General features: G+C 36.6%; 4 protein-coding genes across 9 annotated transcripts; 3 read left to right on the top strand and 1 right to left on the bottom strand.

The window, feature by feature from the left end:
- Window positions 1–4,819: 4,819 nt before the first annotated feature.
- Window positions 4,820–20,786, bottom strand: LOC139779484 (alpha-glucosidase-like). Of its 6 annotated transcripts, XM_071717855.1 has the most exons (22): window positions 20,655–20,786; window positions 19,317–19,487; window positions 17,380–17,717; window positions 16,893–17,018; window positions 14,781–15,188; window positions 13,753–14,008; window positions 12,475–12,670; window positions 11,992–12,132; window positions 9,936–11,097; window positions 9,750–9,868; window positions 9,497–9,676; window positions 9,271–9,428; window positions 8,721–9,175; window positions 8,546–8,655; window positions 8,359–8,480; window positions 7,902–8,272; window positions 7,464–7,827; window positions 7,194–7,385; window positions 6,894–7,099; window positions 5,442–5,602; window positions 5,259–5,338; window positions 4,820–5,108 (listed from the first exon to the last, which is right to left on the bottom strand). In XM_071717855.1, exons 2-9 carry the CDS (start codon window positions 19,474–19,476, stop codon window positions 11,025–11,027), a joined length of 1,698 nt encoding a protein of 565 aa, XP_071573956.1. In that variant the 5' UTR covers window positions 19,477–19,487; window positions 20,655–20,786; the 3' UTR covers window positions 4,820–5,108; window positions 5,259–5,338; window positions 5,442–5,602; window positions 6,894–7,099; window positions 7,194–7,385; window positions 7,464–7,827; window positions 7,902–8,272; window positions 8,359–8,480; window positions 8,546–8,655; window positions 8,721–9,175; window positions 9,271–9,428; window positions 9,497–9,676; window positions 9,750–9,868; window positions 9,936–11,024. The 6 variants fall into 6 exon arrangements, with proteins under 6 accessions (XP_071573956.1, XP_071573957.1, XP_071573955.1 ...); XM_071717856.1 differs by lacking the exon at window positions 6,894–7,099 and having other exon boundaries at window positions 7,881–8,272; XM_071717854.1 differs by lacking the exon at window positions 6,894–7,099.
- Window positions 20,787–29,127: 8,341 nt separating this feature from the next.
- Window positions 29,128–29,970, top strand: LOC139779468 (uncharacterized). Its single transcript, XM_071717838.1, has one exon. It carries the CDS (start codon window positions 29,128–29,130, stop codon window positions 29,968–29,970), a length of 843 nt encoding a protein of 280 aa, XP_071573939.1.
- A 323-nt stretch (window positions 29,971–30,293) lies between these two features.
- On the top strand, window positions 30,294–30,800 carry LOC139779467 (ATP-dependent DNA helicase PIF6-like). Its single transcript, XM_071717837.1, has one exon. It carries the CDS (start codon window positions 30,294–30,296, stop codon window positions 30,798–30,800), a length of 507 nt encoding a protein of 168 aa, XP_071573938.1.
- Window positions 30,801–41,342: 10,542 nt separating this feature from the next.
- LOC139779482 (uncharacterized) lies at window positions 41,343–48,332 on the top strand. Its single transcript, XM_071717852.1, has 5 exons — window positions 41,343–42,044; window positions 42,923–43,040; window positions 43,168–46,218; window positions 46,516–46,868; window positions 47,004–48,332. The coding sequence occupies exons 2-5, from the start codon at window positions 42,923–42,925 to the stop codon at window positions 48,330–48,332; spliced, it is 4,851 nt and encodes a 1,616-aa protein (XP_071573953.1). The 5' UTR covers window positions 41,343–42,044.
- The last annotated feature ends 16,209 nt before the right edge of the window (window positions 48,333–64,541 follow it).

Here is a 64,541-nt window from a genome sequence, read left to right as displayed (position 1 = left end):
TGACGAACTACTATACAATATTTGAATGTGTTTTTTATCTTGTGATACAGATTGAATCGTATCAGGCAATTGCCTTGTTTCTACCGGTCTATAATCGGAACAATTTTGTAAAAGTCGATGGAAATGATCCACATGTATGTCCATCAGCCATTGGCCCTGGACAATTATATTTCTGTCTGTAGGCATTAAAGTAATGTATTTTTTTGTGTGTACAGACATGTTAGTTGTTAAAAATAAGATGTTTTTCTATGACTGCTAATGCAGCTTTTTTAAAACTATAGCCGTAAACAGCCAAAATTTAGCGCTAATAGCAGCCAATGTTTGCCAGCGATTGTGGCAGCCGTTATATAGCGCCAAAGAGCAGCCGGATTATATATATATATATATATATTTTTTTTTTCCCAGAAGACCTGTAAAAGAAAATATATATTTACATAATACAATTTAATTTAATAGCCCGTTATTTATAGTCAAATCTTATTTCAAGACCATCTTAAGTAATGTCTTAAAATGCTTTGTGATTGACTTATCTTAAGATTGTACTTAAGACGATCATAAAAATGAGATCCGACTACGAATATCAACCAAATGAATAAAGAATGGGGGTATTAGCATCATGACAGAAGTAAAATATATTAAAGGAATTAGTTGCTGGGTCGGTTAAAATAACTCTAAAATTATGTAGGGAAGACCGGGGCTAAGTCGACATTGAGGCAAACTTGACACTAGACTTTTTGCTAATTTAAATCTATCGTAAAAACTTGCCTTTCCTACTGTAAATGCGTCTTTATGTGCTAGTATTATCAACAGGATTTGATGACATTCTGAGTTATGGTGTAATTTTTAGCGCGACATAAGCATTTTTGATGGTGAAAAGTAATTTTTCTGATCTCTCGAAAATTTCTACTCTTTCATCAAGCTTTAATCTTGCAAACCTATATGTAAGTGATTTTCATGGAAAATTTGATGCTCTATATGAATCCGATAATCGTTTTTAGATATTTTCAAAATTTTCATATTTTTGAAGTGACAAAAGTAAAAAACGACGTCCGAGGCAAAGTCAATACCACGCCGTTTCATCGGCTCCCAGTAACAAACGATGCTTGTCATGCAGCCGTATGGCTCATCATGACAAATGTATGCGTACGTCCGATCGTGAGTTTACCTGCATTAATTGTTTTTCAGACATGAGTTTAGATGAAGATAATTGAAAGTTCAACAATTTTTGTTCTCATGATTTCAAATGATTGTTCTAGCTACTTTATTCCGAATTTTTGTACTTTTTAAATACACAATAAACAATGTATTTTTATTTTTAGACAGTAAAAAATAAGTTTCAAATCAAATTGTGTCGATCAGACAAAGTGTTGAGTTTGCCCCGGCGGGGTGTCGAGTTTGCCCCGGCATTTATCAATTCGAAAATTTGTCTTTGCGTCATTTTTCCTTTCCTGGCGGCAAAACAGAGCGACGTACAGCAAAACTTTCTGAATCAATTTTGTACCTGAAGGAACACTCTTTAAATATATACCATTAAATTTGCCTAAAAATTTTAATCAAATATTAAAAATTACCTTTGAAAAAATAGTGTCGAGTTAACCCCGGTCTCCCCTACTTTTAAAATCTTCAAATTTTTTTAAATACTTTAAAGTAGAGAAAATCGAGGGTAGTTTCCGAACGAACGGTAAGGATACAAAATCTAAAACTTTATATTTTCACAAATTATCCCGAGTGTACAAGTAGTGATTGATTCTACTAATAAAACTTTATATTTTTACAGTACAAATTATTCCCAAACGCAAGTACAAATAGTGATTGATTCTGCTCGTAAAAAACCCAGGTAGCACATAATATTAGTTATACGTTTTTTGAACGTATATATAGTTAGTTTCATAACCGTAAAGAACCATTAAGAAACGTTTGAACAAAAATGTGTTTAAAATATGATTTAAATCATGATTTAAGAAACGTATTTTTTACGTTTCTACAGTTAAAATATTTATTAAATTTTTTCTTTCAAAATTATAATTTGCTTTATTTATATATAATAGGGTAAATATGCATTTTTAAAAAAGGTAATTTTGTATAGATATCACGCCTTTTTGTAGTATTACGCATTTTATAAACAGTATGTACAGGATGTTATTTCGAGGTATAATACTACCACTTTGTTTTTTTCGAGGTAACAACATAATACATATATACTACTATGCGTGTACTTGGCGCATTTTTTTGAAAAAGGTAATTTTGTACGAATATCACGCTTTTTTGTAGTGTTTTTAAAAACACATAAATTATGGAACATTATAAGACAAAAACCAATTCGCTGTCTGTATTTGAACTGGTACTTTACTCTTGTACGTATGGAGTACTCACGTTCAGCTCGGCGAAAGAGAATAAGCATGGAAATCTCATTGTGCATATTTTAAAAGCATATAAATTGTGGAACATTTTAAGACTAAAACCAATTTGCTATCTGTATTTGAATTGGTACTTTACTCTTGTATGTATAGGGTGCTTACGTTTGGGTCGGCTGAAGGGGATGAGCACAGAAATCTCATTGTGCATATTTTAAAAGCATATAAATTGTGGAACATTTTAAGACTAAAATCAATTAGCTATCTATATTTGAACTGGTACTTTACTCTTGTACGTATAGGGTATTCACGTTCAGGTCGACAAAAGGGAATAAGCACGGAAATCTCATTGTGCATATTTTAAAAGCATATAAATTGTGAAACATTTTAAAACTAAAACCAATTTGCTATTTGTATTTGAATTGATACTTTACTCTTGTATGTATAGGGTGCTTACGTTTGAGTCGGCTGAAGGGGATGAGCACAGAAATCTCATTGTACATATTTTAAAAGCATATAAATTGTGGAACATTTTAAGACTAAAATCAATTCGCTATCTATATTTGAACTGGTACTTTACTCTTGTACGTATGGGGTATTCACGTTCAGGTCGACAAAAGGGAATAAGCACGGAAATCTCATTGTGCATATTTTAAAAGCATATAAATTGTGAAACATTTTAAAACTAAAACCAATTTGCTATTTGTATTTGAATTGATACTTTACTCTTGTATGTATAGGGTGCTTACGTTTGAGTCGGCTGAAGGGGATGAGCACAGAAATCTCATTGTGCATATTTTAAAAGCATATAAATTGTGGAACATTTTAAGACTAAAACCAATTTGCTATTTGTATTTGAATTGATACTTTACTCTTGTATGTATAGGGTGCTTACGTTTGAGTTGGCTGAAGGGGATGAGCACAGAAATCTCATTGTGCATATTTTAAAAGCATATAAATTATGGAACATTTTAAGACTAAAACCAATTCGCTATCTGTATTTGAACTGGTACTTTACTCTTATATGTATAGGGTGCTTACGTTTAGGTCGGCTGAAGGGGATGAGCACAGAAATTTCATTGTGCATATTTTAAAAGCATATAAATTGTGGAACATTTTAAGACTAAAACCAATTTGCTATCTATATTTGAATTAGTACTTTACTCTTGTATGTATAGGGTGCCTACATTTGGATCGGCTGAAAGGGATGAGCACAGAAATCTCATTATGCATAATTTAAAAGCATATAATATGTGAAACATTTTAAAACTAAAATCAATTCGCTATCTGTATTTAAACTGGTTCTTTACTCTTGTACGTATGGGGTATTCACGTTCAGGTCGGCGAAAGGGAATAAGCACGGAAATCTCATTGTGCATATTTTAAAAGCACATAAATTATGGAACATTTTATGACTGAAACCAATTCGCTATCTGTATTTGAACTGGTACTTTACTTTTATACGTATGGGATACGCACGTTCGAGTTGGCCAAAGGCCAACGTGTTTTTATTTTTCCGCTACGTGTCCTACGAGCGGAGATATTGCGACGCAAAGTCGAAATGCGAAAATTTTATATTAAGATATTTCTACTAACGTCGACGTCTCTCAATATATCTCAATATATATATATATATCAGAGAAATGTAACTTTCACTTTTTCGACATTGGCGATACTATAGTATCGCCAGTTTCGATATCGCGCTCGCATTGTTATCGATCGATCTAGTAGGTAAATTAATAAGCGAAGATATTACGACGTAAAGTCCAAACAAATGTAAAAATTTTATTTATTAAGATACTTCTTCGTAAGATACGTCGGTCTCTCAATATATGACACTAGACATCACAGACGCGCGCGCTTCGCGCGCGCCATTTAGCTTTAACATTATGCTATTACTATTACACTATTCCCTAATAGCCAAATGCTAGCAGAATGCCGACAGTATGCCAGCAGATCCGAGCATGACCATCGAGCAGATTCCTGTCCCCTGCGTCCTCATTAAGCTTATTTTCTAGCAGCACGATCTGCTGCCCACAATGTAATCGCAGAAACGCGGCAGAAATCGTGCACAACATGCAGTCACAATGTGATAGTAAAAATGTAGCAAGAATTGGACATGAGCCATATGAGCTAATAACAGCAGAAACACAGCAGAAATGGTGCATGGCCTGCTGTCACAATATGATGGCAAAAATTAATATAGCTAGAAGAGAACATAGCTCACTATAACGTACTGGTTATTTATATATAATTTATTCTCTCCTATTACCATAAATAATATTTCAGTGGAAAGAATTGTTATTAATGACAGTAATTATACTATCAATTCAAAAGTATGCCACATTATAAGAGTGGACTCCACAATACAACTGATACAAGTTGTGCAGTACCGTAATTTATACCGAAGATAATAGACAAGGTAATATGTTTATCGAAATTAATAAATATCTTCTCGTTATATATAAATTTAATTCATATTATATGTATTTAATTCATAAAATTTCTTATACAATATACATATTATTTTACAGTTCAAAGACCAAGAGGCAGAGCCACGGGGATACGGCGGCAAGAAGAAAGATTTATGGCCTTTCTGTACAGACTTTCATCACCATACTATCATTGGGGCATTAGACGAGGCAGAGGCAGAGGCAGACAGTATAGATAGATAAGATTCCATATACCCATTATATTATATACTTCCATTATATTATATATATACTTCCATTATATTATGTACTCTTATATACCCTGAAATAATCATTTCTTTTTGTAAAATAAAAAAACAATAAAAACATGTAATATTGATCAGATTATTGTCCACTCCATCTTTCATGCATGCATGCGTACAACGTCTGCATGTGCAATGTACGCATAAATGAGAAATAATATATTACTAGCCAGATATATCTTGCTGCGGGACGGTCTTTTCTTTCCCTCGACGTATTAGTATGTCGGTGTAAAACATGTTGAAGTCAAGTCTAATTCAAACATAAATAATTTAGAAATTAATTAGTATCTAATTTTATATCAATTGTGTGAGAAAAAAAGGATGCATAAAAATTATATAAATAAAATTCTTACCGACATAACACATTAAGTAATTTCTTATTGTTATTATCACAACCCAAATCACAAATTCGATCTAGAAGTCGTGTCAATACTTTAGTAAATCTTTCGTCTAATGATACGATTGTTTCTTCGAAACTTCCTGTTCCATCTTTCGCCGTAGAACTGTTCTCAATCTATGAAAAAATACAGTCAATTAATATATTATAAGCGTGTACATGTATGTTACATAAATTAAAATTAAAAAGCATTTTTTTCAAGTAACAGAAATGTGATACATAATGAAGTCTTATTTAAATTATGATATATAATAATGCAGCGATAAACTATTATCACCATGCCTTTTATGATTAACTATACAAGTATAATGATTTTCTTCTTTTAAAACTAAATATAAATAATGATATGTAATATTATAATTCTAGAGGATAATTTATACTTTTATAATAACACTTAAATATATTTTTTAGATATGTAAATTTTTAACTTATGATTAGGTATTTGTTATTATTTGACCAAGTAATAAAATAGCAAATGTTTAATGTTGCATTGTACAAAACGCATGTTGTAAAAATACATAAAAAATAGCTTGCTAATAATACGTATTTTCAAAATCATATTTAAAAATATATATAAATAAAAATTGCAATTTTTACAATACATATGGATATCTTCTATGAATACACCGTAAATACATATTACAAGAAAAATTTATTTATTTTATTTTAATTAAATATTTTTATTTTATAATGTTACCTCTTTAATTCTTTGTGATTAAAATGATTAAATAATTCTTTGTAATATTATAATTTTATCAAGGAGAATTAAAACTACTACCACTTGGGTTGATAGAAAGATCCTCAGGAATACAAAGATACATACCACTTGGGTTGAGTTAGGTAACACAATTTTGTTTTATTTTTTAAGAGTAGTTGCACTACAATTATTTTTCAAAGCAATATATATATTCTCTTTGTAGTTGGCGTAATTTAAAGAACATGGGTACAATGTATAATCAACGGACATCATGTATGTCATCAGGTGCGTTCAGCAGAAAACAATGTCAAGTTAATATTTATCTCCTCTCTTTCAAAAGACTAACCACGAACTACAAACTTCATATTATAACATTATTACAATTTATTTGTATTTTTAATTCGAGTCAAATGTGCGCCTGCATCTATCGCACGTCATTTTACTGCTTACCACAGACAATTGGTATTATAAACGTGCCATAAAAAAATGACTACTGGTCAATATATTTCGACACATAAAATATTATGATATTGTAAGATTATAATTTATAATATAATACATAGACGCTAGTCATATAAACATCAAACCATTTCATTACTTGATACGAAAAAAATGCCACTTTGATCTGCCAATTCAATCAGCCCAATTAATTGCTACGTTTTCTTCTTGGCACTAATCAACATATTTCTCTTTTGACTATTTCTCATTTACCTCACAGATTTACATTTCGCTCACTTCATAATTATCAATATCCTAAAATTTAGAAGCAAAGTCCTTTTAACTGTATCTTAACATCACGGATTGATATTCTCAAGTTTTGAATATCTCGTTTACAACATGTGTCAAATGTATCAACGCTGTAACATAATTCTAAAGATTCCAATTTGCCGGTGTACTGTAACGATTTCATATACTTTCTGAAATATTGAAGTGAGATCAACGTTTTAATATGCAAGAAAAATTTATATTCTGCCGATAAAATAAACAATAATTTATTATAATTATTTATACCTAAAGGTACATATATCTTGCTTGGTCAATTCCTCTAACGTTGTAGTATCAACGACAGTCTGCAATATTCGAAATACTCGATATCGTACGTTACAACTATATTCAGTCTCGCCATGACGATTGCCGAAACCTATGTTTATAAGAAATTGTGCAAACAAATCCATATCTCCATATTCCAGCATATAACATATCCTACAATTAAGTATATTTCACAATCAATTGTTGATTTAGAAATTGAATATAAAAAAAATGGTGTACCAACAATATTACCTAAGTAAATTATCTTCATAGTTGGTATTCTGATCAGACTCTTTCGTCGCTAGAAACGTCTCTGTAAAGCTTTGAGACAATTCGGTATACCTGGCATTAGATTGTAGCCATTCTTCCAATAAATCCATACGCAATTTTATCGTATTCAACGAGAACAGTTTACCCAGCTCGTTAACAGCAGCGTTAATATCGGGTCTGTAGTTGGTTGCAGTTCGATATCGTAATGGTATGCTTTCTTCGTTATACAATTCATACACCAGCTTGCACGGATTTTCAATTAGAGCAAGATACTCATCTTTCTCCAATCCGTACGTACGTAGAATATGCTCGGACGTAAATCTCAAAAATATTTGGATTTAATTTTCTGAAAGTAAAAGCCATAGAAGTCAATATATTTTTTACAACATAGACACGTACTTTACACAGAGATTACCGTACTTCTAACATTCCTTCTTCGAATTTAGTGGAATTCTGTGCCGCCAGCTGAGCATACTCGTAACATTCTTTCGCGGCAGCAACGCGATCAGCACCCGGAGGTGTATGATTTACGACATAGTACAATGCTGCAGTACCATAATAGAATCCATCTGAATCTGTCATCCGTTGTAAACATTTCTTGATATCTTTCAGCAACGTGGTATTTTTCGGATAAAGCGACCATGCAGTATTTTTCGATGCAGTAGAATTATTTCCCCATACTTGTGTCACTTCACCTTTAATAGCTAATGTGCATATGAGATGTGCCTCCAAATTAAGTACGGGTGCGATGTCAAGCCACTTGCCGTATGTTCTTAAATTCAACTCAGGTGCTAGTAACGAGAATTAATAAAATGTGAAATTAAGTTAAGTAATCATCCAAGTGCTGGCCATAAATTTATTTCTGAAATATATTTACTAATGATTTTCCAAATATCGACTTTAAGCAAGAACGGAAGTCTCCATTGGGCTATCGGCGGCAACGTACTATGTCCAGGATTAAGCTGTATCCACTCATCGTGTTCCATTGGTGTAGGAAGCCTGTCATGATTGATAGTATGATTATTAAATTCAAAATTAATATATGCGAAATTATTATAATTTACCCGCTCCGAGTGTAATTTTGCAAGAAGCAAAGATAATTTCTCTTTTCCATATTTTTGTCTCCTATGAGATCCATTAGTATAATAAACACTTCATAGTGGTAAAATGTAATCTGGAAATTTAAATGTAAAATTCACATTATAAGAAACTATACTATCCAACATTTTTATAGCTTACGTGTTCCCATAACGTAGAGATACATCGCTTCAACATGGATTTATCTTCCATTTGCGCAACAACTCCATTACATTTCTTTCTTAATTCATCGATTTCATCTTTACAGATAAGTAACTCTATAATATATTACTCGATTATTAAATTGGTGTTCAATATCATACGAAAATGATCTACGTATAAAAATATGTAAATATCCAAATATTAAATTAATTGTCACAAATACATATTATTTTCTTATATCATTTGCCTTTATTCACGCTTGTATTCGAAACGGTTATCGTTGGATTCCACGTTTTTAGTAATATTTGTAAATAATTCAAAAGGCAATCATTGAAATTAAATCCGAAGCTACAACAATAATCTTTTAATAAAGGAATCACGTTCTCTTTATTAGGTACTGTTTATGATCTGCTGTAAAATTTTTCTTTTGCTCGAAGCACTATTTGTTAAAACTTCTGTAAATGTATTAAAAATATATACATTGACACATATGTATAACAAGATTTGCGTTTAATATAAAAATAGACTCAATGATAATGCATGAGCGTACCTTTAGAAGTTATTGAATAACGTGACAGTCGTTGTGCCCAAATATGCAATAGCTTGTAACTCTCAAACGTTTGTGTCAATGATCGATTTTGCCCCAAGCGCGAATATTCATATCCCAAAGTTGAGATTGTACAATGCTGAATATGATCGGTCTGAAATCTACAAATATAAATCTTTACACATTATTATCGAAAATTAATTATCGAAAAATAGATTTATTTTCTTACGATGTAGAAACGGTGGAAAGCCAACTGCACGCCTCTTGTTCTGATAACATAAAGAGAACCGATAGCCCTAATTGCAAATCGAATGATCGTCCGGTGCATAACTTTCTCAATAAATTCATCAAAAGCTGTGATAATATAAATTTCATTTCCGTTAATATCTCTTCGTTTCTTTCAGACGTGCTAAGATACATGAAATAAAACGTTTTGAAAATTTGCAGTAAAGTATAATAATTAAAATCTAAGATAAACTCACCCAAGATATAATTATATTCCTCAATGATGAAGAAAAAACAGTCTCTGATTAGCGACGATCGTTTCCTCCATGCGAGTAAATAAGAAAGATCCATGTTATGCACAACAATCTAGGTTAACCTGTGTAAACACTCGCGTAAACGTAGTTATATATAGGATAGGATAATTATATTATTAAAACAATTACCTTGAATTAATCCGCGTAAACGAGTAAATTATCGTAAGTTACTATCACATCACGGTCGGTCTCGCTCCGACGACACTACCGTTCTCTCAACGATATAGGTTAAGTGAACTGACTGTGACGTGACAGCGCACTGAACGCACTATCTGCACTGCGCGCAGTACAGCACACACGTATGAACGCACTATATCTGCACTGCGCGAAAGCGCCGCCAGTGTCGAAAAAGTGAAAGGGACATTTTCTCTGATCACGTGATATATATGAACTGACTGACAGCGCGCTAAACGCACTATCTACACTCGCGCAGTACACACACGTATACATATGTGCTGGCGATACTAGCACCGCCCTGGTGTCGAAAAAGTGAAAAGGACGCGACTCCAGCCAATGAAATGATGGCATGGCATGAGAGACGGTCGACGTAGAAGTAGAAGAAGTAGTATCTTAAAAATAAATTTTCACATTTGGACTTTGCGTCGCAATATTTCCGCTCGTAGGGCACGTAGCGGAATATTATAAGAGAAACCCCCCCCAAATCGACCCAAGCTATCGATCAAGCCTACTTAAAACTTGATCCGTTCACTCGTTATATGAGATCTCAACATCTCGAGTACTCGCAACTCGTCGCGTCGCGTAAAAGAGTCACGGTCGGTCTCGCTCCGCGTGTACTTGGCGCGAGACACTACCGTGTCTCTTGATTATATGTATACATAGAAGTTATAGTATTATACATGTGCATAGAAATATGATAATCGCAATTTATATTTGAAACATTTAACGTTAGCATGTCTTGTTTTTCTAACGTAATCATTCCTCCTTTAATAATATAATTTATTGTTATTTGAGGCATTATCTATGCTGTTATACCTATAAGCGTAACATTATTTTTCTCGCAGATGAATCCAATTAATAAGATAAATATAGAGCATCTTAATAAGAACTTAATAAGATAAATAAAACAGCAGCGTTACACGGATGTAAGAAATGACCATAAAGGGTAATTCCGTCTTTTTATCTGAAGTACTATAGAAATTACATTGAGAAAAATAACGCCTCGTTCGAATATTCATTTCTATGATTTTTTACATAGTTTTACGTAGTACTAGTATATATCACAGCTCCTGATGCAGGAATTTTTAAGGCACGAACATCTTTGATAATATTTCTATAAAGAAAAAATTGAAACATGAGCACACACACATTTGAGATAAGGAGATAATGACATATAATACGCCTCTTGCGCTTCAATACCATAACATGTATTTTATTTTATAACGCGCGTAATTAGCGTGGGTACAACTCCACAATTAGGACCTATACGAGAAATCAATTGGGAGGAGGTAAATTTTTATTATGTATTCTTGCCCCCTGAATCCACAACTGTTGATTAAAGTTGTGGGTCATTGCATATTACAAAGTTTTATTAACAAAAAAAATATAATGAATAATAGTATGTAATTCTATGATACCGTATACACGACCGGGGTTCCGCCCCCCCTGCGGGCGGCTCCACCTCCAAAAAAACTAACCTCACCCAACCCAATTGTTGTGTGGGTGGATCACACGGTAAATATTTAGTATTAGGAGCTACTTTCAATTCCCATAATTATGATTATTTTGAAATATGTTACCAAAGATATGACTCTAACTTTTCCTTATAACTTAATCGACGGTTATTGCTTATTTAAAAGTTATAAACAAAAAAAGTTTAAAAAATACGAATTTGTGTCAATACTAAGGGAAATAATTTGCTAATATATATATGAGTGTTTAGACAGTACACATATAAGCGGGAAAGGGGCTATCGCCCCTTGATGACATATTTCACAATTATGAAAATTGAGGGTGGCTTTCTAATACTAAATATTTACCGCATTTTTTCTCATTTCCATGACGTTATCTTAGAAAATATAAGCAACCTTCAAATTTTATCAACAGTTTTGGATTCAGGGGGCAGGAATACATAAAATTTACCTCTTCCCAATTGATTTCTCGTATAGACCCTAATTGTGAAGTTTTACCTTAGCGTGCAATATGCGAAGAAAAAAAAAATGCTTACCCAATAAGATGATGAGCATTCGTAGTGGCATAATAAACGTTTAATTGATTTGATGCGTGAACAAGCGTTGATAAATCAACAGTTTTCTCTTTATCTGCAAAGTTTACCACTACGTAAACCGATTGTTGCCCATTAGCTTTCCTGTAATAACAAGCACATTATGATTTTATTATTGACGTTGATCACTTTCAAGCGCTACGTTATCTCGTCAGGAAAATTAAATATTAAGAATATATAGATACTAGCAATAATAAAAAGATCAAATACCTATATTTTTAAATATACATATGATAAAACGCGCTTCAATAATATTACTAAAGAATAACTGCATGCATTTTTGTTATATTCTATATACAATATATAGGGTGTCTAAAAACTACCGCACTTTCTCTTAATGGCAGATTTCTTGGAACATTTCAAGACAAAAATTTTAATACAAAAATGTCGAGGCTATAATAATATATATGTAGGTATATATCCTACCTGGTAAAAGCGAGAACATCATCGTTCAATAATTTCGTGGTTAAGGTTCCACGTTTAACCGCAGGCCATTTTCGCAGAGCAGAAACCGCTTTATATAGAGCGTAGTAGGAGTTGTTCTGTTTCTTTTGCGCGGCTAAATTAAGTGTCACGTAGTTTTTGTTAACTGGTAGCCACGTTTTTGGATTTGTAGAAAATCCTAAAATTATAATTAAAATAAATTTAAGATTTCTTATCAAACAAGTCTTATAATTATATAATATCGCTTTCACATAATTATACTTCCAATATTACGGTATATGATGGTCCGATATTATAGTTTCAATAAAACATAATGCCTTTTCAATACTACAAATGACAAATCTAAACTGACAACGACAGGATATTGTAATACGATCGATGAGCAACTTGTTGTATCTACGTAGTTTTTCACCCACTTTTTTTCGTAATCTCAAAATGTGACGCCTGACCTGATAAGCACGTCGTGTTGATTCTTAATATGTGGGCCATGACACGAGACTGACATTGAAACGGCGTACTATGTTCGATGTGAATCAGTTTTTATAGTGTTACTAGTTATACACTGAGAAAAAAAATTTGTTAATCCAAAAAATATTTAGTCCGATACGAGCAACTAAACATGTTAGTTAACTAAACATTAGTTGTTTCAACAATTATTAAGTCGCACTAAAAAAGGTATAGTGCATTCATGTCGACCTTTAAAATGTTTTAAACAAAAATTAATTAATTCAAATAATATTTAGTTAAATTTACTAAAATGTTTAGTTGCACGTATCGGACTAAATATTTTTTGGGATTAACAAATTTTTTTTCAGTGTACTAAAAAGACTTGCTATTTATTAAAAAGTCAAATCAGTCAGATAGTTTGATCGATTTTTTTGAGAAGAAATATATTTGTTTTGCAAATAACGTTATAGTGAAGTAATACTTAACTTGGTCGATGTTTAAAAAAGTCGATAATATTCCTCTGCTTTAAAATTATTAATAAACTTGTTTATTATATTAATAAACAAAATAACAAGCTACATATTGTTTTATCAATAATTCAAATATTCTATTAATTGGACCAACAAAAGATAGCTTAAAATTTTGCAATCGGCTTAGTTTCAACTTCTGAACTTCTGTGAATTTTTGTGATTAGTTTTGACAGATAATAATCAGCTTAAATTGTGTTTCAGTGGACCTAACTGATAGATTAACATAGCGATTTTAGAAGGTGCTGGACGGGAGTGTGAGGGTGGGGGAAAAATAAACTCGTACCAGCCGAAGTGGTGTCGTCCCATTGGAACGGTGTTCTTGCGGGATCTCGAGATGCTTTCTCGAAACCATCTCTGCCGGCATTGCAACCCCACGGATCTTTGGTGTCTTCCCATGAGATCCACGTGTCCTCCATGCCGATTTCTTCACCATTATAAGTTACACCCACTCCCGGAAGCAATAGAGTTATCATAGTTAAAGCTTCCGCTCGTTGCCGTCCATAACGCGTGACCAATCGCGATTTGTCATGATTTCCAACCTGTGGAAAGAATATAATTTTGTGAAACTACATTATCGACTTTATTATTAATCTTAAAAGTAGAGGTCACAAGATGCGTATATGTATATACAGAGTAATTCAAAAGGTTACTGCCAAACTTAAGGAGCGTATAGAGGGGTCAAAATAGAACAACTTTCGATTAGGAACCTATGTTCTTCGAAGTAATCCTGAGTCAGTACCACAGGCCTTCGAATGTATATGGAACTCGGATAATATATACCAATAAAATAATCATAATTTGCTACTCTTCCACTAGCTTTATTTTGTTTTTATTAAGGTTTTGTTAAGGATTACGTAAAATACCTGGGATATTTGAGAGAGTGCGTCAGAGTTTGTTCGACGATGGAATGCTTGTATTGAATGTGGAGGTCGCCAATTTGAACACCTTTTGTAAATTTAGTTTGTTCTAGTGTAATCCTTAACAAAACCTTAATGAAAACAAGCTAATGCAAGAGTAGCAAATTACAATTATTTCATTGGTATATTATCCGAGTTCCATACATTCAAAGGTCTGTACTGACTCAGGAGAACATAAGTTTCTAATCAAAAGTTGTTCTATTGACTCTTCTATACGCTTCTTAAATATATTTATGTATAATAGATATGCGCATCTCTCTCTCGAATGGTAATGTACTTCCAAAAGAAAGCATATTGCATAATATGCTAAAAAAAAATGTCCAGCCTTTAATCACAAGCGATATTTGGGAATTGATTCTTTCTAGATTCGAAATACACGTTTCTCTCGACTTACCACCCAGTTAGCAGTTCCTCTCAAAACAGGCATGTTTACCATCCATCCATCGATCAATCTCTTGAAATCAGTTGCTTTGGAATCTTTATTCGTATCGGTAATAAAACCAAAATTAAAGGGAAAATGTGCGCCGTACACATAATACTTCATCGTCATCGTCATGTTTGCATAAGCCTCCATCATCATAACTCTTTCCGAATATTCATCCATCACTTCTCGCCATCCTCTGACTATTTCGTAGGTGCGCGGCTGATGCTGGGTGTATGTTTTATACGTGTAGCCGGGGTCTTTAGGATTTGGATTACCCGTAAGTGGTTCGTCCAATAATCTGACGTCCTCGCACAAAAATGGTATCGCGTCCACCCGAAAGCCGTCCACCCCCTTATCGAGCCAAAATCTCATGATATCCTGAGGGCAGAAGTAGAGAGCACGATATATGCTTGAGTGAAACATCTATATACCTTTCCGATCTATATGTATCTTCAAGTGGATTAAGCCACTAAGCTACATACAGTATTCTCCATTAAAAGCACATTCGATGGTTTGCATATAAAAATTATAAAATAATTTGATTAATTATTTTGTTATGTTTTACAAAATCAAATCGTTTGCAAAATTAATTCATGCATATTAGGAAATGGAAAAATTTACAATTAATATACTGTAATATAGTTACAGTAATGCATTAATCATGTATATATATTGTATGATTAATTACTTAGCTCAAGTGATTATTTTGTATCAAATGTAATTTTCTATTAGATTTATTTAATAAAAAACATGAAAAAAGAAAGATAAGTGTTGCTATAATGTTGTTAATTAAATTGAACAAAAGTCATTCCCGATTAGCTAATATCAAAGATAATACGTTTAAAAAAAAGAATAAATGAGTTACTGTAGTTGCTTCTCAGTTCCATTTGGCTTTATATTATGAATGGCATGTTCCGAGAAAATTTTGTGACATAAGGGATTTGAAGGGTATTTGAGGCTGCGATAAGAGGAAGCATCTTGCCGTTAGTGAACAATTTTGCAAAAGAAAGAAATTGAATAAAACCTCGACATCTGTCATGCACGAGCAAATATACGGAATAGGATACTGACAAAAAATTTTTGTTACGTACATAACAAAACAAATGAAAGACACATTTTACACGACTTGGAATTTCATCAAATTTTTAAGGCCATTTAAAAATGATTGCAGATTGCGTCACGCGAGCTTACCGCGCTATTCACTGCACGATAATTTCCACAGCCTTTAATTAAGTACGATGTGCAAATAATTTGTTTAAAAGTTGTTATTTCAGCCCGGCAAACTTTTGTTTGTTAAATTGATTGTAATTGTATCGCTTTATGCCCGCTGGATATTTGTCACCGTACAGTCGGACGATCATTATCGATCATCATCTTCCTCATAAAATCGCATTAATGTGCATTGGACGCGCGATATTTTAAGTGTCCACACTTTTGAAAAATTGGCAAATTGTACGTCCGCTTCCTGATTTATTCCGCGATTATAAGTTTAAGCTCATTGCGTTCGAGCATCAGCTAATTACTTTACACTCTCTCTCTCTTGTCCGTCCATTTTACATATATTTCAACAGGCCTTGATATGTCATCCGCGAGTTAATTACCCTTGGTGTAAAAAAAACAAATGCGACGTTGCACGCTGCTTTGCTGTTGTGCTGTTAGCAATCACTGATTACCCAAGACAACAAGAGATAACAAGATAATCCGATATCAGTTTTGATTCAAGTTCTGATTCTAATCGAGAGAATTAGATATTTTATTACTAATACTTTCTTTTCATATTGAGGTGCACGTGGGCCACTTATCGGGGGAATTTTGCCTCAAAATTATTAAATATGAAAATTGTTCGGTTGACAAGCCATGTTTTAACAATAAGTATAAATAATTGGAAATTTACCGCGATCTCTAGCGTTTATGTGATTCGTACTATGAGACCCATGAGAATACAATTGTAATTTTGCAACATATATTATATTAATATAAAATTATAACTTTATATAAAAACTAATTTGTTTATCAAAATAAGGAATAGGATGAAAAACATTGAGCCAAACTTAATTACGATAGTTATTTCGTGCTATATACCTTCATTTCGTTCACTATGTTTTCGTTTTCATAGTTGAGATCGGGCTGCTCCGGTGTAAATTGATGGAGATAATATGCTTGTCGTTCGTCACGCCAGGTCCATGCTAATCCACCGAACACGCTCACCTATACGTGCAGATAATCGTTCAATCATTCCGTTTTATATCCGATTATGCATTTAAAACTACATTTATAAAACGTCAAGTATACCAAGGATATTCGAAAGAACGTTGCGTTTATACTAGCCGGGGTATTAGTAGCATTGCTCAGTTTGGATGAGTTATTTCACATTGCAAGTAAATGTGCTTACGTGTGCATGTGTATTATACATAATACTGTATAATAAACTCGCGTATTCGGACTTGGATTAATTTATCGACTTTAACAACGTCGTCCATTCACAAAGCACAACTCTCGCGTCGTCAGTCTCCGTTGTCCTTATAGTCATGTTACGGAACGTAAGCTTCGGGTTACCTTAATTACTTACCCAATTATTCGGCACCGTAACTGTTCCATTAGGCAGCACCTTGCCTTTATGCCATATGTAATAATCGGTGTAAGGTTCTATGCTTTGCAAACTTTTTTGGAACCATTCGTGTTTGTCCGACGAGTGATTGGGAACAAGATCCATGATAATTTTCATCGACGCGTCATGCGCGGCCTTTGAGAGAGTCTCGAAATCCTTCATAGTACCAAACCTCTTGTCGATGTTGCGAAAATCGGAAATATCATAGCCAAAATCGACCATCGGGCTCGGATAAATCGGAGATAACCAGAAAGCATCGACATTTGACTCGGCGAGATGTTCCAATTTGCTTATAATACCTGTGTACAAAAATTTTTGAATCTTATTATATTCACGAAATATTTCTCTGTTAATCTTTTAATGTGCGATTAAATAAATAGATTGATGATTAAATAAATAAATAAACGTTTAATTTCTTTTTCAAACGTACTTAACATTTTCTTACATGTGTTTTGTAATCGATTTAAATTGTCAAGGTATAAATTAATATAAAATATAAAAAATTTACAACATATATTTAATATGTTTCGAAATATCAGAAGGGGAGGGGGAAACTTTATTCATTGAGTCAAAAATTTTATCGATTCCATATTTGATAAAAAATTTGTTGTTGGGTAAGACTTCCGTATGCGACTCCCCTCCAATTTTTATCTACTTTGGCAGGCACGTAGTACGTACTAAAAGAAGTCAAAAGCCCCAGTACCAACTTGCGGAAATGACTATTTTCTTAAACATTCAAATTATTTTTAATATTTTGCTAATTTTTGGATTTTTTGACTGCTTATGCACAATATCTTCTCTTCGCGTGGAAAGTTGAAAACCCACGTAAAATTACAATAATAGACCTCATTTCGCTCTGTAAGCAAAGGAAGCGAGGTCCACCCCCCATTGCAATTGTGTGGATGGAAAAGTGTATGCGTGAATGCAGTGTAGGTTCCGTCCATTGTAAGCGTCGCCCCTCTCTCACATAAAAAAACTAATCCAACTCTAAATCTATATTTCTAAAAACTTGAAATTAAAATTTGGTTGATCAAAAGCTGAAAATAAACACAAGTTAGCATTCAAACTCACTTGATAATTACGCAAAATCTTCTCATAGTGATACAGTTATAAAACCAACACTAAAAAGAAAATTGTTGAGTCTTATTATTCGGAAGCGTTCAGATATATAACACCAATTAATTCTTATTTATACGAAAGTTTACCATCGTACGGCCCTCTAGCGAAAATTATTTGCACTTTGTAACAGGTTCATGCACACACTTCAAAAGCACGTGATATAGGTTGCTCTCTATTTACTGAAACAAGTCGACACAAGTGTTCTTCTGTCTTCGTTACTCATTGAATGCAAAGAAAGATAGAACGATATTTGTGCCGACTTGTGTTAATAAATGGAAAGCACCCGTAGTAGATAGCTAATCCAGCTATTACAGCGCTCCAATGACGCACGATGTGATAGATAACTAATCCAGCTGCCACAAAAATATAACTTACATTTCAAATTCTACTTTTATAAAGCTAAACTACGTTCTAACGTACGCACTGACCTACTTAGTTATCCAAAAAACCGATCTTTCGCATTCGCAGTCCAAAAATCCAAAATCTAGCTAAATAATAAAAATTTGAATATTAAACAAATAGTCATTTCTGCAAGTTAGCACTGGGGCTTTCGACTTCTTTCAGTATGTACTACGTGCCATGCCTACAAAAGTAGAACAAAATTGGAGGGGGGGGGGGGTCGCATACGGAAGTCTAGTCTTTTTTAAATGCTACATTATCTTACTATTTAGAATGATATATTTTTATTTGACATATAATTGTATTGCTCCATATTATCTCTATATTATGGAAATTACAATACATTTTTCTAGGATTTTATTGCAAATGAAAAAACATACCCTTAAGATCCCCGACACCATCACCATCACTATCCTTGAAGCTTCTGGGATAAACTTGATAAAGAGACATTGACTGCCACCATTTTGGACTAGATTCACTATATGCGAGATTGGACGATAGTAGTATCGTACAAAGCGTTATTACACCGTTCTTGTTCATCCTTGTTAGATCTTAAAAATGAATTATAAATAATTACACAGGCACACAAAAATACTGATAAATCAAGCTATTTTCCGTCGGAAAAAAATTGTGACGTGGTGGAACAATTTGGACATCAAATTCGGTTTCAGAGTGTCAAAATACATAAGAATATTATGGTCTAATCTCCGGATCAAACATAACAATTTTTTTGTGTGCCTGTGTTATTTATGCGCGGTAACGTCAATAAATATGTATCTAATAGTATTTAGTTAATCGTAGTTTATTTTAAAAACCGTAAGAGACAAAAGATGGAAGTTTAACATTAGACTTATCGGAAATAAAACAAATTTAAGATAATTGTTAATTTTAAAAGTAACCAATGGCTTGATTAATGACTGAAACTTTATTTGTTGGACATATTGATTTAAATTGTTCTTTTAGTGCTACAAAAAATATAATATCTTTAATAACGAATCACATGTCTTTAAATATTAATAGCTCTTGAGCTTTGTTGTCGATTATAATGTCTGATAAAACTCTTTAAACTTGTATTGCAATATTACAAAACAAAATATAATCTGCAGATTTATTTTAGAAACATTTTATCAAAAAACGTAAATAAAACCTGAAACCTTTTTGATTCAGATATACTTTTTCTAATCTATTTACAAGCATTATCTATTAACTCAAGTTGGACTGAAATTGCAAAGAACCTTGCGATGTATTATGTAAGCTGCGAGACATCTGTATAAACAGTTGTTCGTTATATCTTAACATCACAGTCAATAACAATCTCAAAATTATAAATTGTGATAATTTATTTATCAAAATCAAATTAAATTACACAAAATTATTACGATACGTAACAATGTTTTAAATATATTTTTTCTAATTTTCTAAAAGTAAAATAAATTATATAATTTATCGCTCTAATATTAGAGTACATCACGTGTCTTTTATTATCGTTTTAACATCGATTCGTATTGTATATAGAGTATTGTACAATATATAAAAAGGTATCTTGAAACATCTCGATGTAACAGCAACTTAATTTTTGTTACTGTATTATTATAAAGTTTGTAAAATGGTAAGTAGCAATAAAATTATTTCTACAAATTTGCGTACTTACTACTTACTAGTAATTCATCGGCACAAATGCTTACGTTTAGACTAATAGAGATTTCTCAAACACTTACTGTAAGATCTACTGTTGTAAAGTAAACGAATCTTTCCTCTTTTAGAGCTGCATTATGTAATTACGGTCGAGTAGAGTTTCATGCACACAACGCGATGAATTCTGCGCGGAGCACATTAATATATATCTAATCGCAAGATATATACCTCTCTCTCTCTCTTTAGTGAAATTTTTTATGTAACTCCTTCAAGATAAAAAGTCATCAATGCAACTAAACAACAACTAAAGCAGTGTCTCTCAAAATAATAGAGCGCAAAAATTAATCGACTAACAGTAAGAAATATTTTAAAAAAATGTATATATATATATATATATATATATATGTCTGTTTTTTTATATTAAAAAACACAGATGTACACAAAAATATATAATAATTAAATTTTTATGAACAAAAAATCTGTGCTTTAAATTTTGAGAGATGACGGATTCTTCAACGTATATTTCAAAAAATTGACTTTATTAAAAAACAGTTACTCTGAATTGACCAAAAAAATCTTTCATGGAAAATTAATGGATTTGAAGTAGGAAACCTTGCGTACGTAGATATATAATAGAGGAAAGTTCCCTATTATGAGACAGGATCCTAATATGAGATATGTTAAGCTAAAAAGCCCTATATAGGCCCCATCTGTTGATCCCACCATGAAAAAACTCCGCCATCTCATATTAGGATCCTATCTCATAATAGGGGACTTTCCTCTATATATCTATATATTTATTTATTATTTATTATACATAAATATACATATATATATATATATAGATTATACATAAAATTTAATTATTATATATTTTTGTGTACATCTGTGTTTTTTAATATAAAAAAACAGACATATATATATCATATCTATACTAATATATAAAATCCTTACGGGTGGTGTATGTTTGAACGTTAATAACTTAAAAACTATTGCACCGAATTTTTACCACAAGTATATGAAATAGGGGTAGAATTTTCCGGGAAGTGCTATAGGGTGTGTAGTTTTTCGTTATCTATTTTCTGGAAACCGATTTCTTTAATTTTTTTAATATTTAAAAAATAAAGAATTAAAAAAATCGGTTTCCAGAAAATAGATAACGAAAAACTACACACCCTATAGCACTCCCCGGAAAATTCTACCCCTATTTCATATACTTGTGGTAAAAATTCGGTCCAATAGTTTTTTAGTTAAAAACGTTCAAATATACATCACCCGAAATGTATGTTTGAACGTTTTTAACTTAAAAACTATTGGATCGAATTTTTGCCACAAGTATATGAAATAGGGGTAGAATTTTCCGGAGAGTTCTATAGAGTGTGTAGTTTTGACGTAGAACTACGTCTTTCCCAGAGGGGGGAGTTATTAAATAAATAAATAAATAAATAAATAAATAAAGGAATAAAGGAATAAAGGAATAAAGGAATAAAGGAATAAATAAAAAAATAAATAAAGGAATAAATAAAGGAATAAATAAAGGAATAAAGGAATAAAGGAATAAAGGAATAAAGGAATAAAGAAATAAATTTTAAATTTTATCTTTGATTTTCAATACCGATTTATGCCTAAATAGAAGGAAAAGTATTAAAGGAAAATTTTGTTAGCATTAAAGGAAGGTTGGTATTGAATTTGGCGAAGATCGTTGAAGGGGTAACCGATTTTTACTTTACAAGTGTACAAGTTTTCTAATACCATTATATTCTTCAGTTTTTTCTACTCTTATTTCATATACATATAATATTAGATGATTGCATAAGTTCGTGCCCGATTTTCATACCAAAATTATCTTTAAATCGGATTTAATATAAGAAAATGATCACATCCATGAAATTTGTTTTAAATTTTATCTTTGATGAAGGGGTAACCGATTTTTACTTTAAAAGTGTACAAGTTTTCTAATACCATTATATTCTTCAGTTTTTTCTACTCTTATTTCATATATAATATTAGATGATTGCATAAGTTCGTGCCCGATTTTCATACCAAAATTATCTTTAAATCGGATTTAATATAAAAAAATGATCACATCCATGAAATTTGTTTTAAATTTTATCTTTGATTTTCAATTTAAAAAATACAAATTAAGTTGCTATTTTCACATATTTATTATATGTCAATTTAAAAAACGGTGGTGTTCAAAACTGAATATTTTTAAAGTAATTTATTTAGAGCCATTTTTACTAATATGGATATGGAAGATTTGCGTCCTCACTCTGATGAACGGAATAAATTTCTTAGAAGTAAATTAAATTAAATTAATTTATTTTATTTCTAAATAAATTTAAATAAAAGGTTTCGATTTTTTTATGTAATACAAATATTGTTTAACCATAAATTTTAAAGCTGTATAATGTACTATATATAATGTATAATGTATCTATGTATAATTTATTTATTTATTTCTCTGTTTTTAAATTTAGTTATGGATGATGGAATGGATGAAGTTTTATTGAATGCTATGTTAGCATATGAAAAGGAGCAAGCAGAAAATGTTAAACGGAAGACTAGGGAAAAGAGCCCTGAAAAGCGTTTACGGTAAAAAATTTTAAAGATGTATATTTGTTGTCTTTTAAAAAATATTGTAAAAAAAAATTATTCTTTGTATAGGAAGCGAAAGTGTAACGAAAAAGATGAGGAAAAAGATAAGAATGTATAAAATTTACTGCAGAAGAAAGAATAAAAAAATAACTTGAATGTTAAAATGCTTTATATATAAAAAAATATTTATTAATTTAAAATTGAATAAATAAAATTTTATTTTAAAAATATCTCTTTTTTTAAATGATTTGGTATTCAAGATCTCGAATATATCGTATTCCCCGCGGAAAAGAGTTAAATATGTTTTAAATATGGTTTATATTAGTCATTTATATGAACGAAATTAAACTCAAATAAAAACCAAATATTGAATATAAAAGTAATTAAATTTAAATATGTTCCAAATTTGGATCGAAATTAAATTTAAATAAGATCTTGCTATTGGATTTAACTTGTCCAGGCGCATATATGGATCATATTAATATTTAATAAGCATCTAACCATCCTGAGTTCAAATTTTATTTGTATTTGAAACAAATAAAATTTTAATTAACACCCAAATTAAATTTTTATTTAATTGAAAGTGTTCCCATTGACCCATCATATATTCATATTTAATCAAAAATTGTGATTCATAAGATTTTAATAAACCTGCGAGTTATGTTAGTCTTGCGTTGTAGTCTGTTAGGTTATAGGTTTATTATTGAATTTTGTCATTATCAACCACAAATCTGCATGTTTAATTATGTTAATTATTTTATACTGTCTACATCGTACATATATTTTATAATTTCAGTTTTAGTTATGTAGGTCATTGGCTTCCCACATAGCATGCATATCAAAAAGACGTCCAGAAGATATCCCGAAGATATATTTAGGAGATAGGATATCTTCTCGGGATATCTTCGGGACGTCTTTTTGATATGCATGCTATGTGAGTTTTTAATCATTTTAAATATATATGTATCGAAAAACAGGCAAATTATGTATTTTCTGTTAAGACATGGATATTTCATCATTTCGATATCGATTCAAAGCTATTTTGATTTGCCTGTCAAATATATAATAACATTGCCATTATATAGAATGCAATATGAATAAAAAATTATATTGTATTGGCAGACATGGATAATGTAAATATTTTATAATTTGAGCATTATAATAATTGCGGTACAATATTAATTTTTTTAGGCTTCCATTTCCATTAAATAGTTACTTTATAACTGTAAAAGTCACAACAAAATTCCTGTTTGTAATTTGACAATTTTGAAAATTAAAATATTATATAATAGGTACATTTTCAGTACTACATCCGCTCATTTATTAAACAAGAAGTTAAATTAAGCAACTAATTAAATTATTAATATTAAATATTAATACAATAAGATATTTGTATTTACATTTATCAAAATAAAAAATAAGTTCAATTATGAAAATAAATATTAATAATTGGACTTATTAAAAATTAAATAATTTGTTCAGATATTGCGCTCGAATTCTTTTCGCGTTTTACAACGCCCGATCGTTTCACATTAGATGGCGCGACGCGCGAGTCGCCACTCTCAAAGAGCCCCCGCCTCCTTCCTCACTCGTTAGGTGTCATGGCCGCACTTGCTTGCGTTTCTTCGAACGTGTCGAGTCCGTTATTTCTTTCTTGACGGATTGATCGTTGCGGCGCGTGTTCTGGAGACTAACCGAGCGAGAGTCGGATCACCAGGGAGAGCTCACCGCCAGGAAAGGGAGAGCTGCGGCAGCTAGCGTCCGAGAGGGAGGATCGAGGCGAGGAATCCGGTTCAGCGAGCGGAGTCCTTAAGGAGGTTGGTTAGTTCTCGGTGCGAGGCAGGCGGCGCGGCAGGGGGAAAGCATATAGGTTAGATTTTCGTCGCGTGAAATAAACGAATTTTAGCAAATAAATATGTGGAATGCATTTAATTGCTGTTTCTTAAGGTTTAAAAAGAGTTGTTTGTACAATTGAAACCCAAATACGTTATTATCCACATTGAAATGTGGAAATAATAAATGTGGTCCTGTTTTTTTTATTTTTACAATTTCTTGATAACTATAAAGACGAATCATTTCAGTCTTCGAGAAAGTTTTTCCTAAATATGTAAAGAGTTATTTGCACCTATTTTCACTAAATTCTTATCATTTTTAATATGCTTTCGAGAGTTACATTACAGGTTAGGTAACATTTTTGCTGTGTCGCCCGTGTATAAGAGAGAGACAAGAGTATAACTTCAATAATTAATTACTCGACAACCATGCAGACGATTATCTTCAACTTTGGCATATATGGACGACAGATTCCCATAGACGAATATTCTCCATTGAACTAATTCTTATCAAATTGATTTGACTAACCACCCTCCTTAAGAGATTCTCATTGGAACGCCATATTTGTTACTTTCATTTGAGGGTTCATATTTTTAGGGTTTATACCGTCATTTTTTAAGGATTAATCATTAATTGAAGGTTAACTATCACTTGAAGGTCAACCATCATCCGAAGAAAAACTCTTAAAGTTGGGTGTGATTTCGGACCGCCAATTGAAGATTAACCTTCAAATGATGGTTAACCTTCAATTGGTCCGAAATCACACCCAACTTTAAGAGTTTTTCTATGGTGTTTTTTTAACGGTTAACACCAAAAGTTGAGTGTATTTTTCCATAAGGGTTCAGTTTGATTAAGTATATAAAAAATGTCTCTATTTTTATTCTTTTGAGCTAGCAAATTGTATTCTTGGTTTTTATGGTGATTAATATTTTGTGCAACTGCATCAATCTTTTTGTTGCTAGCGATTAATATTTGTTTTTATGTATTCGATTACTGCACAAGTGTTGCGCATTTCGTTAATTTTATCAGAAGTTTACTTATCTTCTTTTTGTACCACTGGATTTAAAGCAAACCAATATAAACACAATAATTGTAATTTATAAACGTTTTTTTTATCTTATAACTCATTCTCTGTTGATACCATATTCTCTAATCCCATTATTATCCTAATTAGCAGACAATGTTTTTTAAACGTTTGAAAAATATTTGAAAATCAGTTTTAAACACATATTACAAAACGTTTGAAAAACCTTGCCTGTTGATTGAAACCGCAAAATTTCGGCAAGCTACAACAGGGGCTGGATTTTTGAATTTATTCGCAAGAGAAAGGTATGCGCAAATTCTACTCTTACAGAAAAGTTGCAAGTTGATCGCATGGCTTTTAGTTAATCAACTTGCAACTTTTTTATAAGAGCAAAATTTCCGCATACGTTTTTCTTGCGAATAAATTCAAGGATCCAGCCCCAGGTGCGCGCGCGCTGTGCCTTAAAAGCCTCATTAAGAACGTATAAAGGTCTTATTTGAATTTAATTAAATTTAAATTAGATTTAGAACTTATTAAGAACATATAAAGGTCTTATTTGAATTCAACATATTAAGAACATATAAAAGTTTTATTTGAATTTAATGAAATTTGAATAAAATGTACAACTTATTAATTTCATATATGGTTTCAATAAGATTAATATTTAAATTGAATATATTAGCTAATTAAATCCTTATTAAGCCAAATTAAATACGAATATTTTGATGATAAAATGATACTGTAAGAAGTACGTATATATACTTTGTATACTACGAAACATACGTACGAGTATACACGTCGATTAAGAATATACGACATGTATTCATATGTTCGAGATTTTTAATCGAAATGTATATCGGCATTTCTTCTTATATTCTTAATTAAGTTTTATATATAGAACAAATATGAGCCATATTAATGCATTTATTCAGCATTAATTTAAATCAAATAAAATTTAAATGGAGATTTTATTAAGGTCCATATAAAGTTCATATTTAACTGTTTTCCGCGGGCAATTTCTACAAATTTATTTCACATCAGAAGAACAATTAAATTTGCGATATGATTCTGCACCATCTCTCAAAATAGAAATTTTGAAAACTTTACAACAGATTCTTCGTGACAATAATAGTTATGTACGTAGCTTTATAACAGCTATTGAACAAATGGCACTTAACAAAGATAACTATAAAATTGTAATTCATGCTGAAAAGCGACCGCTTGGTGAACACAGAGGTCGCTATAATGCTCCAACAACTGACGAAGTCGCAGTATTGATGGTTGACGAAGACTGTGGATTTAGGGATATAGTATTGCGATCACGCGATAATACATTTCAAAGAATATCTGAACTTCACCGTTCTTACGATCCATTGCAGTACCCTCTTATATTCATAAGAGGCGAAGATGGTTACAACATCAGTATCCCACAAATAGTACCAACCACTGGACAAGATAATCCTCGCAAAATGGTTTCCTGTATGCAGTTTTATGCGTATAAACTTATGGTAAGAGAAAATAGCTTTAACACGCTACACAGATATAGCCAGTTATTCAATCAATATTGCGTTGATATGGGTGCAAAAATGATTACTGAACGATTAAATTTTATTCGGGCACATCAAAAAACATTACGAGCTGAAAATTATATACATTTGAGAGATGCTGTAAATGAAGACTCTAATGTGGCGGATATAGGGCAACTGGTTATTTTACCATCCACATTTACAGGATTACCTAGATATCTCCATGAGCGGACACAGGATGCCCTTACATATGTTCGTAATTACGGAAGACCTGATTTATTTATCACATTCACGTGCAATCCAGAATGGCCTGAAGTTAAAACAGAATTGTATCCCGGTCAACGTCCAAGTGAAAGACACGACATTGTTGCGAGAGTGTTTCAATTAAAAGTACAACAACTTATGAAAACCATAACAAAGAAGGACATTTTTGGTCAAGTTCGATGCTACATGTTTTCAATTGAATGGCAGAAGAGAGGTTTGCCTCATGCCCACATTTTAATTTGGTTAGTCGATAAAATAAGATCTGATGAAATAGATAGCATTATTTCAGCTGAAATCCCCAATAAGGATGAAGATCCATTACTTTACGACATAGTATGCAAGAATATGATCCACGGTCCATGTGGAGCCGTCAATTCCTCATCACCTTGCATGTCAAACGGTACATGTTCAAAAAGATATCCCCGTAATTTTCTTTAGTATACACAAACTGGCGATGATGGATACCCTAAGTACAGAAGAAGATGTCCGACTGACGGTGGAAACATTTATACTATATCGCATTGTAACTTCATTGTTGATAATAAATGGATAGTCCCATATTGTCCGATTCTCTCCAGATGCTTCGTTGCACACGTCAACGTTGAATATTGCCATTCTGTGCAAGCAATCAAATATATATGTAAGTATATTAATAAAGGTAACGATGCGGCTACGTTTGCCGTTGAAAATAAAAAAGATGAGGTTTAGAACTATTTGAATGGCAGATATTTGAGTATCTCCGAAAGTATCTGGAGAATACTAGGATTTTCTATTCACGAGCGCTATCCTCCAGTTGTTCATTTATCTGTCCATTTAGAAAATGGGCAAAGAGTGTATTTTACTGAAAGAAATCTACAGCAAGTTATAGAAAATCCACCTCAGACCACTCTGACAGCCTTCTTTGCTCTGTGTGCAGTTGATAAATTTGCACAGACTTTGCTTTATCACCAAGTACCGGCTTATTATAAATGGTCTAACAAAAAATGGCAACGGAGAAAACGGGGCCAAGATGTAGATGGTTGTCCAGGTATAAAGCGAGACACAGTATTAGGGCGAGTGTATACTATACACCCTAATTATTCAGAATGCTTTTATCTCAGACTACTCCTACATCATGTCAGAGGACCGACGTCTTTTAATGACTTAAAGACCGTGAATGGTGAAATAATGCCCACTTATCGCGCGGCGTGCCAAGCCCGGAATTTGCTTGAGAGTGACACGCACTGGCGAGATACACTATCAGATGCAGCTATTTCAGAAAGTGCACACAAAATGAGAGAGTTATTTAGCATTATGCTAATGTTTTGTGAAATGTCTAATCCTTTAGAATTATGGAATGCATACCGGACACACCTATGCGATGATATTTTACATCGGGTTCGACAGAAAAGTAAGAATAGTGAGGTTCAGTTCACAGAGGAAATTTTCAATGAGGGGTTGATTCTTCTTGAGGACATAGTGTTCACTCATGGAGAAAAGTGCTTGAAAGAGTTTGGTTTGCCAGAACCTCAGCGCAATGATTCAAACATAGATAACCTACTTTACTTACGAGAAACAGTACACAATATCGACGACTTACAAGTATATCTGCAAGAAAACGAAGTGAAACTGAATACAGAACAAAAAATGGTATACGACGAGATAATAAATAGTGTCGAAGATAATAAGGGTAACATTTACTTTATAGATGCGCCAGGAGGTACTGGCAAAACGTTTGTCATTTCATTGATTTTGGCGAAAGTAAGAAGTCAAAAGAAGCTCGCTATCGCGGTTGCCTCATCAGGCATAGCTGCGACTCTTCTAAGTGGTGGAAAAACTGCCCACTCTACTTTTACGTTGCCACTGAATGTGTCCTTAGACCAAAGTTCGGTATGTTCCGTGAGAAAAAATGGTGTTACTGGTAAACTTCTCCAACAGGCATCCTTGATAGTATGGGACGAATGTACGATGTCGCACAAGTCCCATATAGATGCCGTCAATCGAACTCTTAAAGACTTGAGAACATCAGAAAAGGTAATGGGTGGGGTAACATTTGTTTTTACCGGTGATTTCAGGCAAACTCTGCCAGTGGTGCCTAAAGGAACACGTGCGGATATTATAAAAGTTTGCATGAAAAAATCTGAAATTTGGCAACATGTAAAAAACTTCGACTGACTATTAATATGCGAGTTCATTTACGAGGAGACAAGAATTTAGAACAATTTGCAGAGTATTTGCTTAAAATTGGTGACGGCTCTATCTCTATAACGCAGAATGGCTACATTAACATTTCTGATATTGTAGGAACTTGCGTGCGAACTATTGATCAAATTATTGACAATGTTTATCCAGATATTCAGAATTTAACACAAAAGGAAACAAATTGGCTTTGCGAACGTGCAATCGTAACTGCAAAAAATAAAGCTGCAGAGGAGATTAATGAAATAGTTTTACAAAAAGTTACCACCGAATGTAAAACATATAAGTCAATAGACACAATGGTAAATGGAGATGAAGTCATTCACTATCCGATTGAGCTTCTCAACTCTCTTAACCCTGCAGGATTGCCTCCACATAAACTGAGACTAAAAGTTGGTACCCCGATAATGCTGCTTCGAAATCTTAAACCACCACGGCTTTGCAACGGCACGAGACTGCAAGTTAAGCGTCTCATGCCTTACATCATAGAAGCAACCATTCTGACAGGACCCGCAGCCGGTGAAATAGCATTAATTCCAAGAATACCTATGGTCCCTACGGATTTGCCATTTGCGTTTAAAAGGCTGCAATTTCCTGTTAGAATGTGTTTCGCCATGACGATTAATAAGTCCCAAGGACAAACCTTCAAAGTAGTTGGCGTAGACCTCAGAAACGAAGTCTTTTTACACGGTCAATTATATGTAGGACTCTCACGGATTGGTTCAACAAAGGACCAAACAATACTGATTCCTGATGAGAGCAATAAAACTCGCAATGTTGTTTTCACAGAGGTTTTTAACGATTAAAAAACAAATCCAATGATCAACTAATAAACAAGTAGAATCAACGTCATTATAAAAGACAGATAAATAAATATATATAGAAAAATATAGATAATGGAAAACAAGCATTAAAGTAACATTGAAATGTGATTTTTGTCGGAGTACAGTTTATAATATACAAATAAAATACATATTTAGTTCACTTATCTGCATTACAATTAGTGAAAAATCATTAAAAATAGTTAATACAAAAAATGGAACTTAAAAAATTCTATCCAAAAAACGTTATATAAAAAAAACAGTGGATTAGGCCTACTAGGGACACCACGTTAAAAAAAACGCGCCTAACACTATACCTCCGAGGTGGTGTGGAATATAGTGTATTATCTCTGAGATGTATAAAAGTTGAAACTTTATAAAATGTCGAACACGAAAATGATTGATCCTGAGAAAAAAATATAGAACGTTTTTTGTATAGAATTTTATAAGTTACAAATTTTAACGCAGATTTATATACTATATACTGGGCAAAGTATATAAATATATATAAAAACAATAATATACTTAACTAGCTGGTTACCCGGGCTTCGCCCGGGAGTCGTTTTTCTTAAAGAAGTTCCATAAGGAGTCGGGTTGATTTAAAGACGGTAGTTTAACTTTTACACATGAATAACACATTTTAGGTGCTTAAGTTTTAAACTTTTTTGCTTAACAATGATCACATACTTATTGGATCAATTTTCCAAATTATTACTTTCGGATGAAATTGATATTCGTAATTTGAATCATAACTAAATGTTTCTAATTTCAAAATGGACCGCATAAATGATTTCATGGATTAAACATGTCGTAACCGGTCTTTTTCCAATCAAGTTTCACACTATTGAGTCATTTCCGCTTCTCCGATATTTCACTTACCGATTAGCGACATCATCCTTTGGTTTACCCTAGCGTTTTTTAGGGAATTTTGAGATTGCTCGCTCGCGATGAACACATAACCTCGATTTTAAGAAAAACGACTCCCGGGCGAAGCCCGGGTAACCAGCTAGTGATAGTATAAAATAGGTGTAGAATTTTTCGGGGAGTGTTATAGAGTGCATAGTTTTTCGTTACCGATCTTTTTGGGAACCGGTATCTGAAATTTTTTCAATTTTTCGGGAAATAAATGACCGAATCTTAAAGAATTGTATATAAAACGTTGTCTTCTTCCGCAAATACCACATACTTACAATATTTTTTGTAATGCCTGTTGCGAAAGTTCGATTTGAGATTGAAATTAAATTCAAATAAGAAATAGTATTCAATGAATACCGTTACGAATTGACGTTTTGTCTCGCGTGGATTTCGTTGCAACTTCCCCGTGGTGCACATCGGATTACGCAAATGCTGGCGGTATTGTGTTAAAATCATAAAAAAAACGGGTTATCTTAAATTTCGATATTTCGTTAATTAATATTAATAATAATTATATTGAATAAAAAATATGTTGTGCAATTTTAAATATTATAATTTAATCTATATATCTATATATATAATAAAATTTGAATAAAAATGAATATAAAGGATTCTTTGCAACTGCCTGATAAGCCATTGTCTGATAAAAGAATTTTTTTCGATTAAGGATATTGAAATACAAATGAAGTCGTTTGAAGAGAAACGACTCCCTGGCGAAGCCCGGGTAACCAGCTAGTATATATATATAAATTAATAAAATAAATTCAAATAGTATGTAGGGGAGACTGGGGCAAACTTGACACTAGGCTTTTTGTCAATTTAAATCTATCGTAGAAACTTGCCTTTCCTACTGTAAATGCGTCTTTATGTGCCAGTATTATCAACGGAATTTGGTGACATTTTGAGTTATGGTGTAATTATTAGCGCGACATAAGCGTTTTTGATGGTGAAAAGTAATTTTTCTGATCTTTCGAAAAGGACCTCGCACAAAAAGGCTGCGAAATGGCTCCCAGTCGATTTGGCTGAAATTTGAATATGATGTAGTTAATGTTGTCCTGATCAAATGTCTCATAGGGCTGGAAGACCAATAATGGCTAGTTTTTGAGATATTCGACTCCAAACATTGAGAAAATAGATGTTTTAGCGTATGTATATAGCTTTAATATATACGAATTGCATGTGTATTCGTGTGCGCTCGCGCGCATGCAGGTGTGTGCGTATGTGTGTGGGTCGGTCGTTGTGTGTGTGTGTGTGTGTGTGTGTGTGTGTGTGTGTGTGTGTGTGTGTGTGTGTGTGTGTGTGTGTGTGTGTGTGTGTGTGTGTGTGTGTGTGTGTGTGTGTGTGTGTGTGTGTGTGCGCCCTGCTCTCGGCGTAACCCAGGATCAACGACGTGGACGTAGCAGGAAGTTGATCCCTTCGGGGTGTTGGTTTAAAGTGAGTAATCCCCTAGCCTCTCACGTGTGTGTGTGTGTGTGTGTGTGTGTGTGTGTGTGTGTATGGGTGTGTGTGTGTGCGTATGCGCGCCCGCGCGGGCGCGCGTGTGGAACTTCTAATTAAAGCACGTGTCTATTCCTTGGAAGTGGTCGGTTGCCTGCATCAGCGACGGTTTGAATTAGTGTAGTTGACGGATATTTTATGTGCTCTTCGTTTCTAGCATAACCCAAATACCACAAAACGCTACATATGTGAGCACAAGTACCCAGTGTACGAGTACCAGACTTGCAGGTACAATAATATCCTAATATTGGTGACAGCTCCTCGTCTATGTTTTCGTCCATACCATCGTCTATCTCATTATCATCGATGGATTTATATGAAATCCAAAGTTGATATTTCGTCGCATTACGAAACCTAGAATAAACTCTCACTCTCAGTAATCCTGGCTGTGGAAGACGGTTTGCATCACGTAACATGTCGATTTGGAATTGCTCATCGTTGTTTCGTTGTACGTTGTCCTGAATGTATGAGGGTGCTAGTTTTATTTGATAAACACCAACCGTTAAATTCTTAAGGTATTCAATGTCTAGCATTGGAAAGTCTATTAACTGCCCCTCATTTATTGGTACCCATCGTTGAGCGTTTTTGGTTCTCAGATTTTGAACCTCAACAAGAGCTTGTACAACGTTCGGTTCTCTCGCTTTTTCGAGCATACGATTAGCTCTTTCTACGTCAGCTTCTTCCATATGGATAGTGGGATGATATCTATTTATGATAGCACCTGCTATTTTACAAAAATCACCAATATTAGGAACATGATGCATCGGTACTGTTTGCTGTAGGAATTTGAATATTAGCTTTAAGTGTCCGTTTCTGGCTTCTACAATCCACCTTTGTTTTGTGACAAGACGGGAGTCATTTGCATCTTCTGTCGTGAGTTGGGCTTCATTTCGTGGAAGAAGTGCTGGCATCTTCCATGTGATGCCCAAACGCCTCAGAAGTTCAATTGCATCCCTATAACCTCTATCAAGTATGACAATATCATCTTCTTGGAACCATCTTAACATCCTTTCGGCGTCTCTATCAAATTCATTTTGCAGTATCGCAGCGTCATTATTGCGACTGTCAGAGAAGTACGGCCCCTGTATATCTAAAATATAACCATCAGGAGCAACTATCAATACTGGTTTGATTAAGTGTCGACCTTTGTGAACGCAATATGACTGTCAAAGAGCTCTGAAATAACTACTTTTCTGTATATATATGTACGTACCATCAATGCATGTAATTACTCTAGGAGTTTGTGGTTCCGAATTATACAACTGATTGGCAAAATCGGTTACATGTCTATCGATATAATCTTGTCTCGTTATAGCGTCAAATCCTATATTCTGTGGTACAAAACGAATCATTAAAGATTTTCGCACTGTCTCAACAGCCATACTTGTTGCCTGCCTACTCGAGTAATGAAACATAACTTTGAGAAACTCATCTGACAAACCATGACGAATTTTACATAAGAACATAAGAAGGTCCTTTTTATATACATATCTATTACCACCAGGACAAGGAACTGCATCACAAAACGTGAACAATTCTTGGAATTGTTGTTTGTTTATAGGATACAGACATTGAAATTCATTATCCGAAAGATTATCTTCATCCAATATTTTTGTTTGATTTGCCACGCCACGAAGTTCTTGTAAAAAAGCTTGAAGATAATAACCTCTGATTACATAGGGCCTGTTGATGAAATGTAAACCTTGTACAAGCGGCCCGAGAAGCACACCATCGTCGTTCAAATGATGTTGACAAGATCTTGCGTTTTCTGGGATAAAAATATTGTGTGAAATGAAAACATCTACTTTACATTTAACTGATAATCTATTCAAATTATCAGTTCTATCACATATAATACAAGTGCTACTTCGTGTCTGTGTTAACACATTTAATCTTAAACAGGCAGGATCTTCCTCCATAGCAACAATCTCGTCACAAATCGATTGATTGCAGTTGGTACATATTTTTGTCATACAAGTTACTTCTAACGCTGGTCTTTGGAAACCATCTCGTCGAATGATAGCAATTTCTCTTTTGGCAGCATTATTATCTCCATCAATTCGAGTCATCATACGGGGCACGAATCTTCCATCGCAAACGTAACAACGTAGAAGATTTCTAAATGCCATTATTGTAAAAGATGTACAATATTACAGTAGGATACGAGTTTTACGAAGCTGTTATGTGTTTCACAATGTACACACTGAAGACTGACAAGAAAATATGCAGAATAAAAGTTTTAAAGACTTAATGTTACATACGTATTAATGTACTTACCAAAATAAACTATATAATAAGACAGAAAGCCAATATCAATTCCAGTCTGAATTTTGCCGTCGTTTAGTATCTTTTATAGTGCTATTCCGCTTCGGGAAACTGTAAAACACGAGACCTGAAAGAAAATCTGGGAGAGCGAATTCGCATCCTTCAAAATGACATACGCGATATAAAAAACATACAGCTGAGCCGCGTTCATCATCATTGGTTTATAAGCTCCGGATTTGAAAATAATTAAGCAGCATGAAAGTCGAACCGAAACACTCGAAGTGTGAAGAAGTTCCACTTACTTCAAGTACTACTTACTTCAAGTACTAGCGCTCTCTGGGCTACTTGAAGTAAGTGGAACTTCTTCACACTTCGAGTGTTTCGGTTCGACTTTCATGCTGCTTAATTATTTTCAAATCCGGAGCTTATAAACCAATGATGATGAACGCGGCTCAGCTGTATGTTTTTTATATCGCGTATGTCATTTTGAAGGATGCGAATTCGCTCTCCCAGATTTTCTTTCAGGTCTCGTGTTTTACAGTTTCTCGAAGCGAAATAGCACTATAAAAGATACTAAACGACGGCAAAATTCAGACTGGAATTGATATTGGCTTTCTGTCTTATTATATAGTTTATTTTGGTAAGTACATTAATACGTATGTAACATTAAGTCTTTAAAACTTTTATTCTGCATATTTTCTTGTCAGTCTTCAGTGTGTACATTGTGAAACACATAACAGCTTCGTAAAACTCGTATCCTACTGTAATATTGTACATCTTTTACAATAATGGCATTTAGAAATCTTCTACGTTGTTACGTTTGCGATGGAAGATTCGTGCCCCGTATGATGACTCGAATTGATGGAGATAATAATGCTGCCAAAAGAGAAATTGCTATCATTCGACGAGATGGTTTCCAAAGACCAGCGTTAGAAGTAACTTGTATGACAAAAATATGTACCAACTGCAATCAATCGATTTGTGACGAGATTGTTGCTATGGAGGAAGATCCTGCCTGTTTAAGATTAAATGTGTTAACACAGACGCGAAGTAGCACTTGTATTATATGTGATAGAACTGATAATTTGAATAGATTATCAGTTAAATGTAAAGTAGATGTTTTCATTTCACACAATATTTTTATCCCAGAAAACGTAAGATCTTGTCAACATCATTTGAACGACGATGGTGTGCTTCTCGGGCCGCTTGTACAAGGTTTACATTTCATCAACAGGCCCTATGTAATCAGAGGTTATTATCTTCAAGCTTTTTTGCAAGAACTTCGTGGCGTGGCAAATCAAACAAAAATATTGGATGAAGATAATCTTTCGGATAATGAATTTCAATGTCTGTATCCTATAAACAAACAACAATTCCAAGAATTGTTCACGTTTTGTGATGCAGTTCCTTGTCCTGGTGGTAATAGATATGTATATAAAAAGGACCTTCTTATGTTCTTATGTAAAATTCGTCATGGTTTGTCAGATGAGTTTCTCAAAGTTATGTTTCATTACTCGAGTAGGCAGGCAACAAGTATGGCTGTTGAGACAGTGCGAAAATCTTTAATGATTCGTTTTGTACCACAGAATATAGGATTTGACGCTATAACGAGACAAGATTATATCGATAGACATGTAACCGATTTTGCCAATCAGTTGTATAATTCGGAACCACAAACTCCTAGAGTAATTACATGCATTGATGGTACGTACATATATATACAGAAAAGTAGTTATTTCAGAGCTCTTTGACAGTCATATTGCGTTCACAAAGGTCGACACTTAATCAAACCAGTATTGATAGTTGCTCCTGATGGTTATATTTTAGATATACAGGGGCCGTACTTCTCTGACAGTCGCAATAATGACGCTGCGATACTGCAAAATGAATTTGATAGAGACGCCGAAAGGATGTTAAGATGGTTCCAAGAAGATGATATTGTCATACTTGATAGAGGTTATAGGGATGCAATTGAACTTCTGAGGCGTTTGGGCATCACATGGAAGATGTGAGCACTTCTTCCACGAAATGAAGCCCAACTCACGACAGAAGATGCAAATGACTCCCGTCTTGTCACAAAACAAAGGTGGATTGTAGAAGCCAGAAACGGACACTTAAAGCTAATATTCAAATTCCTACAGCAAACAGTACCGATGCATCATGTTCCTAATATTGGTGATTTTTGTAAAATAGCAGGTGCTATCATAAATAGATATCATCCCACTATCCATATGGAAGGAGCTGACGTAGAAAGAGCTAATCGTATGCTCGAAAATGCGAGAGAACCAAACGTTGTACAAGCTCTTGTTGAGGTTCAAAATCTGAGAACCAAAAACGCTCAACGATGGGTACCAATAAATGAGGGGCAGTTAATAGACTTTCTAATGCTAGACATTGAATACCTTAAGAATTTAACGGTTGGTGTTTATCAAATAAAACTAGCACCCTCATACATTCAGGACAACGTACAACGAAACAACGATGAGCAATTCCAAATCGACATGTTACGTGATGCAAACCGTCTTCCACAGCCAGGATTACTGAGAGTGAGAGTTTATTCTAGGTTTCGTAATGCGACGAAATATCAACTTTGGATTTCATATAAATCCATCGATGATAATGAGATAGACGATGGTATGGACGAAAACATAGACGAGGAGCTGTCACCAATATTAGGATATTATTGTACCTGCAAGTCTGGTACTCGTACACTGGGTACTTGTGCTCACATACGTAGCGTTTTGTGGTATTTGGGTTATGCTAGAAACGAAGAGCACATAAAATATCCGTCAACTACACTAATTCAAACCGTCGCTAATGCAGGCAACCGACCACTTCCAAGGAATAGACACGTGCCTTAATTAGAAGTTCCACACGCGCGCCCGCGCGGGCGCGCATACGCACACACACACACCCATACACACACACACACACACACACACACACACACACACACACACACACACACACACAACCACCGACCCACACACATACGCACACACCTGCATGCGCGCGAGCGCACACGAATACACATGCAATTCGTATATATTAAAGCTATATACATACGCTAAAACATCTATTTTCTCAATGTTTGGAGTCGAATATCTCAAAAACTAGCCATTATTGGTCTTCCAGCCCTATGAGACATTTGATCAGGACAACATTAACTACATCATATTCAAATTTCAGCCAAATCGACTGGGAGCCATTTCGCAGCCTTTTTGTGCGAGGTCCTTTCTACTCTTTCATCGAGCTTTACTCTTGCGAATCTACCGGTAAGTGATTTTGATGGGAAATTCGATGCTTTATACGAATCCGATAATAGTTTTTGCATATTTTCAAATTTTTTATATTTTTAATAACAAAAGTGAAAAACGACGTTCGGGGCAAAGTCGACACCACGCCATTTTATCGGCTCCCAATAACAAACGATGCTTGTCATGCAGCTATATATGGTCCATAACAAATGTGTGCGCACGTCTAATCGCGAATTTACTTGCATAAATTGTTTTTCAGACATGAGTTTAGATGAAAATAATTGAATGTTCAACAATTTTTGTTCTCATTATTTCCAATAATTGTTTTATTTAATTCCGAATTTTTGTACTTTCTAAATACACGATAAACAATGTATGTTTAGTTTCAGACAATAAAAAATAAGTTCCAGATCAAATTGTGTCGATCAGACAAAGTGACGAGTTTGTCCCGGCATTTTTCAATTTGAAAATTTGTCTTCGCGTCACTTTTCCTTTCCTGGGGGCAAAACTAAACGACGTACAGCAAAATTTCCTTAAGCAATTTTGTACCTAAAGGAACACTCTTTAAACGTGTACCATTAAAGAGTGGTGGCTTTCGCCCATTTTTTGGACCTCAAATTTCAAACTTTTTTCATGGCAAATAGTAGGGGAGACCGGGGCTAAGCCGACACTATTTTTTCAAAGGCAATTTTTAATATTTAATTAAAATTTTTAGGCAAATTCAATGGTACATATTTAAAGAGTGTTTCTTCAGGTACAAAATTGATTCAGGAAGTTTTGCTGTACGTCGCTTTGTTTTGCCGCCAGGAAAGGAAAAGTGACGCGAAGACAAATTTTCGAATTGAAAAATGCCGGGGCAAACTCGACACCCCGCCGGGGCAAACTCAACACTTTGTCTGATCGACACAATTTGATCTGGAACTTATTTTTTACTGTCTGAAAATGAAAATACATTGTTTATTGTGTATTTAAAAAGTACAAAAATTCGGAATAAAGTAGCTAGAACAATCATTTAAAATAATGAAAACAAAAATTGTTGAACTTTCAATTATCTTCATCTAAACTCATGTCTGAAAAACAATTAATGCAGGTAAACTCGCGATCGGACGTGCGCATACATTTGTCATGAGCCATACGGCTGCATGACAAGCATCGTTTGTTACTGGAAGCCGACGAAACGGCGTGGTGTTGACTTTGCCCCGGACGTCGTTTTTCACTTTTGTCACTTCAAAAACATGAAAATTTTGAAAATATGCAAAAACGATTATCGGATTCATATAGAGCATCAAATTTCCCATCAAAATCACTTACCGGTAGATTCGCAAGAGTAAAGCTCGATGAAAGAGTAGACATTTTCGAGAGATCAGAAAAATTACTTTTCACTATCAAAAACGCTTATGTCGCGTTAAAAATTACACTATAACTCAGAATGTTACCAAATTCCGTTGATAATACTGGCACATAAAGACGCATTTACAGTAGGAAATAGATTTAAATTAGCAAAAAGCCTAGTGTCAAGTTTGCCCCGTTGTCGGCTTAGCCCCGGTCTCCCCTACTATTAGATGAAACATTAATCCCAGTAAAATTTCAAGATGAGCATAGGCACGGTTCCGGAGATACAAGGGGGTGAAAGTGATGATTTCCAGTCAGTGTATTGCATAAGGAAGAATGCGTGGCTGAAGTTCACGTATTATTGAGGGTATTTTCTGTCGAATGGATCATCTACGATTCATTGTTCAGAGAATGAACAATCTACTATTCATCGCTATTTCATTTATGGGGGGGGGGAAATACTTTATAAAGCACCCTGAAAATACATTCCCTATTAATCACTGACCAAGTCTTTGAAACAATTCAATTACCGAGGAAATACTCAAATTGAAAGATAAGCAGCCCGATCCGTGAGAGGCGGTGTCAATTTTCATTTCAACTCCATCTATCTCGGGGAATTTTCATGCTAGACGAAAACTAAGTCATATTTGAATCCGGCGTAAAAAAATCCATAAGAAACGATATGTTTCACTTTGTTATATATTTTTTATTCTTTAGTATGGACACTTGAAGAGTTTCGTGTACTTTCATGGATTATGAGAAACCATCACTTTCACCCCTTCATATCTCCGGAACCGTGCCTATGCTCATCTTAAAATTTCTCTGGGATTAATGTCCCATCATATAGTACTATTTGGCATAAAAAAAGTTTAAAATTCGAGGTCCAAAAAATGGCGAAAAAAACAGATCTTTTTGCCATCACTCAAATGCTTGAAAATTTTAATTAATTGTTGACAATTGCCTTTAAAAAAATCGTGTCGAGTTTGCCTCCCCTACAGAATATTGTAGGGGAGACTAATAAATAGTCTCCCCTACAGAAATATTGTCCTCTTTATTTTTGGAGAAATTTTACGAAACACTGTTTGAGAAACACTGGCGTAGAGATATAATGATATAGATTGTAGATTTATATTTCCGGTGAAAGAGATTTATTGATACTGGTGATAATATCATACTAGTATATGCTTGCGTTTAACGAATCTGTTAACGATTGGCCATTATTTTGACAAACAACAGACACATGCTCATTTAATCAATTTTTTTAAATACAAAAATGTTTAATTAGATTTACTTCTTTTTTCCAATTAATCGTTAAATATTAAAGTTTTTTTTACAATAATTATTATTTTCATTTTTAATTGTTTAAATAAATAGTAAATATTTTTCTCCAATGGGTCGGACACTGGGATGTGTCCGGCCACTGGGACATTTACCTTAATGTAATATTGAAAAACTTACTGAAAAGGAGATTAATTAGAAACAAAATACAAAAAACAAGAACTTTAAAATTAATGGGTAAAAAAGTTAGTTTAAAAAAAAGAAACTAAAAAAATTAAACGGTAAAAAAGACAGGTTTAAAAAGTTGTTGGAAAGATGCTTTGTGCGAGTAGAGCACTCGCGCCCTGCGAGAGGGCACTACACGGCGCAGCAACGCTGGCGCGCTCGCCGTGCGAGGCGTCACTCGATCCTCAGCCATCGACGTGTTCAGACGTTCTGATTTACTAAGTGTGATATTACATATATATATATACAATAAAGAGTTTATCTAGAGTGTATAAAAAGTAAAAAAGATCATTCCCTGTCCATCTCGCCACATCCCGTAGCATTCTCGACGGTAATTCCAACAGGTTATGGGCCCAGGGCACGATTCCCCTGTGTGAGGAACGTAATCCAATCGAGACACGTGCGTACGAAGTGTGTGAGACGCCGGCGAAAGGAATAGAAGCATTTAGAAGATTAGAGGGTAAGTAGATAATATTCCTAATTGCTGACGAGCAAAAGGAGAGAATTCTCAGACAATAAGAATGTTCGAGAAATGCCGTTAGAAGGAGATAGATGTATAAAGTGAAACAGAGAAATCATCGTCGATGTACACGAAAAACAGCGCTGATAAAGTAGAGACTAGAAAAATAAAGAGTAGATGAGAGAAATTAACTAAAATCCAAGAGAATTAGAGAATAGATGTGCAAGAGAAATAGAGAATTGATGTGTGATAGAAAGAGATAGAAGTATGCCGCTTGGTAACAAGCTGGCGGGAAAAGAGACGTGCGCGTGCGGGTCCGAGCGCGAACACCGAGCGTGTTTTGTTTTGGTTGTTTTTCTTCTCCAACGCGCGGGAAGTGTTGCCGGGCACGCGAAGGCATGATCGATTAGAAAAACAAAGCATCGATGCGACACCATGACACATATGCATATACATGTACGTGTATAAAATTTTTTTCTTTCAAAATCGACATGCATCGGGTCGGTGATCGAGCATGACTTGCGGTGCGGTGTAGCTTGATCGCTGTATAGGGAGGCTACGTAAATCTGTATGAGTCCCGTGCGCGTGCGTGATCAACCCGATATCCTATAGATCTTTTCAGCAGTGCTGGAGATCGCACGGGATAGTGGTGTGCGTGTGCGGATGGCTCTGCAGAGGCGCGTGGTTTCTCGCTTTCAGATCATTATGAATTGCAGTGCGTTCTGTATGGTCTCGTAAGCAATAAATAAATTTTATTGTTGAGAAAAACTCGACGATAAAATTATAAATTTTATAATAATATCAATAAATTGGATATTGAATTTATTTTGAAAAATAATATTATTCGTGTCCGATTGATATTAGAAATCCCGATTTAGATGGATAAAGATAGACAAGACGAAGGATGTGTAGAGAAGGAAGACACTACCCTGGTAGACTACGAGAGTGACGACAGTACAGAGACAGTAATAGAGAGAAAAATAATAGAAGAAAAAGGTAAGAGAATATTGTTCAAAGAGTAAAATAAAAAAAATAAAAAAAAATTAGAAGGTTAGAGATAGCAAATGTGTAAATATGAGAGTTCAAAGATGAAATTAAAATAATAATCTGAATATTTACGCAGATAAAGAGAAAAAGACAAAGCTAGAGCCAAAAGGGGCAATTTCAAAACCAAGAGAGAAGCCTCAAATCTTAGAGAATATCCGAGTGCCGAAATTTGTAGGAGAAGATAGACCAATTCTTCCAATCGGTAGCAAGATCTTGTATGAAAAACAAGAAAAACTCATCACGAGAAATGAAACGATAAGCGGAAAATTAGAGACCACACTTCAAACCCTGGATAAAGTGATGACGCAAGCGAATCTTATGATGGAGAATATGGTGCGAGTTTCGGAGGCTAACTTAGAAAGAGAAAGACTGAAACTTAAACGATTAGAGGTAAATAATGAAAAAATACAAAATCTAGAAGAAAATAACTTTGAAAAGGTTAACAAAATACAAAGAGAATCGAAAAAAAGAAAAGTAGAAGAAGTAATCTCTCCAGCCGAAACTAGAGACAAAACTAGAGATTTAGATGCATTTAAAAACGCGATAGAAATTGAAATAAATAATCAGAAAATACATATTAAAAGAGAGTATAAGCTTACGCAGAAGTCTAACTTTGATCTCTGGATGGATTATTTAAAATCAGAGTTAATGAACAATGATTTGCTAGATGTAATAGATGCAAGTATAAAAGGTCCAGAAAATCTATCGGAATTAAAAATTGCTAAAAGAAAAAGTTTTGTTAGAGATATCATAATTAATCACATAGATGAAAATTATCATAAGAGAATTTTGCATGAAAAAGATCCATCAGAGATTTTAAAGAAATTAAGAGGATACAAGAAGAATGAAATAAATGTAACTCATACATCTGTAAGAGCTCGTCTCTATCAAATTAAAATGAAGAAAGATGAAAAAGTAAATGATTTTTGCGAACGCTTTGACTCCATAGTTAGAGAATATGAATTGTGTGAGGATGCAGTACCTCTCACAGAGCAAGAAATCAGATCGTCGTTCTATCAGGCGGTAGCTTTTAATGTACCAGAACTGAGGAACGCCGATTTGATCAGAAGACAAACAACTCAAAAAGAAATGAATATTGATGAAATAAAATCATTTATTACACAGTTAGAAGCAGAAGTAAAGAGCATAGAGAAAGAGCAGTTAGAGAAACCAGAGGCTAGAGTGCAGAGAGCCAAATTAGAAGCAGATGGAAGACCAGTAAAGTGCTACCGGTGCAACAAAATAGGACATATGGCTAAGGACTGCCCGCTCATTGAAACAGGAGCTTGGTTCTGTTACCATTGCCAAGAGGTCAGAGGCCATAAAGGAGATGATTGTCCAAACGCCGGAGCACAGGCTGGAAGATTTAGAGGAAAAAGGTATAAATTTTTTAATAATAAAAATAAAAATAAGCCGAATAAAGCCGAACAGACAAGCACCAAAAGAATAAATAATAAAGGAAAGATAGTTAAACTAGACAACAAAGCTCAAGCAAAGAAAGCTACAATAACCGCCAAAGCCAAAGAAGATAAATCAGAGTCAGGTAAGATTAGATTAATAAAGAGTAGAAATAATTCAAAAGAATTAATTAATTTCATAGCAGATTCGGGAGCAACCGATCATATAGTTAACAAGAGTGTAATATTGTCAAACTTTGAAAAATGTGAAAATCAGATTATTAGATGTGCGAATAAAAATGAATTTGCAAACATTGTAATAGACGGTAAAGGGGATCTTTTGTTGCGAACGGGAGAAAAAGAAGAAAAAGAGATTAGATTAACAGATGTAATAGCGACAGAAGATATATCAGAGAATCTATTGTCTTTGAGAAAATTAGCAGAGGCTGGTTTTAGCATTTATTTAGATGATAAGTTGCTTAAAGTATATAATAAACTAACAAATAAAGTAATTTTTAGAGGAAACTATAATAAACCTAATTGGACGATACAATTTGAGGTTAAAAATAACAATGTAGAGAATAATAGTAGAGTAGAATATGCAGTATATAGATGTAGAGCAAAGATAGTATCACATTGTGAGTCCCCTGAACAATCACAGACAAACATTGAAAATAATGAGTCATCAATTTCGGAGGGAGAATTAAAAGAGTATGAAAATGTTGGATCTGTGATTGGGAGGGAGAATGATGAGGAACTCACAAGTGTGAATGAAAATGTACAGCATGAGAGAAGTACAGAACTCAATCATACGGTGAAATTAGAAGATCTACAATCGTTAAAGGATATAGAAGAAATGTGCGACAATTCAATAATAGAAAAGTCAGAGAAGATAAGAGGAATAAATGAGGCGATGTTATGGCATGTTAGACTAGGTCATGCATCATTAAGCTATTTAAAAAGATTACAGAAATTAGATAAGAGATTAGAGAAAGTAGAGTTAGATGATTCCATATTAGAATGTGAGGTATGTATAATGGCAAAAATGGAAAAACTGCCATTTAGAGAAACAAGAACTAAAGCACAAAGACCACTTCAGGTCATACACACGGATATTATGGGTCCGATAAAACCTACCTCGTATCCAGGACAAAAGAGATTTATTATTGTGTTTATAGATGATTATTCTAGATTGGCGAAAGCATACTCATTAAAGACGAAAGACGAGTCTGGCGAGGCTTTAGAGAAATACCTCATACATGCCAGGAATTTACTAGGAAAAGAAGAAAAACTGTGCTATGTAAAGTCAGATCAAGGCAAGGAGTTTACGGGAGGTGCGTTTAAAGAAGTACTGGAAAGAGAAAAGATAGAAGCCCAATATGCGCCACCGTATACTCCAGAGCATAACGGAGTAGCCGAGAGGTTCAATCGAACATTACAAGAGAAAATAAGAACCCTTATGTTCGACTCAGGATTACCGAAAAGTATGTGGGAGTTAGCAGTTGACGCTGCCGTGCATGCGTACAACAGATCTCCACACAAAACCATAGAGTACGAAATTCCATTGAAGAAGTTTTCACCAGAAACAACCTGTCACTTAGAACAGCTTAAGAGATTCGGATGCATTGGATATGCAAAAGTACCGAAGCCCACATCAAAATTTGATAAAAGAGCAATTAGAGGAATATTAGTTGGATACACCAATACCGGATATATACTATGGCATCCAAGTACGAGAAAGTTTCTAGAGTCTCGACATATCCGATTCAATGAAAAGATGACATATAAAGATGTATATAATAACGGTCAAACCGAAAATGAAAAAGAAATGAACAAGAATTGGATGAAAGAATTTGTAGAAGATGAAGAGAAAGAAGAGTTAAAACAAGAAATACCAGAGAAAAGAAAAAAAGGTAGACCAAGAAAACAACCAATGCAGTTAGATGAACAAAAACGAAAGAGTGTACAAAGAGGGAGTAACGCTCCAATGACTAGAAGTAAAGCTAAGAGGAAATGTGAATTATCAGAGAATACTAGAGACAATCAAATGCAAAAACTGATAGAGGATATTAGTTTCGCTAATTATAGTTTCGTAGAAACAAATAAGTGCCAGACAATAGAGTATGAAGATGTATTACATCAATGTCTTGTGGCATCGTTGAATAGAGAGCCCGTCACTTATGAAGAAGCTATGTCAAGTAACGAAAGAGAGAATTGGAAAATTGCAGTCAAAGAGGAACTTGAATCTATGTATGCTAATCAAGTGTGGGAACTTGTCGATAGACCATTAGAGAAATTAGATGGAAAACGACCCAACATAATAGATTCAAAATGGGTATTTAAAAGAAAATTAGAGGCAAATGGATCTACCAGATTCAAGGCAAGACTTGTGATTAGAGGTTGTAAAGATAGAAACGTGTATGATCTAAAAGAGACATATACACCCGTTTCAAGACTGTCACTGGTTAGATCTATATTGGCAATAATAAATAAGTATAACTTATACGCTTGCCAGCTAGATGTTAAGACTGCGTTTTTAAATGGAGTTATAGAAGAAGAAATATATATGGAGATTCCAGAGGGAATGGAAGTGGATGAAAACACCAAGAAAACCAAGGTGTGTAAATTAAATAGAGCCTTGTATGGATTGAAGATAAGTCCAAAAAGATGGAACAAGAGATTTACAGAAGAGGCTAAGAAACTTGGATTAGAGAATGACCTACATGAGCCATGCCTGTTCACGTGGAGAAAAGAAGGAAAAATGGTAGTAGTACTGCTCTACGTGGATGACATGCTGGTCGCAAGTAATGACTTAGAAAAATTAGAGGAAATCAAAGGCAAATTAGATGAAACTTTCGAGACTAAGGATCTTGGAGAACCAAAGAGCTTTTTAGGAATCACAATAGAGAGAAATAAAGAAGACAAATATATGAATATCCATCAAGCTCGATATACAGAAAGCGTGCTGAAAAAGTTCCATATGGAGGAATGCAAACCGCAAAGTACTCCTATGGTCACTAGAAAAGTAGACAATAAAAGTAAAAAGAGCAGATTAGAAGAATCGAACATTGAAGATGTGATCCAAAAAGAAGAAATCAAAAGAGTGCCTTATAGAGAAGCTATTGGAAGTTTGATGTATCTAGCAAACGCTACAAGACCTGATATAGCTTTTGCAGTAAACTATTTGGCAAGAAAACAATTAGAGCCTACAGAAGAAGATTGGCGAGATGTGAAAAGAGTACTTAGATATCTGAAAGGAACGGTAAATAGAAGACTGATATTTAGAGGAAGAACAAACGGACTAGAAGCATTGACAGATGCAAGTTTCAGGGATTGCACTGATTCTACATCTACTGGAGGATATATTATCAAGCTATTTGGAGATGTGATAGCATGGAGGAGCCATAAACAAACTTACGTCACACTCTCTACATGTCAAGCGGAATACTTAGCAATGAGTGAGGCATGTCAAGAAGTGATTTCACTGGACAAGTCACTCAGACATGTTGTTGGAGAAACATTCTTTCCGTCAACAATATGGTGTAATAATAGAGCAGCAGGAAACTGCATTAAGAAAGATGGAAGTCACAAACTTAAGATGTTTGATGATAAACTAGAGGAGATAAAGAAAGATTTAAAAGAAAGAGAAGATACTGGGAACCGAAAGCACATGGCAGATACACATGGAGATTTTGTTAAACAATGTGTAGACCAAGGGAAAGTAGAAGTTAGATGGATAAACACTAGAGAAAACTTAGCTGATATCATGACTAAACCGTTACCTTTGGAAGCATTCGCATATCTTAGAGATAATATAGCGAATTTAGAGTTTAAGAGCAATTGAAAACGAAATCTTACTCGGAACTAATACTTTGCCATTTTTCAGATGAGAAAGAGACTTAGAGGACCCGAGCCCACTACCCGCACAAAGGGAGGGAGTGTTGGAAAGATGCTTTGTGCGAGTAGAGTACTCGCGCCCTGCGAGAGGGCACTACACGGCGCAGCAACGCTGGCGCGCTCGCCGTGCGAGGCGTCACTCGATCCTCAGCCATCGACGTGTTCAGACGTTCTGATTTACTAAGTGTGATATTACATATATATATACAGGGTGGGGAAAAATTATTGGTCAAGCTTTTGCCAGTCGATTCTACTCGTCGAGATCGCCAACATTGCATCATAAACATGGTGCCGCAAAATTAACTTTGAAGGTCATTTTCAATGTCAAATTTTTTTATTGGCTTATTCGATTCTACTCGTCGAGCTGAACAAAAGTCTCAAAGGGACCATATGCCGGAAATCAATATTTCATAGATAAATCTTTGTTTGAAGTTTTTAGAAGCCAAAATATTTCGTAAAATTGTCATGGGTGTAAAATCTGCTTAATCTACTCTTAACGCTACCCAGGAACAACGAAGTGGGCGTGGTAGATTTTTGTTCCTTTCGGGGTGACTTGATTATTGTGAGTTCCCTTTGCCTCTTACCTCGGGGTGACTTGATTATAGTGAGTTCCCCTCGCCTCTCACCTCGGGGTGACTTGATTATAGTGAGTTCCCCTTGCCTCTCACTTTGGGGTGACTTGATTATAGTGAGTTCCCCTCGCCTCTCACCTCGGGGTGACTTGATTATAGTGAGTTCCCCTCGCCTCTCACTTCGGGGTGACTTGATTATAGTGAGTTCCCCTTGCCTCTCACCTCGGGGTGACTTGATTATAGTGAGTTCCCCTCGCCTCTCACTCCGGGGTGACTTGATTATAGTGAGTTCTCCTCGCCTCTCACTTCGGGGTGACTTGATTATAGTGAGTTCCCCTCGCCTCTCACTTTATCGTCGTCGACGCTGCCTACGAACAAACAGAACTGACCCATCGGCCCCAATAGCTCTGAGCAGTTGTGCTTGTCTGCCAGCTTCAATGCGACCACCACCGTTATCAATGCAAGCTTGGAGTCTCTCCACCAAATTATCTCGCACTCTACGGAGCACAGCTCGATTTCGTGCTAAAGTAGCAACCGCCTCTTTAATGCGATCTCGTAAATCCTGAGCCGTCCTTAAAACCCTGCCTGACCCATAAACAATGGCTTTCAGAGCTCCCCAGAAATAAAAGTCTAGAGGGTTCAGGTCAGGTGAACGGGCGGGCCATAAGTGTGGTGCAGGATTACGACCGATCCATCGAGTTCCAAAAACTCGTTGTAAAAAAGCGCGGAGCACGATAGGTGCTCAAGGTATCCGTCTGATGTCCCGGCTGTTCCTTTCAGTGGACGGCCCCCGTTGCTTTAAGGAACCAACAGCCGTTGAAATGGGTTACCAAGATACCCCGAAGGGAACAAAAATCTACCACGCCCACTTCGTTGTTCCTGGGTAGCGTTAAGAGTAGATTAAGCAGATTTTACACCCATGACAATTAATTTTACGAAATATTTTGGCTTCTAAAAACTTCAAACGAAGATTTATCTATGAAATATTGATTTCCGGCATATGGTCCCTTTGAGACTTTTGTTCAGCTCGACGAGTAGAATCGAATAAGCCAATAAAAAAATTTGACATTGAAAATGACCTTCAAAGTTAATTTTGCGGCACCATGTTTATGATGCAATGTTGGCGATCTCGACGAGTAGAATCGACTGGCAAAAGCTTGACCAATAATTTTTCCCCACCCTGTACAATAAAGAGTTTATCTAGAGTGTATAAAAAGTAAAAGAGATCATTCCCTGTCCATCTCGCCACATCCCGTAGCATTCTCGACGGTAATTCCAACAAAAGTTCGAAATAATAATAAATAAAAAACAATTTTAAAAAGTTTCAAATAATAAAAAACACGAAAAGGTAAAATTTTCTAAAAATTTAATACATATATAATAAAAAATACTTTATTTTTACGCTACAAGTAATTGCACATTTAAAAAGTGCCGGGCTGCGTTCGGAAACGTCACCCGGGTACACACGGGTATACTCCCTTCTCCTTCTAACTCGCTGAGATAGAAAGAGAAGGGAGTATACTCGTGTGCACTCGGGTGACGTTTCCGAACGCAGCCCAGCTCACGGCGATTTCAGGTTAGGTTTCCCTCGAGCGTGATTCTGTCTTCCCTTGCACGTGCGTCAGTTTGTATAGGAGGGAAATGGTACGCACGTATCGTCGCAAAACGATTCCCGTCGACAAGGAGCAACTCAAGAAGGCAGTTCTTGCGGTGAGAAAAGATAAAATGAGCGCTTACGCAGCCGCAAAACAATTCGATGTCCGGAAAACCACGTTGACCGACTGGTTGAAGAAGAACAATGATGAGATAGAAAACCGAGCAGTGGGCGTAAATCGAAATCAAGGAAGCAGCAGCGGTCGTTTTGCGACGATACGTGCGTACCATTTCCCTCCTATACAAACTGACGCACGTGCAAGGGAAGACAGAATCACGCTCGAGGGAAACCTAACCTGAAATCGCCGTGAGCTGACGAAGACTTGGATAATACGTGCTGCGTGTGCTCAGAGAAGTTGACAATAAACAGAGCATATGGGAAACAGTGCATTGCGTGCGAGCGTAGGACACACAACACATGCGTGCGCTTGTCAGGATCTGTATTCACGTGCCTAAATTGTTTTATGGAATAGGTAAAACAATTATTTTTTAATAATGTTTCGCATAAAAATTTTAAATAAATTTTTATATTTTTTTCTTAAAAAACAATTATTAAAATGTATCCTATTATTTTTTAGGATTAGATGTACGTATATGTGTTATAGTCAAACCCCGAAACGCGGGCATTCCTAGGATTGACTAGTCAATCCTGGGGAACGACCAAGCGTCTTGGTCAAAGCCCGAAATAAGTTTTGCGTTTCGGCTTTTGACTAGTCAATCCTAGGAATAACTAATACGGCTGGTCAAAGTTAGAAACTAAGAAAAATTACTTCGGACTTTGACCAGTCAATCCTAGGTGTGGCTTAATTCGGACTGTGTGACTGTTAACAAATAAAATCAAGATTTTTTTTACTAAATTAAGTTCTTATTGTTAACATAATGTAGCTTTTTATTTACTTTTTTACTCTTGTACATAGTTTTTTTCTCCTTAAGTTTAAAAATGTAGCTTTGGTAAAATATTGGTAAATGTCTACAATTAGGGCCCCAACGAGAAATCAATTAAAAAGAGGTAAATTCTATGTATTTTTGCCCCCCGAATCCAAAACTGTTGATAAAATTTGGGGGTCGCTTGTATTTACTAAGATATTGTGGTAAATATTGACATAAAATCATTATTTTCAAAAGTTAATGACTTTGTGGGGTAGACCTTGCTTCACCTTGCACAGTAAACATAAATATCGTGTTCTCACAAAAATTATAACGTCACAGTGTTCGACCGACAATCGAGCAATGAAGTCTATCGTCAGTAGTCCTGTGTTATAACAATTAATAGAACAATGAAAATATTTCAGTTTCTATCCATGTGTGAAAGGCAAAATGAATTAATAGAGTTTTTGCGAAAATGTGGCGTAATTAAAACAGAAATTATATGTCCGCGTCACTAACCTATGTAGGTTAGTGACGCGCTTTAAAAGTATTTAAGTGTTTAAAGCGCGTCATCTAACCTATCAACATTCCACGATACGGAACGCGAGAAAAACATCTCATCGGATACATGGCAGAATTTTTTTTTAAACGGCGATACAAGTTTAGCGACAGAATAGTTGCTTTTTTCGAAGCCATCGGAAAATTTTTTCCGCCGGAAAAGAATACAACCGACAATGAGTAATAATTAATCCGTATTTGATAAATAAAAAAACCAAATATCCAAGTTTAGTGTTTTTTTTTTTCATTTTCTTAACGATATCTTAAAAAATACAAGCAACCCCCAAATTTTATCAACAGTTTTGGATTCGGGGGGCAAAAATACATAGAATTTACCTCTTTTTAATTGATTTCTCGTTGGGGCCCTTGTAGACATTTACCAATATTTTACCAAAGCTACATTTTTAAACTTAAGGAGAAAAAAACTATGTACAAGAGTAAAAACAGTCACACAGCCCGAATTAAGCCACACCTAGGATTGACTAGTCAAAGTCCGAAGTGATTTTTCTTAGTTTCTAACTTTTACCAGCCGTATTAGTTATTCCTAGGATTGACTAGTCAAAAGCCGAGGTGGATTGCTGAGGCCGGGTTTACCCGGGCGCCTGAGGCCCCGCTATCTGCGGCCTCGTCCGTCGCTGTCTCAGGCGTGCCGCACGCCTGCCGCGTTGCCCTCGCCGACCCGTGATCCCTGTTGCTTCCGCGTTCGCCACCCCTCCTCGGTCCTTGGTCCTCCCGGACCTCTCTTTACTGGTACTCCTTCGGAGATTCACCGTAGTGTGGGTGAGGCGCCGCGCGTATTACAAATTCATAAAAATAAAAGAAAAATAATCAAATTGCGGAAACGCGATCGAATTCGGCCCCTGGAGATCTCGCCGTGGCCTCCCTGGTCTGTCCCTGAGCGTGAAATTACGCGCCTTGTGACGGCGGCGGGGCGCTGCCACGATGCGGCGGGCCGCAACGTCACAGTATACACACATATAAGATACTTGATACCACATGATATTTCCAAGAAAATTATTCGATAAACAAACTTGTATTAGGCAGTGTATTACTGTTTATCATACTATTTATTATATTTTTATTTAATTTTGTAAAGATTAAACCTGTATAAACAAACATGGGAAAAGGGACAAAAAAATAAGAAGACTATACTGATTCGGGATTATTATTATTTCTGCAAGTTTTACTTGTTTTTTTAGAAGCAAAATTATTCATTAATTAAAATTTTTAAAAATGCACGCACTGGAATTTTATTTTGTCACTATACAGGGTGATTCAGGATTTCTGCAACAAACTCTGAGGAACGATAGGTCTCGTAGAAAGGATCATCTTTTGTCAAGCAACCCATGTTTTCTGATGCGTCGTTTAGGAACTAATTGTAATAAATGTCACCTAAGACCTGTCTGCGCGGTCGCGTAGCTCCTGAACGACGCATCAGAGAACATGGGTTGCTTGACAAAAGATGATCCTTTCTACGAGACCTATCGTTCCTCAGAGTTTGTTACAGAGGTCCTGAATCACTTTGCATATAGTACATATAAGAGACTTTTATTTGTTACTTTATTTACAAATATTGGGCTGAATTCATTCGCAAGAGAAAGATGCGCAAATTCTGCTCTGTTGCAAGAGTTGTTGATTGGCTTTATGGTTTTTAACCAATTAACTTGTAGATTTTTCGTAAGAACGGAATTTGCGTATGTTTTTCTTGCGAATGAATTCAGGAGTCAAGCCCGAAATGTGTGTGCAATTGGAATTTTATTTTGTTATTATATATATATATATATATATATGTATATATATGTGTGTGTGTGTGTGTGTGTGTGTGTGTGTGTGTGTGTGTGTGTGTGTGTGTGTGTGTGTGTGTGTGTGTGTGTGTGTGTGTGTGGTGTGTGTGTGTGGTGTGTGTGTGTGTGTGTGTGTGTGTGTGTGTGTGTGTGTGTGTGTGTGTGTGTGTGTGTGTGTGTGTGTGTGTGTGTGTAGTGGAGACCGGGGCGAAGTCGGCCTTTTTTTCGGTGCCGATTTTTAACAACAAAATAAATCATTTTAGTAAAATATAATATACCATTGTAAAGAGTGAACCTTTAGCTACAAAATTTATACAGGCATTTTTGATCTACGTCGCTTTGTTCAACCGGTATGGAGTAAAAACGACAAAGGTGCAAAAATCGAACAGTCAAAATTCCCGGGGCGGAGTCGTTACACCTCCGGGGCGGTTTTCTGTTTTCATTCTCGGACTGGATTTTAAATAAAGATACATAATTTTGATCATAAAAAATAATAGAATACACTTTATTCAATGTTTTTTAGTAAAAAAATAATAATTTCATCAAGAAAATCAATTTTCTTTTTCGCTATCAGTATCATTGAAACAGTTAAAACATTTAAAGACAGAGTCTGACAAGCGCACGCACTCGTTGTGTGCCTTACGCCTGCACGAAATGCACTGTTTTTCGTCGGCTCTGTTTTCTATCATGTCCGAGCATACGCAGCACATATTATTTAATTTTCTTGACTTTGTTTTTCGCCCACTGCTCGTCGAAGGCTGCGGTTCTGATTGCATGGCATTTTTTTTGGGCCGGCCTCTCTTTCTCGGCGTAGTGGTAATGGTCGATTTTGTCGTTCTCTTCCTTGTAGCAGATTTCTCATCTTTCTTCCGCTTCGACTCTGCCTGCTCAGTGGCCAATTCCTTCATTTAAGGCGAGTCAGTAAGGGCGGCGGTCGTTCTTCGTTTTCGTCCTTTACGAGTTGTCTGCCTCGGAGCGGCTTTAGAAAACGCTCGAATACTTTCAAGCGTCGCGCTCAAGTTCCGTGTATCATCACGACGGGACATGGAAGAATCCGTGAAATCGAATTCATTTTTATTCTGTTCGGCTGCGTCAGGTTCGGCTGATGTATCCGGATCAGCTGCGTCAGATTCGGCTGATGTATCCGGATCGGCTGCGTCAGGTTCGACTGATGTGCAGGTGCTCACCGGGCATGGTTGCTTTGGTGAGTACCTGTGCCGCATCGGGAAGGAGCGCACCACGGGGTGCCATCACTGCCCGGAGGAGGCAGACACGGCGCAACACACGTTAGAGTTCTGCCCCGCGTGGAAAAAACAGCGCCGTGTCCTCCGGGTTAGTGTTGGGCACGATCTCTCCCCCTCGGCCATCATCGCTGTGGCGGTCGGGCCGAGGGGCGAAGAGAAATGTAGGGCGTTCGTCTCCTTCTGTGGCGACGTAATGTCACGAAAGGAGGCGAACGAAAGAATTAGGAGGGGAGAAGTTCTCCCCCCCCTGCGGATAACCGCCAGGAGGAAGGCAACGGGGCACTGGGACCACTGCAAAGGCCGCCGCCGATGAGACGGCGGCGGCGTGGGCCCCCATAACGATGCAACCCCGGCTGCAACCCCACTTAAAATGGGGCGCGATAAAACAACGGCGCGGGGGCGGGGGTGTCACCCCCCGACGGGGATGTCATCCTCCCGACCCCCGCGCGGGCTCCTCTCCCACTCCACATAGGGGGGGGAGGATGCGTTATCAAACTGGGCGAATGGGCAGCGGCGGGGGCGAGCCCTTAGGGGCCCGCCCCTCTGCCGCTGACTTTTTTGTGCCGAGCAGGTCGGCGGAAGTTGCGGGCTGGGGGGGGTTCGGGCAGAGTCCTCACGTGGTCTCCGCCGATGGCCCCGTCTGGGCCCCCGCCTGCTCTCCTAGCGGGAGCGCGAGGGGGGGAGGGATCCATCACTTCGGTGACGGCACTCCCTTCCCCCCTCGCCCGGGGGCGGGCGCACGGTCGGGGATAGCCGTGCGCCCGTGCGAAAGCAACCCTGGAGGAGGGGGGTGGCGGATGAGGGTGGTGTCTCTCATCCGCCACAAGTTTAGGTCTTGCCCGGCTAGGGCACGGCGTGGGGAGGTTCATGGATGTGATCATTGCGTTTCCCGGGGCCTCCCCACATAGCACCGCGAGGGACACCCGGGGGGGGGGGGGTTTAGTTGGTTAGAGTCCAACATAACCGCCTGCCCCACCCCGGGGGCGGGGGTATCCGTGTGAATTTCCCCCCGTTAACAAAAAAAAGGTTCGACTAATGTACCCGGATCGGCTGCGTTAAGATTGGCTTCTTTGGGACCAGCGGAAGTAGAAGGGTTCTCCCTATCCGTAACGCTACTCGGCAAAAATTCGTATTCCTGGAAAATGTCCGGGTTGAATGGAGAAATTCCAGTGCATTCAAAGCCGGACACAATATTTTGATGCGTTACGGCAAGTGGCAGTGCCTTAGTCACGAATCCAGGGATGTCATATATCGTCATGGTCCCACCAGGGTTCCACAACCTGCTCCTTGTCGACGGCAGCCGTTTTGCGATGGTACGTGCGTATCATTTTCCTGCAGTTGAGAAATACAATGACGCAATTGCAACGGAAAATAGAGTGAAACCACCGGGACGAGTCCGCCCCGGTGGCTTGGTCACGACTTCGCCCCGAACACAAGTTTTAGGTTTGGTCGCTTATAAAATAATAGAAATCAATGAAAATAAAAAAACTACACTGGATTCGTGTTCAGCATGCATTACTCTTTAGAATCACTTACTTTGAGATTTGGAGAGACAATAATACTAAAGGTATTACAAACTTTCGACGCGGAAGAAATTTCACTTTTGACCTGCGAAAACACGTTTGCTTCGATAACAATCACAACATGGCACGTAACCTCACTAAACTCCGTTGGTCACGTGGGCACCATAGTTTACACAACATACAGATTTCGAGATAATTGCAAAAAAACGACTCCGTTCCGAGCCCGACTTCGCCCCGGTCTCCCCTATATGAGAGATTTATTTTTTTTATTTTTTTATCTACAAACAGTATAATAGTTCAGTGCAATAAAACACAATGTGAAACACAAATGTGTGTTCAATGGTAATAATATAACTAATAATATAAATAACTAAGTTTTTACTGCTTAATAAACTGAAATGATGAAAAACAAGATTGTTTGCACTCCTCATTTTTTAGTATTTTTTACCTTAAAAAAGTATAAAATAAAGTATATTATTTCAATCAAATTTTGACCTTACTTCGACGTTGAAACGATGTCAAAATGATAGTTGAATAGTCGTTGATATTTTATACGCTTTCGACGTCGAATAGACCAGAATTTCGACATTTGGTTTTCGACGTTGATTCGACGTCGTATCAACCAAACGTTTCTGACTGGGAAGTATCGAAAATTATTAACGTCTTGACGATTAAAGGACCAAAACCAATTGTCGAAACGTCACGATGGTTATTTGCCAACAACGTCGGATAAAATGAAAGTATAATGCATAAATATGTTTAAAACTATTCAAAAAATATTTTACATAAACCGGAACTCCGAGATTCCACTCAGCATATCACTCTATTCTCTCTAAGTACGCGGCGTTCGGGCGGTATTAATTTATTTAAAAATCATACAACATTGCTACTGTCTGGAACTTTATAGAAAATACTTCAGTATTTTCAGAACTATTCGAAAAATATTTTACATAAACCGGAACTCTTATAGATTTTGTACGACATCTCACTCTATGCTACGGAAAACTAGCAGATAATTTTTTTTAATGGACTGTTTGGCGCTCGCCTTTGTAAATAATAGTTTCGTCATTATTAGTATTAGTGTTAATATTAGTTACTTTCGTTAGTATTAGTATTATCGGTACATTACCATATTTTCGGTGACTCGCGCGAAACGTCGGCAGATCACTCGGATCGGTATCGATATTTTCGCGACTCACCAATCGGTGCTGCCCTCGCACACCCTTCGAGGGCACCCGTCATAAGAGGAAGAACAAATTGCTCGCTCGCGGCACATTACAGGACCACGAGCTCACTCATCGTCACGCCGTCGAAAGGCACTCATCGCTAAACGGTCTCGGCGTGCACATCCTCCCGTGCACATTTTGAACCCTACGGAAGGCTGAACAGGGCTTGCTTCTCCGAGAGTGCGATCTCGTCTGCCTTGCTGTTTTGCCGCTCCTGCCTGCTTACTCTGTTTGCTTCTGCCTGCTTGCTTTGCTTGCCTGCCTGCTGTTGCTTGCGCCTGCTTACTCTGTGCCTGCTTGCTGCTTGCGCCTGCCTAACGACGGACGAATCCCTCCAGGAGACGACGGCCGACCGAAAGATGAGTCGCTTTCGTTTATTTCGCTTTAATTTCGCGTCGAGGAGACGAACACACCTTCGACCGCACAAAAAAACTGCGTTCACAAATACTGGCACAGAAAAATACGTATGCACTCGATTGTGACTAAATTTGCACTGATGACTCGTAAAAGGCTTCCCCTTAGACGCCAAACCACCATAGAAGCCTACAGTGTTGCCACGCCGGCAAAAAAATTTTTTTCCACGAACTTTTTGATCACACCTCGTATATATCGAGCCTTTAATCACAAGCGATTTGGAGATTGATTCTTTCTAGATTCGAAAGACACGTTTCTCTCGACTTACCACCCAGTTAGCAGTTCCTCTCAAAACAGGCATGTTTACCATCCATCTATCGATCAATCTGTTAAAATCAGTTGCTTTGGAATCTTGATTCGTATCGGTAATAAAACCAAAATTAAAGGGAAAGTGTGCGCCGTACACATAATACTTCATCGTCATCGTCATGTTTGCATAAGCCTCCATCATCATAACTTTTTCCGAATATTCATCTATCACTTCTCGCCATCCTTTGACCATTTCGTAGGTGCGCAGCTGATGCTGGGTGTATATTTTATACGTGTAGCCGGGGTCTTTAAGATTTAGATTACCTGTAAGTGGTTCGTCCAATAATCTGACGTCCTCGCACAAAACTCGTATCGCGTCCACCCGAAAGCCGTCCACCCCTTTGTCGAGCCAAAATCTCAAGACATCTTGAGGGCAGAAGTAGAAAGCACGATATATGTTTGAGTGAAACATCTGTATACCTTTCCGATCTATATGTATTTTCAAGTGGATTAAACCACTAGGCTACATACAGTATTCCTCATTAAAAGCTCATTCGATTAAAGTAATAGTTTGCATACAAAAATTATGAAATAATTTGATTAATTATTTTGCTATATGTTTTACACAAGATCAAATTGTTTTTAAACTTAATTCATGCATATTAGGAAATGGAAAAATTTACAATTAATATACTGTAACAATAATAGTTACAGTAATACCTTGATTATATATACAGTATGATTAGTTACTGATCTCAAGTGATTATTTTGTAGCAAATGTAATTTTCTATCAGATAGAATTAATAAGAAACATAAAAAAAGGAAGAGAGGTGTTACTATAATGTTGTTAATTAAATTGAACAAGTCATTCCCGATTAGCTAATATCTTTGATAACAAAGATAATATAAGTTTACAAAAAAGAATGTAGAAGGGGTTGTCATATGTCCCCTCGTTTGCGAGAAAACTATGAAATGACTCGAAGGACCAGAGGAAGGGTATCGGAGTTCTCCCTTACCTTTAGAGGCGCGAAAAAGCGAAAAGTGAAGCGAACAAATTAAAAGGCGACTCACCGCCCGGCACGTATTCCGCTCGGCCAGGCCTGGTAATCTCCTGCGTCCGCGATATTGGCCAGCAAACAGGCAGTCAATAGGCAGTAAAGCAATAATGCAGGCAGACAAGCAAGCAGACTCAAACAGGCAGGCAAAACCATACAGCAAGCAGGCAGGCCTTTCGTGCTAGCACCGGGTCGTAGCGTGCGAGTGCCGTCTCAATTATGTTCTCAAAAGATGAGTTTCGGACTTGTGGCTCCGAGGACTCGTCGTTTCTAACTTGGTCAAAAAAGTGAGTCTCGGACTTGTGATCCCGAGGACTCGTCTATCAGGACTGATTTCCGGAGCGATCCTGCAAGCGTGGTCGCGAGCGAGTAATCGGTTCCTCGTTATCGCTACCGTCGGCGGATGAGCGATGGCAGCACCGATTGGTGAGTCACGCGTAGGCATATCAATCGAAGCTATCGATCGCGATCCGCCGACGTTTCGCGAGATAATAAATGTACAAGACAAACTTATCAACTAATGATTACTAACTATATTTACAAAGCAGTACCAAACAGAATGAGTTGCTGCAGTTGTTTCTCAGTTCGATTTGGCTTTATGTTACGAATGTGGCATATTTCCAGAAAATTATGTGACATAAGGGATTTGAAGAGTAATTGCGATAAGAGGCAGCACTTTGCCATTGTGGAAAAATTTTGCAAAAAAAATTGAATAAAACCTCAACATTTGTCATGCACGAGTAAATATATGGAATATACTGACAAAAAATTTTTGTTACATAAATAACAAAACATAAACGCGAAAGACACATTTTACACGACTTGGGATTTTGTCAAATTTTTAAGGGGATGCTGGAGTGACGGCCGAACTCCGACGGGATAGCGCCATCATCTAAGCGGAACTAAAGACGTCGATAATAATTATTGACACTTCTAATCTGTGTTTTCTACATTACCGGGCTATCTCAGAACATGTGTTGGAAATACATGATACGTTGCACACATGCAATGTGTCGACGGCCTCGGTAGCATGTGTGTGACAGATGACTCTCGTGCCGCACACAAGTGCGTGCCGTGCACGTGTGCGCTGAGAGCACCGCGTACAACCGAGGCCCGTTTCTATTATTCCGTAATATTGCATTGGATATTTTTCTAGTATATATACACGTATGTATATCATGTACTGGATATATATATATATATATATATATATATATATATATATGCAATGTCGGAAGTGTAAGGCATATATATAATGCGTATTATGATGTATACACATACACATATATACATATACGCAATTATAGCGCCTACGCAATTATATGTATAAGAGTATATATACATTGCATGTATATGCGCATTATGGATTATGAACATAGGTTCTGGGTGTTATTAGTATTTTTATTTCACCGAAAGTGAATAATGTAAAATACACAAACTTTTATTATATATATTGTGACGTTGCAGTTTCGCTGCATTGTGGCAGCGCCCCGCCGCCGTCACTAGGCGCGGGTTTTCGGTAAATAATTATTTGCTTCGCGCCCGAAGACGGTCCCAAGAGTCGATGCGAGATCTCCAGGGGCATAATTAAGCGCGTTTGCATGTTCTGATCCTTTTTATTTTCTTTGTACTATTGCGTGGCGCCTCACCGAGCTGAGACCGGAGTTCCTGAGGACATGCAGCGGATCGCGAAATACGGAGTCGACCGAGAGGATCGAAACGATAGATCGATCGACGAGGGCGGACCGCGGCGAGACTCGCGGGCCGACGAGTACAAGGGAGCGCAGGAGGACACGCGCGCGGCGCGTGACACAGCGGCGGACGGACCCGTAGAAGCGGGGCCCCGGGACGCCGGGGCAGAATGAACTTCACCTGTCTTCCTCATCTGCAGACCGGACTCCGGGATGGGTGGCCACCATTCCCGGACCGAAACGGAGGGAGCACGGAGACATTAGCGTCCCGTCCACTGCCGGGAAAAATCCCGGCGAAATCACCGCGCGAGCGAGGAACTATTAAGCGTCCTGCGGGAGCCGTGATTGACGGCCCTGCACAAGGATACGTCGTGAGCCTGCGAGCTCACCCCTAATTGGTCCGCGCTATAGCGTCGCAGGGCCGCGTACGCCCGGAGTGGGGGCGCTATCGATTCCGCCATCGAGCGAATTTTCGGGAGCACTCTCGGATCGTCCTCCAGCGAGATAAGTCGTTTAACGTGGCACAGTACGCCCGGCCTTTCGAGCCCTTGTTCTGACGACGACGATCGGCCCGACCTTTGGCGGCAACATACCCTCGGGAGGAGGCAGATCACTGGTGAGGTTGCCTCGCGTAATATTCCGTATGTAAAGCCACGACACCGCCCTCCGGGCCGCGCTTTCGCTCAAGAATAACTTCGGTAATTAGCGTATTTGCCGATAAGGCGTTGATATGGCGATCGATAGCGAAAGCGAGGGGCGCCGGACTGGTTTCGTGGCCATGGGATCGCGACCAAACTTGCAAACCCCTGGAGATCGCGGTAGACGTGTCCAAAACGGATGTCGAGATCGCGAATTCGCCATGTCTCGCGACCTTCGCGTTCGCGACCGCGTGTTTCATTGTGCGTCGTAATTCGTACGGTCGGGACTTAGATTCCGCACGCGGCATTACTCGCGTTATTAATTGGGGTGGACTATTACTCGCGTTCGGTTGCTCCTTGCGTTGGGATAATTGCGTTAGAGTATGACTCGCGTTGGATTTCTTGCGTTCGGTTGATTCTCGCGTGAGAATAATTGCGTTCAGATAGTACTTGCGTTAGGATACGATTCGCGTTAGAATAGCATTCGCGTTTATTACTGTATTTCATTGTTACTCGCGGTACCTTCGTATTTTCGCGTTAGTTATAGTATTTTGCGTTATGTCGGGGGCCTCTGCCCATCATTCTTCGCGTTAAAATATCGCTGGCAATAGCGTGTTGCGTTTGGACGATGTTTGCGCTGCGATTATTACTTGCGCTGGATTAAGAATTTGGCGACAGAATCCCTGCGTAGCTTTGGACGTGGCGTTCACGCGCTCCGAGCGTGACACACCCTGATTTCGCGATCTTTCGCGCTCAACCGTACTTTCTATTGATATTATTTCGCGTTTACTTCAATTATTGCGTATTCGGCTGTGTCGTTTTGCCGATATTCTATGTTAGTTGTAAGTTTAATTTTCAACTATTATCCTCTGATTTGATAACGGCGCATTCCGCGCGTCTACTGTAAATTAACGTAATATTCCGTTCATTTCTTACCTCCGCGTGACGATTATTGTTTGTTTCATTTCTGACATCCGCGTGATCAATTGCTTATTTGATTATGGTAACAAGGAAAGCCGAATTGGCAGTGACTCTCTCACCGGAGAAATTCCTCCGAATAAACGTTGTTATTCATTTGTTAATTGCCTGAGTTAGTGATTTAGGCGTCACCCCGCCGAATACCGCGCTGTCCTTCATCAACCCCGCCCATAACCGTTAGGTCGAGCTGGCCGATCTCTCGCACACTTCCTTGCGTTTTGCGTTTCTTTCGGGTTTAGCGTACTTAGTGGACGCGTGTCTACGCGTCTGGCGCCCAACATTAAGAATTTTCGTGTCGAGTTGCCGGACTGTGCGAGGAATCGTCGGAGAGGCCCACCACCCTTCTCTCCTTCCCCCTTTTGATCCGTCGCACGCCCCGGGTACGGCCGGGAGTGAAAAAGACGTGACAATATATATTATATATATATATATATATATATATATATATATATATATATATATATGTACTGTTTATATATTTATAATACAAAATGACAAATATTGTGGGGGTAAAATATCAGGCGAAGGTGCGTCGAAGTTCCCACAATAACGATATCTTTTAGTTAGGTATAATCTCGCTCTATTTATTCATGCTCTATCTTACAATGTAATGAATCGAATTATTATCCTTTATCGTGTACGAATATGTGGACGTATGTAATTGTGTAGGATTAATGTGTAGAGTATAAGTGTTGTTAATTAGTCGTCCACAAACGGTCGAATTCGAGGAGGAGTCTTGAAGACATGGCCAGTCTGCGTCGCCACAGATATCCTAGGAGTGCTCGGATTAGGTAGGAGCCGGATGCGTAGTACTCGGGTCGGCAGGTCGATAAGGTATAGCTTCCACGGCAGGAAAGTCTTCACCTTGGAGATCGGGAACGGACCCTCCGTCTTGGCCTCGGGTGCAGGAATCAGGACCGAGATTGGACTCGCCTTTCCGCGGCAGGGTGTCTGTCGATTCTTACCGCAGAAAGTTAATGCCCTGCGAAGCAGGTATAAACGAAGGCCCCGGATGAGGAGCACACTCCGTATCAAAAAGAGTTATGTCAGGGGCCCTGGTAGTGAGCACGCCCTGACTGGTGAGCTTGAATGCTGGAGAAGCCCCGCTGAGCTGCCCTAGATATAGGGGTCGATGTCGAATCTTCTTTACGCGAGAGGATACCGGCGATGCTCCGCGTAGCGGGCGCGAGCCGAACCCTCTCGCCGCGCGAGCCCGCGCTGCCGCCCGCGCCGCGCGCCTCTCGTCGTACTGCCCGCGTTGCATGCGTACCGTCGCGCGCTCGTGGCGGACAGCTGACCGCCACAAATATATTTACAGTAAATTTTTTTTCAAGAAATGTTATAAAACCATATGTTTTGAATATTGAGAAAATAGAATGTCAGTACCGCCAGAATTGACGCTTTGACATTTTATTTTGTCAGTACCATTAGAATAGACGCTTCTGGCATTTTATTTGTCAGTACCATCAGAATAGACGCTTCTGGTATTTATTTTGTCAGTACCGTCAGAACTAACGCTTCTGGCATTTTATTTTGTCAGTATCATCAGAATAGACGCTTGTGACATTTTTTTGTCAGTACCGTCAGAACTGACGCTTGTGACATTTTATTTTGTCAGTACCGTCAGAACTGACGCTTCTGGCATTTTTTGTCAGTACCATCAGAATAGACGCTTCTGGCATTTTATTTTGTCAGTACCGTCAG

This window comes from Temnothorax nylanderi, unplaced genomic scaffold, assembly GCF_030848795.1.
Source record: "Temnothorax nylanderi isolate EJ_2023f unplaced genomic scaffold, tnyl_v1.0 TNYL_tig0227_pilon, whole genome shotgun sequence".
NCBI classification, from domain to species: domain Eukaryota; kingdom Metazoa; phylum Arthropoda; class Insecta; order Hymenoptera; family Formicidae; genus Temnothorax; species Temnothorax nylanderi.
This window is presented reverse-complemented; position numbering and strand designations above follow the sequence as displayed.

Coding starts and splice junctions, on each gene's coding strand:
- LOC139779482 (XM_071717852.1), top strand. CDS start 42,923: ATGGATAAAGATAGACAAGACGAAGGATGTGTAGAGAAGGAAGACACT. Junction 43,041..43,167: donor AAAAATAATAGAAGAAAAAG/GTAAGAGAATAT, acceptor ATATTTACGCAG/ATAAAGAGAAAAAGACAAAG. Junction 46,869..47,003: donor ATGGATCTACCAGATTCAAG/GCAAGACTTGTG, acceptor TACGCTTGCCAG/CTAGATGTTAAGACTGCGTT.
- LOC139779467 (XM_071717837.1), top strand. CDS start 30,294: ATGGTAAATGGAGATGAAGTCATTCACTATCCGATTGAGCTTCTCAAC.
- LOC139779484 (XM_071717856.1), bottom strand. CDS start 19,476: ATGAACAAGAACGGTGTAATAACGCTTTGTACGATACTACTATCGTCC. Junction 15,189..16,892: donor ACATAGTGAACGAAATGAAG/GTATATAGCACG, acceptor TTCTGCCCTCAG/GATATCATGAGATTTTGGCT. Junction 12,133..12,474: donor GATGTTCTCGCTTTTACCAG/GTAGGATATATA, acceptor TTGTTATTACAG/GAAAGCTAATGGGCAACAAT.
- LOC139779468 (XM_071717838.1), top strand. CDS start 29,128: ATGTCTAATCCTTTAGAATTATGGAATGCATACCGGACACACCTATGC.